This window comes from Sus scrofa, unplaced genomic scaffold (assembly GCF_000003025.6).
Source record: "Sus scrofa isolate TJ Tabasco breed Duroc unplaced genomic scaffold, Sscrofa11.1 Contig2358, whole genome shotgun sequence".
NCBI classification, from domain to species: Eukaryota; Metazoa; Chordata; class Mammalia; order Artiodactyla; family Suidae; genus Sus; species Sus scrofa.
Genome location: NW_018085076.1, coordinates 58,733 through 130,821, shown reverse-complemented (window position 1 = coordinate 130,821; position 72,089 = coordinate 58,733). Strand labels below are relative to the sequence as shown.

The 72,089-nt window shown below is 37.0% G+C and overlaps 4 protein-coding genes across 4 annotated transcripts; all 4 read right to left on the bottom strand.

Moving 5' to 3' along the window:
* Window positions 1–6,147: 6,147 nt before the first annotated feature.
* LOC100155512 (olfactory receptor 6C2-like) lies at window positions 6,148–6,945 on the bottom strand. The gene has a single exon (XM_013997604.2). It carries the CDS (start codon window positions 6,943–6,945, stop codon window positions 6,148–6,150), a length of 798 nt encoding a protein of 265 aa, XP_013853058.2.
* Window positions 6,946–12,068: 5,123 nt separating this feature from the next.
* LOC110258553 (olfactory receptor 6C68-like) lies at window positions 12,069–13,323 on the bottom strand. The gene has a single exon (XM_021081803.1). The coding sequence runs from the start codon at window positions 13,104–13,106 to the stop codon at window positions 12,168–12,170; it is 939 nt and encodes a 312-aa protein (XP_020937462.1). The 5' UTR covers window positions 13,107–13,323; the 3' UTR covers window positions 12,069–12,167.
* Window positions 13,324–37,559: 24,236 nt separating this feature from the next.
* LOC110258552 (olfactory receptor 6C68-like) lies at window positions 37,560–38,742 on the bottom strand. Its single transcript, XM_021081802.1, has one exon. It carries the CDS (start codon window positions 38,531–38,533, stop codon window positions 37,595–37,597), a length of 939 nt encoding a protein of 312 aa, XP_020937461.1. The 5' UTR covers window positions 38,534–38,742; the 3' UTR covers window positions 37,560–37,594.
* A 17,058-nt stretch (window positions 38,743–55,800) lies between these two features.
* LOC110258554 (olfactory receptor 6C68-like) lies at window positions 55,801–56,892 on the bottom strand. Its single transcript, XM_021081805.1, has one exon. It carries the CDS (start codon window positions 56,876–56,878, stop codon window positions 55,940–55,942), a length of 939 nt encoding a protein of 312 aa, XP_020937464.1. The 5' UTR covers window positions 56,879–56,892; the 3' UTR covers window positions 55,801–55,939.
* Between the last annotated feature and the right edge of the window lie 15,197 nt (window positions 56,893–72,089).

Here is a 72,089-nt window from a genome sequence, read left to right as displayed (position 1 = left end):
GCTTATCCTTTGCATATATGTTAATATCCTTCTTTGTCCCTTAAAATATTCTTCATTTTTTAAAGTCTCTTGTCTGATATGAGTATTGTACTCCAGCTTTCTTTTGATCCCCGTTTGCATAATATTGGTCTTCTTTCTTTCGCTTCAATTATGTATGGTGCCCAGAAGTTGAAGTGGGGTTATCTCTTGATGACAGCATATTTAGGGGACCTTGTTTTTGTAATCCAGTCAGCTACCTGGTCTTATTTGGTTGAGCATTATCCATTACATTAAGGTATATTATTGTTATGTATGGTCTGTATTACCCATTTTATTTGTTGTCTTTTTTTTGGCTATTTGTTTGGGTCTGCTCCTGCGGCACGTATTGTGTGTCCCGAGCCTATGGGTTTCTCGGAACATGTAGCTCCCGCAACTAGCCGATGCCACAGCCCCGAACATGCGGGATGCCGAGCCGCAATCTGCAGCTACACCCACGCAGCTCCGAACGTGATAATAACCACTGAGCAGGGCAGGGCCGGTAACCCGCACCTCATGGTTCCTAGTCGATTGGTTACACCACTGCTCCACACTGGAAACTCCTTATTGCCATTTAATAATTGCTTTGGGTTTTTTTTGTTGTCTTTTTCTTCTCTTCCTTCTCTTGTTCTTTTGCTGGCCTATAGAAGTTCCTTTAGTATTGTTGTAAGGCGTGGTTTAGTGTTGCTGGAAATTTTCTCCAAGTTTGCTTACCTTGAAGATTTTTGATTTCTCCTTCAAATCTGAATGAGTAGCTTGCTGCATAAAGTAATCTTGTTGGAGTTTTCTTTTTGACACTAGATATCATGCCCTTCCCTTCTTGCCTGCAAGTTTCTGCCTGAAAAATCTACAGTAACCTAATTGGGTGCTCCTTGTAATGTTATTTGTTTCTTTTCCCTAGCTGCTTTCAAGACTTTTCTCTTTGTCGTTAATTTTGTTCAGCTTGATTAATTATGTGTTTGGGGTTTCTCCTTGGGTTTATTTGTATGAGTGGTACACGTTATGTGCTTCCTGGATTTGAGTGGTGATTCCCTCTCCATGTGAGGGAAAGTTATTTTGGCTATTTTCTCTTGGAATATTTTTTCTGTCACATTCTCTCTCTCTTCTCTTCTGGCACCCTATAATAACGGAATGTTGGTTGCATTTAATGTTGTCAGATTCTCTGAGACTCTCTTCATTTCTTTTCCAGTCTTTTTCTCTTTTTGTTCTGCATCTGTATTCACTAATCTGTCTCCACCTCGCTTATTCATATCTTCTGCCGCTCCTGTAGTTCTGCCTTTAGCGCTTGTCTAGTGAATTTTTGTCTATGTTATTGTATTTGTGCATGCTCTTCTGTTTAAGTTTGTCTAATTTTTGTATCTCTTTGCCTAGTGTATTCCTGTACGTTATTTTTTTGCTCCAGTTTATTTCCAATGTCTTGTATCATCTTCAGCATCAACAGTTTAAGTCTTTCCTGCGAGGCTGAGAAATCCTCTTGCTTAGCTGATTTTCTGGGTTTTCCATTCTCCGTCATCTGAGTTATTGGTTCTCTGTCTTTTCCTTTTATAGGTTTTTGGTGGTGGGCCTTTTTACAAAATAGATAGAGTTGTAGCCCTTCTTACTTCTGATGTCTGCCCCCCTATGGCTGAATATCGTATGGTGGCTTGCTGTCAGCTTCCTATCGGGAGGGGCTGATTCTGATCCCTCTGTGGTGGGCGTAGTCTCTTGGAATCTGGATTAGAGGCTTGCGTGTGGCTGAGGTCTTAGGTAGCCTGTTTAACTTGAGGCGGTGGGTGGTGATCCCACCTGGATTTTCGTTTGCCGGGCTTCTCAGGCCGGACTGATGGGTGGGCCAGATATTCCACCGAAAATGGCCACCTCACAGAGAAAAGGCACTTTTGGTTGCTGAATTTCCCAAGAGCTTTGCTTTCAATGTCCTTCTCCTCACAACAAGCCCACGTTCTCCCCTGTTTTCGGGGTGGATGTCTCCCCTTGCTTTCCCAGGATGTCTCCAAGAAACTGCAGTCAGTTTGACCCACATTCCCATGAGACTTTGCCTTGCCTGGGACCCAGTGCACATGAAAGTCGTGTGTGCGCTTTTAAGAATGGGGTCTCCCTTCCCCCAGTCCTGTGGAACTCCTGCACAAAAGCCCACTGGCCCTTCCAATGCCAGATGCTCCAGGGGCTCTTTCTCCTAGTGCATAGATCCCTCAATGAGAGTTTTATTGCTAGGCTCAGAACTCTCGACTTTCTTAGGTGAGTCTCTGTGACCCTGTTTACGTTTCTGTCTAATTGGGCTTCCCACCGCGGAACATGGGGGTGTTTATATTACACAATCGCCCCCCTACCTCTTGATGTGTCCTCCTGTTTTTCTTCTGGAGTAGGATATCTTTTTTAAGGTTTCTGGTCCATTTGATGAATTAGTTGTGAATTTTGTTGTTTTTGGAGAGAAATTGAACTCCAGTCCTTCTCTTCCACCATCATAATCCTGTCCCTTCATAGAGTTTTAAACCAGTGTTTTTCTCACTTTCATCTGAGCAAGTAAATCCTTTGTTCTGCTACTATAGGCTCAGTATTCAGGGACAGTCTCCAGGGGTAGACAGATGGCGTCACAGGGAGGGATATTAATTGAGGATCAGGGTAGATCAAGTTTGGTGGAAGGCTATTACCTCTTGATCAGTGCATTATCATCTGATGGTGATCATAGATCACAATGACAAGTTCTGTCCTGATTTCTTCTATTTTTAGGAACTCAGTTCACCACCCAGTAGTTGTCTTGGTATTTGACTCAGCTTTGCTTGGGTCTTAAAACATCTCATTTTAATAATCAATATTTTGCTTGTATCTGAATCCAGTCTTCATAAATATTAAATATTTAATAATGTCAACACATTCAAATTGACTCTCTAACTTTCACGGAGTATTTTATTTGGGGCAAAAATTAAAAAATGAATAAAATTTCAGTATGTGAGTCTCAGTTGATGTGTGTAGGTGTATGTGTGTGTGGGTGCTTGGGATTTTATTTTTTGTGTGTCCATGTGAGTTTGTCGATTTTATTTATGATTTTAGGCCTGAATCATAACCAGGCGTGCGAATGATTTCTAGGGCCATCCTTGCAGAACATAAATTGTGTCTCATACATGACTATAGGATAGTCCCATCAAATGCTAACCATATTGGTTATTGAAGTCTAGCCTTTGCTTAAAGAGAGAACTCTGTCATGATATTTCCCATCCACCTCCCACCTTCTGCCAGAACACATGCATACATGCTGTGAAAATAACTGAGGCAGCAAACACTTTCAGACTTACCCTTTAAACATTAAATTATTTCATGGCATCAGTTGACCATTTATTTGAACATTCTCATAATGAGACACAGTCTGAACAGGAATATGCTAGTAGGGACCTGAAAGCTAAGTTTTCTTGGGAAACTACACTCAGCTAGAAATCCCTGGAAATGCCCAGAGCCCTCCTACACTATAGGGCATTTCTAGAAGAGGGCCTCTGCCATTTTTGTGTTCTTCACTTGACAGCAAGGAAAAAAAAAAAAAAAAAAAGGAAGAAAGAAAGAAAGAAAAACAGAAGTGCCTAATCTCTAGGGCTAGGCATATCTTGGGCTTTGGAGTGATTAGGGATGGTTGATCTTCTGAATTTCTTCATCAGGAGAACATATTTGGCACCAAAATATTATGGCTAGTTAATTTGTGTATTCTCTATAACAAGAGTCATTAGAGTAAACAAAGAAAAGAAGAGTCCTTGGAGACTCAGGTTTGAACGTCATCAAGGAATATTAATATAAAATTTTGGCTGTCAACTTTACAGCAACGGTGCCAGTGCCCTTAAGATCAAGAAACTGCAACAACAGAATTAGATACACTGTGGTGATGCAGGCTAATATAAGTCAAATGATGAAATGATTTTTTTTTGTATTATTGCAGGCAATGAAACCATTCTCTACTTCCTTTCGGTTAAGTAATTCACTGGTGTCCTGGTGGTTAAGAATTGTGTTGTCACTGCTGTGGTGTGGGTTCCATTCCTGTCCTGGGATCTTCTGCATGCCAGGGCATGGCCAGTAAAATTAAGTAACTCATGGACATTATGAAAAATATGGAGGTAAAATGGAAACAAATTACATAGACATTGCCACTGTAAATTGTTTTATAAAACAGTGTCATATATTTTCCTACTCAAACATAAGTACCTAAGTAAACTTGCAAACACAGTTGTAAACTACTTTTTCACCCAACCATTTATGGTTGATTTAGTTATCAATATAAGAGATTTAGAACAATTTTTAATGACTGAATGATATAATTTTAATCTCCTTCGATAATAAGTACCACTGGCTTGAGAACTTAAGTTGTTTCCATTTATTTTTTTTTAAATCATTTATTTATATATATATTTTTTTGACTGCACAGCATGGTGACCCAGTTACACATACATGTATATATTCTTTTTTCTCACATTACGTGTTCCATCATAAGTGACTAGACAGAGTTCCCCATTTCTTTTTTTAATAATAAAAAATACTACTTTAAAGTTTTATATAAAATCTTTGTTCCCACAACTATTATACATCAGTCCATTCCTATAGGGAAATTCTTAGTCGTAGGTAGGAAAGTTTTTATATTTGTGTGGCTTGTCATACAGATTTCTCATCAGATGTGCCTAAAAAAATATGTACTTCTAATCCAGAAATAGAAACCATTAGTATGACTGTGATTGTGTGGATAGTCTTAATAGATTGTCTTAGAAAAGACTCAGCATCTGTCTGTGTACTAGAGAGAGTTCTCTGCAGCTAAACAAAAATAGAAGATTAATAGACAGTTGAATTCGTACCATTGTTTTCCTTAGTGCAAAGGGATGTCAGTATAGGGTCCTGGAAAGAATTACCTCCAATAAAAGTTTAGAGATATCAGCAAATAAGGAATGAAAAAAAACAACTCTACTATAGCAACAAAGTATTGAGTGGCTGAATGAAACCTTAAGAAAAAAATTAGGATAAATTCCCAATAAACAAGCCCAAAGCACATTGAATTCTCTGTCGTCTTTTGTGTATTGCAGCCACTATCACTTTTTTCTTTTTACATTTTCTAAAACACAACCATTAACTTCTGTCGATATATATTGAGAACTGATTATATATTCTGTGCACTCTTCAAGGTGGTAATGGTACAGCCATAAACAAAGCAGACAGAATCACAACTGGCTCTTGTTGGCCTCACTTACTAGCTATTTTTAGGACTCGCACTGTATTATGTATTTTGGCACTAGTCTTGCTTTATCATCATAAAGATGGTTTTGTTGTCTCAGCAGATTTTATTAGATCACTGCAACCTGGGTGATGAATTAATGTACAGGCTGTGTTCTTTCACTCTAGAGAGAATGCAGTGATTCACTCTCAACTCTAAATTGTTGGGCTTTAAAGATTTTTTTTTACAAGGTAGACGTGGACCTCCTGGTTTGTAAACCCATAGTGTTAAATATATTCCATTTTGATCAAACTACCTCGTTAATATTTTCAAAACTTATCTTATTTTTGCTTGAGGAGAGTAACTGTAATTGTATATATATACTTTTTGGATTTTTGGTTTTAAAGAAAGCAATGGCTACTATGATTTCATTATTTCCCTATTCAAGAATTTGATTTTTTTATTTTGATGTAAGATTAAATTGTTCTTTTATTGATCAGAGCCAGGTTAGAATTTAAGTAAGACCCTTTTCCTGGAAATTTAATTTCATGCTCTCTTGATACATAATGTCATCTTGGAGAAAGTTTATTTTCAACAAAAGTTGAAATGACTCAACTTCCTTATATTAACATGGATTGAAATGATGATTTGGGAGACAAGATTCAGGACTTACAGTGTTATGAGCATTTAATATGAACAGACAGTAGACCAGGGTGCAATAGTTAAGAATTGTAGATTATGGAGTTCCTGCTGTGGTGCAGCAAGTTAAGGATCCAGAATTGCTTAGTTGTTGTGTAGGCTGCAGCTAATCTTGGATTCAATGCCTGGCTGGGGAACTTCCATAGGTTTAGAGTGTGATGTGGCAGAAAAAGAAAAAAAAAAAGAATTGATGATTATGACTTTAAGGTGCACTACTCTTTTTGTATTTATATTTGATACTGACTTTCAACATTTCTTTATGTCTTTGAGATCAATGAAATTCTTTTGATTAAGTCTGTGAAAGCTCGTTTCACTTGCTTGTTCCTCAGGGTATAAATAAGTGGGTCTAGCATGGGGGCAACTGAAGCGCTGAGCACAGACACACATTTATTACTTGCTGGATCATCTTTTGGTGATGGTTTGACATAGATGAAGATACAACTGCCAAAGGTGATAGAAACCACTATCAGGTGAGAAGAGCAGGTAGAGAAGGCCTTCATCTTTTGCTGGGCAGAAGGGAACTTTATGATGGTCTTGATGATGTAGGTATAGGACATGATATCAGTCAACACAGCAAGGGCAACAGCCATCTGTTCTATGAGCTGGGTGTCTGAACAAGATATCTTCAGCAAAGGAGAAGTATCACAGGAAAAATGATCAATGATATTAGAGTCACAGAATTCCAGGTTTAGGCCCAGGCACAGTGGTGGAAATATGACCAACCAACCTGCTATCCAGCAGCAGCTGACAAGCCATCCACAGACTCTGCTGTTCATGATGGTCGCATAATGTAAGGGTTTGCAGATGGCCACATAGCGGTCATAGGACATGGCGGCCAGGAGAAAAAATTCTGTGGCTCCAAAAAGGATGACAAAAAATAATTGAGCCACACAAGCATTATAGGAGATAGTTTTGTCCCCAGTTGATAAGCTGTATAGGAACCTGGGGATGCAGACCGTAGTGAAGAAGGTTTCTAAAAAGGAGAAGTGTTTGAGGAAGAAGTACATGGCAGTTTTAAGGTGAGAATCTACCAAAGTGAGTATAATGATGGTCATGTTCCCAGTTATACTCAGTGTGTAGGAGACAAACAGAAATATAAAAATGAGAACCTGCATTTGAGGATCACCTGTCAGTCCCAGAAGTATGAATGTAGATAATGATGTACAGTTTCTCATGGCTGACTTGCACTTCTTCTCAACTCCTCACCAACTCAAGTGGCTTTGAACTGAGAAAACTCGTATGAAATTATGAGGCCATGACTATTGTGTAAAGAAAAAATCCAATCTATACAGTGAATAGTCATTTTCTTCTTTGACTTCCTTATGTCCCATCAAAACTCAGGGATTCTCAGCTCTTTTATGAGCATAATAGGTCCCCTTGAGATTTTCTTATGCATTCATGATCAAGACCCTCGCCAAACTGGGTATAGAGGGAGCATTCCTGAATATAATCAAAGCCATTTATGATAAACCCACAGCAAATATAATACTCAATGGGGAAAAACTGAAAGCCTTCTCACTCAAATCTGGAACAAGACAGGGATGCCCACTCTCACCACTGCTCTTCAACATCGTTTTGGAAGTCTTAGCCACAGCAATTAGACAAACAAAAGAAATAAAAGGCATCCAAATAGGAAGAGAAGAGATCAAACTATCACTGTATGCAGATGACATGATACTATACATAGAAAACAGTAAGGACTCGACCCCAAAACTCCTTGAACTGATTAATAAATTCAGCAAAGTGGCAGGATCTAAGATTAACATTCAGAAGTCAGTTGCATTTCTGTATACCAGCAATGAAATATTAGAAAAGGAATACAAAAATACGATGCCTTTTAAAATTGCACCTCACAAAATCAAATACCTCGGAATACACCTGACCAAGGAAGTAAAGGACCTATATGCCGAGAACTATAAAACTTTAATCAAAGAAATCAAAGAAGATGTAAAGAAATGGAAAGATTTTTCTGAAATCATTTTATATTACAGTCCATATTTTTCTACCTCTTGTATGTTCTCCCATCTCTAGTTTTCAGTTAAGCTAAATTTTGCCATTTGTTCTCTCCAATGTATTTAGCTATGGGATTAGAAAACATTATCCATGTGGTACAGTTTTGTGGATATTATAATGTCCTTTTGCTCCTAATAATTCTTTACTACTCATCAGGTTGAATGGATTTCTAAGTTACTTGGAAGTGTTGGTTCCTGCTAAATGCAAATAAATGGCAGAGTTTGACATTGTGTACAGGCTATGTGTGCAGTATTGGATTGTTTGCTTTTACTGCCATGATCAGAGAAGTTATTTCATTTTTATTTTACTTTTGGCTTTAGAATTGTCATCGAAATAACACACAGTGTTTTCTAGTTTAGTCATTTATCTCTAATTTCTCCATGAATCCCCAATCTTCCTTCTATTTTTCGTCTGATAGAACCTCGTGTTTTATGTGTGGTACATAAACAAGTTACCTACTCCAGTATTGGGTAAAGAAATTAGTATAAGTAGAAAAAAAAACCCAAAGAAATTAACCTCAATTATTTATACTTTGGAGGTCATGAAGGCCAAGGGAAGACAGAATGAGACACAAGTTGGAGGAAGAGACCAAGGAGTCATGATGAGCTTGTCAAGTAGTTAATTGAATTGTATCCTGTAGCGGAAAAGTGACCTTAGTGGAAAAACTGGGAAAATCCTAATTATGTCTGTATTGAAAATAATTCATTTCTTTTAATTTTATTTATGTTTCAATTAGTCTTTTGCCCCTCTGACACCACAAAGCTTGGCCCTTCTGGCACCCCTGGGGACTCACAGACCTCAGCGAGGTCCATAGCCCCTAGGTGTTGGGATATGGAGTCAGGAAACCTGTGCATGGTACCACCATCGCAGATCCGACAGGGGGTGCCCAGAGAGTGTGCGATATGCGCCTTGGGGGCACAGGTGGTGGTGGTGCTTACCCAGCCAGGCCTGGCTTGGGACCCTGAGCCATCCTTAAATGTGTATTTTAGTTTTCAGTATTTGTGTATAGTGTTTGTTCCTTAGTGTTAATAATTGAACTGTGATTGTAGAGGATGCTACCGTTAGGGCGAGCTGGGTGAAGGCTAGCTAAGAATTATGTGCACTATTTTTCAACACTTGTGAAAGTGCAATTTTATTTCATTGTTAAAACTTACCAACTAGAAATAAAAAAGAAAGAAAGAAAACCAAAAAAGCAAACTGCAATTGCTGAGCACTTTCTATGTGCTGGGCAGTTTGTTAGGGCAAGTCTTCACATGGGTTATTTGTCTGGTGTTTATATTCTCTAATCTGATTGCATTTCAACCGTGTTTTAGCAGTGAAGTCGATTTTATTCTGTTTATAAGTAGGTCGGATATTATTTGAAATTAACGCTGACAGTTGAAATTGTGGATGAATGTTAATTAGAAATGCCCGAATTGCATGGATTCTGTCTCTGCCTACAAGCCCAATTATAACATCAACTCCTAAGACCAGAAGTGCTTGAGGTTTTTTGACCCACGGATAGCACACTCCTGCGGTGAAGGTTCTATATTTAGAAAGGAATATTCCCTGTGAAACAGCTCTTTCGAGTGTGTTCACCAAAGAGGGACATTCACTTTCCACAAAGCAGAGCAAAATGTTTATAATTTGGGTGGAGTCTCTTTCTTGTTCCTCTGTTCATTAGAAGCGTCCCATCCCGCCCTTACCTTCACTAGAAGTTACTAGCAGGATACTAAGTTTGGGCTTAGTGTCACTTCCTGAGAAAAAGTTTCTTGAATCTTCATTGTCTGAGTTACATGCCTGTTGTTTTTGCCTCTTTTGCACATAGTACTCATGTCTCTATCACTGAGCCTGTAAGTGTATTTTTTTGCTATTGGGCTCTTCAGAGTCTTGTTCCCTGAGATTCCACAGTAGCTGGCCCTATTCAAGAGCTCAATAAATAACTTAATTTTTAAAAGAATAAGTTTTTTATGTATTCTTTGGACTCAGAACAAGCAGTCTGTTTCTCATTTAGTGGAATTTCCATTGTCTTTTATATAAGAGAGAATGTTGCATTCTGTAATATAAATATGTAATCCTACATGGGGGGGGTTTCCAATTTTTAGCTGCGAAGGCTCTATTAATTCCTTTTTTAGCTTTTTGAGGTGTAATTGATATAAGAATTGCACATATTTAATGTATATGCCATATATTGTCTCTGTTGCTTGGTCTCCTTTTTTTTTTTTTCCCAAAAATGAGCTCTTTAAAAACATAAGACTCATTCTTTGCTCCCTAGAAGTACCAAAAAAGGCGACATGTCAGATATAGCCCTAGAGTTAAAAAAACCTGTCCTTTGAAATGTGTTGCTTGGATCAAAAAGTAGAATATATTTGGTCTTCTCTCTGATTACTTACATAACCGCTAACGCAAGGAACTATGTCTAGTCACTTATGATGGAGCATGCTAATGTGAGAAAATAGAATGTGTGCATGTATGTGTAACTGGGTCACCATGCTGTATCGTAGAAAAAAAATTGTATTGGGGAAATAATTTAAAAAATAAAATAAATTTAAAAATATATACATTCAATTAATTACCACACCACACATTACATGAAACGTCTCTGTCATCCCAAAACATTTCCTCATGACGTTTTGCAGACAGTACACTCCATTCTGGTCTCATTCAGTCACTGACCTGCTTTCTGACACTCTGGATTTTTTTTCTTGCTCAACAATGTGAAAACATGGAATATAGTGTGTGTGACACCGTTTGCTCAGCATAAATTTTTTGAAATTTTCTATTTTATTTGTTCTAGAGGTTTATTCCTTTGGGCAGTTGAATGGCTTTCCATTGCATGATATACCACAATAGTTTTCTCTGTTTTTTGGATGTTTACACTTTTGAGTCCTATGAATCCAGCTGCTATAAACATTCATGCATGTAATTTGGGCAATGTATAGTTTCATTTTTCTTAGGTAAATAGAGAATTTGCTAAGACATATGATAACCAGGTTTAACTCTATATGAACCTGCCAGAATGTTTTCCCAAGTGGTTGTATCACTTCACGTATGTCGACCATTCCTTTGTGAAGTTCCAGTTGTTCTCTGTCTTTGCTGTGACTTATAGTGTCAGCCTGTATTCTAATTGTAGCCATTCTAATAAGTCTGTGTGGCTCATTTTAGTTATAATTTGATTTCCTGATGACTAGTGATATTGAGCTCTTGCCATGTGCTTGTTGGCTATTCATGTAACTTCCCTTATGAAATGTCCACCAAGTTTTCTTGACCATATCTGTTTGGTTATTATAATTGAGCTTTGGTAGGAAATTGTTAAGGATGTTTGAATTCTGCAGTCATGAGGTTTGTTGGTCTACATTTTTATGCTCATAGTTTCTTTGTCTGGTATTAGAATCAGATACATGTGAATTTCTTAAAATGAGTGAGAAAGTATTCTTTCTTCATGTATTTTGAAAGAATTTGCAAAGATGGGATCATTTATCCCTTGGATAGTATTCATCAATGAGGCAACATGATTTTGGTGTTTTCTTTGTGAAAATATTTTTAGGTATTAATTCGTGGGTGAAACAGAAATGTATGCAGATGTTCTGTTTCTTTTTGAGTCAGGTTTACAATTTGTAAGTTTCAGAGAACCTTTCCATTTCATCTAAGTTGTTGACTGTATTGGTTTCATATTGCTCATAGTTTTCCCAAATTAATTTGTTGACATCTGGAGGCCCAAAAGATGGATGATAACTTGATTTCTTGTGCTGATCATTTCATCATGTATAAAAATATGGAATCACTATGCCGTACACTTGAAACCAATGTAATATTGTATGTCAATTATACTTGAATAAAAAAGAATGCCATCTCTACACCAATACTGTAAAATAGGTAGGAAAAATGTCTAAAAGAAGAAAAAGAAATGACTGAATTATGATGGGTTCTGGTTAATGGATTAAAAATGATCTATTTTATTCCTCCCAAATCAACGTTCAATAATTACTTCTTCAGTATATGAAGGGATTATAATATTGGTTATCAGCTTTATGCAAAAATAAGGTAGCTGTGCATATTTTGAGTGGTTTATCAAGAGATACTTTTTACTTTCTTCTGTGTTTTTTTTTTTTTTTTTTTTTTTGGCCTGCACCCACAGCACATGTAGGTTCTCAGGCAAGGAGTCAAATGGAAGCTGTAGCTGCCAGCCTACACCATGCAACAACAATGCCAGATCTGAGCCACATCAATGACCTACATCACAGCTCACAGCAATCTTTCGAGTTGGTTTATCAAGAGATACATTTTACTTTCTTAAAAGAAATGCAGTTTTTTTGAGAGAGTCATGAAGGGCTTGTTTAACTTGCTTATTCCTCAGAGTATATATAAAAGGATTCAGCACTGGTGAAATGGAGGAAATAAGCAATGACACACTTTTATTGAGATTTACCTCTTCTTTGGCAGATGGATTGATGTAGATGAAGATGCAGCTGCCATAGGTGATGGAAACGACAATCATGTGGGAAGAACAGGTAGAAAAGGCTTTTTTTCTTTGTTGGGCAGAAGGGAATTTTAGAATCGTCCTTATGATGTATATGTAGGAGAGAACCACACCTACAAGAGTGATGATGAGAGTGAGCACAGCACAGGCTATAACCATCTGCTCAATTAACCAGGTGTCTGAGCATGAGATCTTCAGGAGAGGAGATGCATCACAGGCAAAATGATCAATGAGATTGGAGTCACAGAATTCCAGATGAAAACACAAGCTGAATGGAGGGAGGATAATCAGAAGTGCTGCCAGCCAACAGCAGACAACCATTGTTTTGCAGAGTTTGTTGCTCATGATTGTCATATAATGCAGGGGTTTGCAGATGGCCACATAGCGATCATATGCCATGGTTGCCAAGAGAAAGAACTCAGTTATCACAAAGAGGTCTGTAAGAAATAATTGAGTGAAACATGCATTATAGGTAATTGTTCTGTCTCCAGTTGATATACTGTATAGGAATCTTGGAATACAGGCAGTTGTAAATGAGATTTCTAGAAGAGAGAAATTTTGGAGGAAAAAATACATGGGGGTTTTAAGGTGGGGATCCAGCAATGTTAGTGTAATGATGGTCAGATTTCCAGTTACACACAATATATAGGTGAGAAAGAGGAAAAGGAAAAGCAAAAGCTGCAGCCGAGGATCTTCTGTCAGTCCCAGAAGGATGAATGTTGTTATTGCAGTGTGGTTTCTCATATTGACTCCTGGATTTTGTCAACCATAAATGTCAATGTCAGAGAGATTTGAATGCAGAATTCAAAGACATCATCCACTGATGAACACGCTCTTGTGTATTGAACTCATCCAACATGCATTAGTTTTACTTTTAGATTGGAGGAATACATTTCCTGTTTTACAGTGAGCTCAACCCCTTAGTCTATTTATTTATAATGACAAGTGAAATTATACATTTTGTTTAGTTTATAGTTTAACTTTTCCTTTAGTAATTTCTCAAAATTAATTCATAATGAATTAAATATATTATCTCCTACACTGCATTGTGCATTTTTTATTTACATTTATTTTTCATTTCATATATTAAGCACTTTTTTATATTGCCAAAGATTGTTCTTCAGTACATAAGCAAATTTTAAAAAAGTTAATTCAGTGTCATTCTTTTGCCTTAAATTTGGGAATTATTAAAATACTAAAATAAAGGTTTGACCATGACCCAAACAAACCATTTCAATTCTCTCTAAAATATAAAGGATTTTTATCTTTCTAATGAGTGATCATTTGTTATAAGGGCAAACGTGTTTTGACTCTGAAACATCCACATTTGTAGTTTTGCAGATGTAAAAACTTCCGTTTCTATGTCTGTGTTACCTCTTGGATTACATGATGCAGTACAACCTCATTACATATTGCACTTTCATCGCCTCGTGAGGTTATGCTGAGTGTAATCAATGAACTTCTGAAGGATGTAAAAGCTATACTTTGATGCTTCATTTAAGCACTCAGATTGAAACATATGTACACACCGTGTTATGGAGAAAAAGTTAAGACGAAAGTGACTGAATATCCTCTCCATGCACCTCTCTTTCCTCCATTCGCGTTTCTTTCCAGTCCACATTTTTGCCTCTCTTTTTACATTTTGCATTCATTTCTCAAAGACTTAGTCTCTGGTTTTCAAGCTCAGCAGCCTTGATAAAGCACTCCTTCATGGATCTTCCTGTGGGTCAATTCAAGATAAATCATAATTTAAATGTGTTTCAGTGTAATCCTAAGAATACATGCTTACAAGTCTCTTTGTGTGCTCCAGGCACTGGTCTAAGTCTCTTACAGGTATCACGCGTAGAAACCTTAGGATATCCTGTGAGGTTGGGAGGTATGTTGTCTCCATTTTCAAAGTGGGAAAAGTGGGGCACAGAGAGATAAGGCCTGTGTCCCCTGCTTTCTGGATATTCATTATCCACTCAGAAGGGCTCCAGAGCCCTGGCCTGAGTCACTGTACTGTGGTTATTGGTGCACATTTACCTGAATGCCTTGGTTTCATGATGACAGAATTTGTATTGGTAATTCAAACAAAGGTAGTATTACTTTAGAATTCATTGTTAAACCAAGACACTTGAGAAGCAGTGAGGGGCAGGAGTAATGAATAATTATGGTGCTGCATCTGCGGTGAATGTGCTCTTGAGGGCAAAATCTAAACGTGTGCAGTCACTCAGTTCGTGTGGCTGATGGGGCTGCACGTCACCAATGTTCAGCTAGCTAATTTTCTATTTTATTCTTTATTCCTGTTGGTATATTGACCCTTCCATATTGTTGGCTCGGTATTTCTTTCCATGAAACGTGAAGTCTGAAGAGTAGAGACCATATTATTCTGGGTTAATATGATCAAGGTGGTGAGAGTTATTTCTCATGTATCCTCCTTTACATGGATAGATAGTCATAGTTTTCTAACCTGTAAGTGATGTCCTCAGGGGTCCAAATTCTTGTAACCTTATGAAATGCAAAATGGATCACCTATAGATAAGCCATTTTCTCATTTTTAGATTTTCTTTCTCAGAACGTACTGATACATGCACTTTGAGAGTTGTTTTTTTAATTTTTTTTTTTCAGGTCCTCATCTGTGGCACATGTAAGTTCCCAGGCTATAGGCTGAATCAGAGCTACAGCTCCAGGCTATGCCACAATCATAGCAGTGCAGGAAATAAGCTGCATCTACAACCTCCACCACAGCTCATCGCAATGCTGGATCCCTGATCCATTGATCAAGGCCAGGGATCGAACCTGCATCCTCATGGATTCTGGTTGGATTTGTTTCTGCTGTGATGCAAAGGGAACACCCTTTTCCCTTCATTTACTAATTATATAAACAGTAGTTTTTCCCCTAGCATCATCCACATATGACCAAGTGGATTTTTTAAATTAAGCAGTAATTCACATTTTACATTACATTAGTTTCAGGTATACAACATAATAATTCACTGTTTGTGTACATTGTGAAATAATCATCACATTAAGTCTGGGTAATATCAGTCACCTTATGTAGTTACCAAACATTTTTTTCTTGTGATGAGAACTTTTAAGAGCTGCTCTCTTGCTTTCAAATATTCAAGACACTCTTACTGACTGTGGTCACCATGCTGTAAATTCCATCCCTGTGACTTACTTACTTTATCACTGAAGTTTGTATCCTTTGAGCCCCTTCACCCACTTCCCTGCTGCTCCCCACTGTCCACCTCTGAAACTACCAGTCTGTCCTCTGTATCCGCGAGCTTGTTTGTTTATTTGTTCTTGCTTTGTTTTTTAGATTCCACGTATAAGTGAGATCATATGGTGTTTGCCTTTCTTTGTTTAACTTATTTCACAGTGTTTTGAACCATATCTTTCTCTCTTTCATCTAAGCAAGTAAACCCTGTCATCTGCTACTATAGGCTCAGTATACAGGATGCAGTCTCCAGGGTAGACAGATGCCATCACAGGGAGGGATATTAATTGAGGCTCAGGATCGATCAAGTTTGATGGAAAGCTCTTACCCTCTTGAACACTGCATTATCATCTGATGGTGACCATAGCTCACATGAGAAGCTCTGTCCTGTTTTCTTCCTTTTCAAGAACTCAGTTCATCTCCCAATAGTTCTTTTGGAATTTGACTCAGCTTTGCCTGGGTCTTAAAACTGTTTTGTTTTTGGAGTTCCTTTTGTGGTTCAGTGGAAATGAATCTGACTAGTATCCAGGAGGCCTAGGTTCAATCCCTGGCCTTGCTCAGTGGGTTAAGGAATGGGCATTGCCATGAGCTGTGGTGTGGATCACAGATGCATGTCGGATCTAGCATTGCTGTGGCTGTGGTGTATGCTGGCGGCTACTGCTCTGATTTGATCCCTAGCCTAGGAACCTCCCTATGCCAAGGGTGAGGCCCTAAAAAGGCAAAAAAAAATTTTCATTTTTAATAGTCAATATTTAATCTTAATGTAGTCGTTAAGTATTGAACTTTCACAGAGCATTTTATTTGTGGAACAGATAAAAAAAAGAATAAGATTTCCAGATGTGAGTGTGCAGTTGATGTGTGTGTATGTATGTGCACACTTGGATTTTAGGTATTGTGTGTTCCTATGTGTTTGTGGGAGATTTTATTTCTGAATATTCCTCACCCAGACCTGCTAATGATTTCTAGGACCAGCATTCTAGAAAAAAAACTTGTATCTCTTAAATGACTGTAGGATCGTCCCCTGAAATGCTAACTGTATTGATTTATTTAAGTCTAACATGTGCTTAAGGAGGAAAATCTATCATGACATTCCCCCTCCACCTCCTACCTAGTGCCGGAATATGTGCAGACATACTGTGAAAGCAACTGAGACGGTAAACCTTTTTATACTTACCCTTTAAGCTGTACAAGTTACTTCATGGCATCTCTTGACAGTTTATTTGAACATCCTTTTAATGAGACACAGGCTGAGCAGGAGTATGCTAGTGGAGACCTGAACCAAGTTTTCTCAGGAAACTACCTCGGCTAGAAAATCCCTGGAACTACCCAGAGCCTCCTATATCATATACCATAGCATGTACCTGCTGTAGCGTAGGACTTCTTTCCTAAGAGGACTGTGCCATTTGACACCCAGGAATGTATGTTCTTCTGTTGCTAGTTAAAATAAAGTAAAGCCTATTTTAAAGGGCTGCGTATATCATGGACTGTTGAGTGATCAGGGTCAGATGATCTTCTAAACTCATTGGTCAGGAAAACATATTTGGCACCAAATATTGTGGCTTGTTACTTTATGTATTCTACCTATAACAAGAATCATTAGCGTCAACCAACAAAAGAGTCCTTGGAGACCCAGGTTTCAAAGTCACCCTGGATATTAATATGAAGTTTTGGCTGTGAACCTGACGGCAGTGGGGACAGTGCCCTTAGGGACAAGGAAATGCAAGAATAATATTAAATCAGTGTGATGGTGCTGTCTACTGTAAGCCAATAAAATATCCAATAAAATGTTTAACCTGAAACATCTGTGCAGAAGTAAACCTGTAAAATCTGCTGGAATCTCCCATTTTCATCCAGCCTGTTGTGGTTGTCCTTAATTATTAACACAGGGAGATTTTTAGCAATTTTTGGTGACTGAATGTATATAATTTTAATCTCTCTTGGATAATAATCGCCACCAGTGTGGAAACATTACTTCTTTACATGTCTTTTTTACAAGAACAAAAGACTACTCTAAAGGTTTTATATAAACATCTTTGCACACATGACTGCTCATACTCCAGACAGTTCCTCTATGAGAAATTCTTAGTTGTAGGAGGACAAGTTTTTCTGTTTGAATGGCTTTTGGTATGGATTTCTCATTAGATGTACTAAAAGTAAATGTCATCCCAGGCCAGGAAAAGAAATCATTAGTACGAGTGTGATTGGGTGGGTAACCTTAATGCATTGTCTTAGAAAAAGACTCAGCATCTTTCTTTGTACTAGGGAGAGTTTTCTGCAACTACACTCATATAGAAGATCAGTAGACAGTTCAACTCATAATTTTGTTTTCCTCAGTTTATGGGGACATCAGTAGAGGATTCTGGGGAGAATTGGTTCCAATAAGGATTAGAGACATCAGAGAATAATGAATTAAGAAACCTTGTTCCCTACTCTTGAGAGGCTGGGTGAGACCTTAAGCAACACGTTGGGAAAGTGCACCACAGCAGGAACTCCTCAGGTTAAGTTTTCACTCTGAGAAACCCTCAGCAAGCGAATGTGTCCCATTGATGATCTGGGTAAAAAAACAAGAGAAGAAGAATTGTCCCATGTTTTTGATATGGCCTTCTGCAAAGTCCTGGATTACATGACAATGTCTGTGGAAGATTTTATCTGCTGTTTTATGGCGGCCAGTGATGATCATCTTCAGTTCAGTTATTTTAGATTTCTCCTTGGATGTTTGTGAATCTTATCTTTAATCACCTTTTCCTGTAGAGTAGAGTGTATCCTGAAACATCACATGATCATACTCATGGCTCATAGAGCATATAGTTCCAGAGATTGCTCTTGTAATATTCCTTATTATTTATATATGTATATCTATCCTATCTGTATACTCTTAGCACAGTATTAATCTTAGAAGATTTTTTCTTGTTTTGCACACATTATATTTCAGTGATTTAAGAAGTTGACCCTTAGTGTATATCAACTTTCAATCAATGAATGTATATATACAAAGATATTACACTAATAATTTCTGTATTAATGTCATCTAGTAAATCCATGTTGAAGACATCTTTTATATGCTGAGAAATAAGCCAGAAGAATAGGAACATAACATAATCCGTACAAATGCATTTTAATGAAAGCAGTAAACATTTCCTAATTCCTTGTATTAATTTCTTTTGTTACTGCATAACTTATGATGACAAAATGTGGTTCAAAAGTGTAGTTATTATCTCATAGTTTCTGTGCTTCAGGATTCCAGGCCCAGGTTTGCTGGGTCTTCTGCTTAAGATCTTTAATCAAGGGGTCAACTGTGTTGTGTTCTCATCTGGAGGCTTATGTGAGAAAGGATTTGCTTCCAAGGTCACTCACGTCATTGTGAGAATTTATTTCATTATACTTGTAGGTCTGAATCTTTGTTCCATAATCATGGTGTATCTATTCATCTATCTTAAAGATCCTTAAAATATTTTTTAACAGTGTTCAATGGGTTGCATTAGAAAGCTCTTGGATAGCTTTTGTGGGTTTTTTTCCCCTGAAGTATTTAGTATAATTTCATGCTATGTTTTAATTAATTTTCTTACGACTAAATTTTTTGACTTTGTATCTCTTAAACTTATTAAAATAGTTATAGTGGCTTTTTGGAGCAGATTTTTAAAGAATTTTCTATATAAAAACAAATGCAATGAAATATTAAGACCGTTTTGTTTCTTTCTTTCCAGTCTGGAGTTTTTTCTTGCCTTATTGCATTGGTTAGAAGCTCCAGTATAATGATGAATAGAAGTGGTGAAATTAGACCTTCATATCTTGGTACTGATCTTAGAGGGAAAGAAGTTATTAATTCACCATTGAATATGATGTAAACTATATGTTATATATGTCAACTTTAAACCACCATTTTAATAAATTATATGACTTTGAGTATATAATGTTCAATCTAATTTTAAATTTTGAATGGCTGCCCCCATGGGATATGGAAGTTCCTGGGCCAGGGATTGAATTGAGCAGTGGCTGCAACCCACTGTGCCACAGCAGGAAATTCCTTATTTTACTTGCAACATAGAGATTTCCATTATCTACTTTAAGTATGTAGGACGAAAAAAAATTTTTTCTTTTTCTTTTTCTTTTTTTTTGTCTTTTTTGTTGTTGTTGTTGTTGCTATTTCCTGGGCCGCTCCCACGGCATATGGAGGTTCCCAGGCTAGGGGTTGAATCGGAGCTGTAGCCACCGGCCTACGCCAGAGCCACAGCAACGCGGGATCCGAGCCGCGTCTGCAACCTACACCACAGCTCACGGGAACGCCGGATCGTTAACCCACTGAGCAAGGGCAGGGACCGGACCCGCAACCTCATGGTTCCTAGTCAGATTCGTTAACCACTGCGCCACGACGGGAACTCCTCTTTTTCTTTACATTAGAAAAAGTATAAGAATTAATGAATGTACTCTTTTAAAAATATTTATAATTTCCAGTGGGTTTTAATAAGAAGTAGTCTCCAATAATTAATTTCCTGGATGGTCTCTTCATGTAGCTTTGTCCAAAAATGAAAGACTGCTTATATATGAGTATAGGGCAGGCTGCTCTTGTGACGTCTCAACCAGAGAGCACTTAGTACAAGACACTATGCAAACTTGACAGTATGTTACATTTATGGCACAAAAAATAGTTTAGCACAGTGAAGGGCAGGCCAATCAGATGGCCTTATCTAGAATTCAGTTGCCGTAGGGAGTATTCCTATATTGTTTGATTTTTGAATTGTACATATCCAACTCTGGGAGTTGTAAGTAAGTCTGGTTTTTTCAGGGAAGGTGGAGGTGAGATTTAAAATTTATGGAAGTTGGTAGGCTGAATGAAATTTCCTTTGAAATGGCCAGACAATTGAATTCTCCATTTGCTGTAAATCAGTGTTGTGGTTCTCACTTTGATTGTTAGTATGAGCTCTAGGTGGATAGAATAGGCAGAGTTTCCCAAATTCTCATCCTTAGAAATTCAGTTTTGAAGTACATTCAGGGACAAAGGGGAAGATTGCAGAATGACGGAGAAATTGGATTCTTTCAGCTAGCCAAGTGTAAGAGTTATGCCTGGAGACATCTGGGGAGATGAAAAGAATGCTAATTGCATACCAACCTACCTCTCATTATTTTTTTCCAAAATGATCCCGAATCATTAAAAATGGAGAAGTAAATTCTACATCAGGAGTGGGCAAACTTTTTCAGGTAAAGGCCAGATAGGAAACATTTCGGCTTTGGGGACCATGAAGTCTCTATTAAATTACTTCACTCCACCATTAAAAGCAGCCACAGATTATGTGTAAATGAGTGGGAGTGGACATGTTCCTAGAAAATTTATTTATAAGAATGAGTGATGTGTATGTACAACTGAATCACTTTATTGTATAGCAGGACACATCACAACCGTGTAAACCAACTACACTTCAATAAAACTTTAAAAAATGGAAAAAAAAAAGAACTGGTGGTGGATGGATCTTACATTCGGGCCTTAATTTTCTGGCTCTTGATCTCAGTGTGGTCCTGACTGCAAGGTACTTCTAAGTGGCTTTCCCAGGTGTTTAGCGGGAGGCCTGTGGTGGAAGAGATGTTGACAAGGTCTCCTTGTATTGGCTGGGCCCACACTCCTGCCCCTCAGAATGCTTGACCTCCAGTATCTCTGTTGAACTCTCGGCCTTTTTACTGGTGAACATAGACTACGCTTGCCCCAATGTCTTAAGCCATTCAGGCAAGGATATATGGGAAGCTCCTGTCCAGATCCTGATATAACGTAGGCATCACTGGCAGATTCTAACCATTTCTGCTGACCTGATGTCTTCCAGCCGACCTGATGTTTTCCAGCTGACCTCAGTGAGACAGTCATGTTGAACTTCATCACTAGCTCGTACTGTGGACTGAGCCACTGCTAATCCTGGACTTGTAGGACTGCATTTCGTCATATAGTTGATTCCGTTTCATGATATGAGGGAGCAAACATGGTCTCACATTGGTTGCTCTGACAGAGCTTTTAATGTTGTTTATTTTTTTTTGTTTTGATGAGTGCTTGCATGCTGTTGTCATGCAGGTGTGGTTTCAAGTTCTCTCCTGTTTCTTGATGTTAATCTATGAAATATTTTGGCTCTCATTGCTGGTAATTTGGCACTCTAATGACGTCTATTGTAGTTATATATAGGTATAAGTATGTATCAATTCATAAGCATGACATTATAGGGTTGGTCAGTTCTGTTTATTGCTCTGGTTCTTATGAGGACTCGTGAATTCATTCAGAACGTATTTATTGAGAACCTAGCATGGCTGGTTCTGCTGTATGAACTAAGATTAAAAAGAGTGAACAGGTAACTCTGTTGATCTCTGTGGATAACGTACTAAATATTTCCAATGAGTCTGATCCCTTCAAATTTCTTTCTTCCAAAAGTAGATAACATTAGAGATAACTATTTTCTTTTTCAGAGATATCTAAATTAATGTATTGTTATCTCAGATTTTTAAATAGATTAGTCTGATATTTTTCTAAAACCAAGAAACTAGAATGTTGAATGAAGAAAAAAACTGAAATTACCAAAGAAGAACATATTTACTCTAATGGAAGGTAATCATGTGTTTAGTTGACTGTACAATCCTGATAGTCCCAAGGATGATGAAACCGAAAGTTTAAGTGGACTCAAATACATGCACGAATTCCCCTCTCATGAAGACATATGTATTCACTGGCAGTTTTTTATGGTGGATAGTTGCCAACAGATTCCCATTAAAGAGTCTATTCCTTTTTAAACCTAGGGAAAAACTTATTATATCTCAAAGCTAAAAGCAAATTCATTTATTTTAACTCTCTGAGAAATATAATGTGATTCTTAGAAGATTTTGAAAGAGATAACTTCTGATTTCTTTTGGCAAAGATAGCTATTTACACTGTGAAGTAAGACGAATATTTCATTATCTCAGGAGTTCCTGTTGTGGCACAGCAGAAATGATCCAGCTAGGAACCATGAAGTTGCAGGTTTGAGCCCTGTCCTCGCTGAGTGGGTTAAAGATCCAGTGTTGCCGTGAGCGGTGGTGTGGGTTGCAGACGAGGCTCTGATCTGGCATTGCTGTGGCTGTGGCATAGGCCAGCAGCTGTAGCTCCGATTAGACCCCTAGCCTGGGAACCTCCATGTGTCACGGGTGTGGCCCTAAAATGACACACACACACAAAAATTTCACTATCTCACACTCTTATGGATGAGCAGGAGCTCTCTGTCATGGATAAATATATTCCTTTGTGGCTAAAGTTCAAACATGATGAAAGAATCGAATATGCATTGAAGTTTGGCAAAATACCCAACACAGGCAGCAGTGGGAATCATGTGCTTGGAGACAATAAGTGGCAACAATTTTAAGGACACATTCCTTGTGCATAATAATAACTTTCATTTGCAGATACTCTTCAACTCATAGATAACAAGGTGTTAAGAAAACACAACAAAGTTGCTTTATGTCTATTTTTTCAGTTGGAAAAAATATGTAAATACACATATGTTGGACATTTGTGTATATATATATATATATACATGAACATATATAGTTACTAAGCCAATAACTAAATACTTACATGGTGAAAATATAGGTTTGCATCATAATTTTTCTGCATTATATTCTTTATGGATAAAGCATTATTTAATGAAGTTTCTCATATTGAACTTGTAAAATTGTATGTTAAATATTTTATATGAGCATCCTTTGTTTCTTCATTTATATTATCAGAGGAGGAATTCCTGAGGCAAAAGCCATTTACATTTTAGAATTTTGAGATATGTTGTCACACTGTACTTCCAGTGGGTAATAACACAAACACAGAAGTGTTTTGGTCTCTCATTGGGACCCATGGATCATGGGACCTGAAGGAATTCCACCTTGATTCCTTGCTTGAGTTTTGAGTCAACTAGAGAGAGAAAGTAGGCAAGTAAATGTGAATTAAAGTACGAATTTTATTCCAGGGTTATTGAAAACATGGCTTTGAACATCCCAATAAGAGTATCTTGAGTTAGTCATAGCTTTCAGTCAGGCAGTGCTAGAAATCCAGATCCACTCCAGCACCTTGGACAGACCCTTTTACTGCAAGATTTTAAGCAGTCTGAAGTCTGTCTGTAGAAAAGCCAGCATAAAAGAGGAAAGGGAATAGGATGCTGCTGAGACCTGCTCAGCAGGTTAGGGCTGAAGAACAGGTGCTGTGAACCTTAAGGAAAAAGTTAAGATAAAACAAGACACAGAGACATTTATCTTAATGAAAGGTGGGAACCAGGGGAGTCAAGGTCTCAGGGACCAAGAGCCCCACGTCAAGAAACCACACAGCTTTTATTGTGCTCTTTAGGATGACGTCAAGTGAGGAGGGGGTTGTAGGTGCAGGATATAGGTTTTTTAAAAATTATGTTAAAGGTCACATAGGCGGTAGCTGATTAAGCTTTTATTCTGACTTTTAGTCATTTAACAATCATTAGCATTGAGGAAGCTTGGTGTCAGCTATCTATGCATACCATCTAGAGAATCACCATTGTGCTTCTGCAGAAGGTGTGCCTATCTGCAGCAACCTGGTGTGCCTAGGTTTGCACCTTGGTTCTCCTTGCTAATGCATATCCTGCTGACGACCCCTCATAAATGCCTTGGGGCCATGAGGCTCATCTTCCTCTTATTCTTTAGAGGACATATCATGCTGTGCAAACAGTGTGCCTATCTGCACAGGTCCAGCGTGCCTAGACCAACATGTTATGTCCTCATTCAGCTGACCCTATGAATAACTTATACCTTCAGGTCTTTGTTTTTAAGCTTAAGTCATTTACCAGCACTGTGACTGTTTTTCAGGCAGGAAGATGGGGTAAAGTAAAGCAGGACAAGATGGAGTTTTCAGCAAAGAGGCTAAGAAAATATTGTAGAAACACGTCTCATGACAGGATGCATCTAATATATCATATCCTTGTTCAGAATGCATCCATCAGGGGAAAGGATAGGGAGGAGGGAACTTAGGAGACTGCACAAATAGATTATTGAAAAAATGTACACATCTTAGAAATAAAGCAGGAGAGTGCCTGCTTGTCTTTACAATCTAATTGTAAATAGGTTCATCTAAAATTATTTAATTATAGATTATGTATTTTCTCTATAGATTTTTAAATAATTAAAAAATTTAATTTAATACTATAGATCTTGGTTTCATTGTTCGAATGAGTCAAAATTAGTTAAATTTTGCTGTATTCATTGAAAAATTGCACAAATCAAGTATTTTTTAACTTTTTTGGAATTAGTCTATAATAGAGTGCTCCTCCACTTGGAGAGAATATGAAGAGTAGCGACTATATATTTCTTCCTATTATTTACAACATTCTTAGTATTTTTTTAATAAGCCAAATCAGCTGAATTTTAAGCCTGTGGTTATCATAGCATATGGCTATATCACTCAAGAGAGAAGATCAGTTCTCTTTAAGAGAGAACAACATCCACTTTTCCAGTTTTCTTTTTCTTTTCTTTTCTTTTTGGCCACGTGCAAGACATGTGAAAGTTCTAGCACCAGGAGTCACAGCCACACCAGAGCAGCTGCCTGAGCCATAACTGTCAATGGCAGATCCTTGACCCTCTGTGTCACTAGGGAACTCCTAAAACGACACCGCTGAATGGCCCCCTAAACCTGTAACTGAAAATTTACCTCCTAATATTTTCCCAGTACCAAGTACTTAGATATGCTGTCTAACACAAGCCATCTAAGATCAAATGACACTTAGATACTCAGGTAATAAAACTTTGTATCTTAGAGATACTCTAAAGTTAGATAGCTAAAAATCTTACAATACATAGGTTCTTATAATATACAGGCTCAGAGGTCTTAGAAAATAGTTCTAGAATGTTAATTTGTGAAATAAAATTCTAGAGCCCTTGTGCATTAAATTTATAAGGATGACAAAATCCTCCCCTCCAAGTTTTAATCCTACTTATTCTTTTTTGTATATCAATTATGTGGGACACATAATTGATATACAAAACCACACATATATAATGTAGAAAGTGCTCTGAGTTTGTACCTATGCCTACCTCTGTGAAACCCTAACCACAACGAAAGTAATGTATGCATCCATCACCTTTATTTTTAAGTAGAGTGTAGTTGATGTTTGGATAGAATTTGGATTTTTTTTTTAAAAAACTAAAGCCTGCATTGGTATTTTCTAAGTTGGATTAACTCCTTCAAGGACTTAAAAGATATGAGTCTAAATTGGCCAAACGATTCTGAAGTGGTAATAAAACAATAAATATATTATGACACTTTCTTTATTCTCACATACAATTTATTAAAAAACTAAAACTTTTTAGTAGTTTTGGGAAAAATATTAATTTTACAGAAATATTTGGTGTTTTTAAAAAAATTCTCCATTTATCTGAAAGGTATTTTTATTTTTGCAGATAATATGTATTTAACTTTCCAATTTATTCTCTCAAACAGTGTTCTTATTACTCATGGCATCTTCAAGATTACACATCATTATATTTCTTAGTTATGAAAAGCACTCTATTATTATTATTATTTTAGTGTAGGCATACTGGTGATGAATTCATTTAGATTCTGTCTTCCTGGAAATTTCTCGGTTTCACTTTAATAAGATCTTGATATAGAATTTATGACACATAAAAGTGTAGTGAGGGCAAAAAATTAAGTTATACTGGTTAACTAATCTTTCTAGATATATACAGCCAAATTAACTGCTACCCAGAGAAAGAGATAGAAAATTACCACCAATCAAGTGACCTTTCTTTTACCCTCTGTCAGTCAGGATTCTACTAATGGTAGCCACTATTATATCTTCTATTATTCTATATACTTGTTTTTGAGTTTTGATCTAAAAGAATTAATACGCTATGGCTTTGTATCCCTCTTCTTTTGTGCAATTTTTTTGAAGAGTTTTTGACATCCAAAAACTTTTAGGATATAGCAATAGTTTGTTCTTTTTAATGCTGTATATTGACTCAATGTATAAACATGCCAAAGTTTATTTGTATTGCTGGTGGTATACATTCAAGTTGCCAGATCTTGCTAATTTTCAGTAGTATCAGTATGAAGATATTTTACATAATTTTTGCTTACATAGGCATACATTTCTGGTGATAATATACTTTAGATTTTAATTGCTAGTCATGTGCTGTATTTTACAAAGTGAATTACCCTTTACATTCCTGTGGGTAGTGTGTAAGAACTGCACATCTCATTGCAGCTGTGTGTGGATCCCTGTGTGTGTCTGCAGTCATATCTCATTTTCATATGCTTCATTACCATTTGGATATTTCTTTTTATTTTGCCTTTTTTTTTGTCTTTTTTTTAGGGCCATGCCTGTGCCATATGGAGGTTCCCAGGCAAGTAGTCCAATTGGAGCTGTAGCCACCAGCCTACACCACAGCCACAGCCACGCGGGATCTGAGCAGCGTCTGTGACCTACAACCACAGCTTGCTTAACCCACTGAGCGAGGCCAGGGATCGAACCCGTGTCTTCGTGGATGCCAGTTGTGATGAGAACTTTTAAGATCTACTCTCTTACTAATTTCTGTGAATTCATTCAAAACATATTTATTGAGAAGCTAGGATATGGCTGGTTCTGCTGTAGGTACTAAGAATAAAAAGAATGAACATGTAACTCTATTGATCTCTATCGATAATGTGATAAATATTTACGAGTCTAACTCCTTCAACTTTTTTTCCTCTAGTAATTAGCAACATTATACATGACTATTTTCTTTTTCAGAGATATCTAAATTAACTTATTGACATCTCAGATTTTTAAGTAGATAAGTCTGATATTTTGCTGAGATCAAGAGACTAGAATGTTGAATGAAGTTAAAAACAGAAATTAGCAAAGAAGAATGTACTTACTCTAATGGAAGGTAATAATGGCTTTAGTTGACTGTGTAGTCCTGATAGTCCCAAGGATGAAACTGAAAGTTTCAGTGGACTCAGATATGTGCACAAATGTCCCTCTCATGAAGACATACATATTCCCTGGTATTTTTTTGGTAGATAGTGCTCTCTGACTTGCCACCAGACTCCGAGCATTCAAGAGTCTATTCCACTTTAAACGTAGGAATCAACTTCGTATATCTCAAAGCTGAACACAGTAATTTATTTTACATATCTGAGAAATATGAGGTGGTTTTTAGAAGATTTTGACAAAGATAGTTTCCCGTTTCTCTGGGCAAAGGAAGATTTTTACACCATGAAGTTAGATGAATTTTTTTTTTTTTTTTTTTTTTTGCCATTTTTTTTGGCCGCTCCCACGGCATATGGAAGTTCCCAGGCTAGGGGTTGAATTGGAGCTGTAGCTGCCAGCCTACACCAGAGCCACAGCAACGCAGGATCCGAGCCGCATCTGCAACCTACACCACAGCTCACGGCAACGCTGGATCGTTAACCCACTGAGCAAGGGCAGGGATCGAACCCGCAACCTCATGGTTCCTAGTCAGATTCGTTAACCACTGCGCCACGACGGGAACTCCTAGATGAAATTTCAATATCTCAGATTCTTATAGATGAGCAGGAGCCCTCTGTGTAGATATATAGAGTCCATTGTGACTAAAGTTCAACCATGACTAATGAATCTGTTATGCACTGAATTTTGGCAAAATACTTAACACAGGCACAGTGGGAATTATGGCCTTGGAGACAATGAGACAACACTTTTAAGGACACATTCCTCATCAAAATAATAATTTTCTGATGAAAAGATATTTGTGGACACTCTTCAACTCATAGATAACAAAGTGTGAAGAAAACACCAGAAATTCGCTTTATGTCCATGTTTACAATTGGAGTATATATATATATATATATATATATATAACTTTCAAATATAATATTTGAAATATACATAGATTTGAAAGTTGTATATATAGTTTCTAAGCCAGTAACTGCAAATATTTACATGGTAAAAATTTAGGTTTGCATTATGATTTTTCTGTATTATATTCTTTATGGATAAAGCATAATTTAGTAAAGTGTATCTTATTTAACTTGTAAAATGAGGTATTAAATATTTTGTATAAACATCCTTTGTTTCTTGGTTTTTGTTATCAGAGGAAGTATTCCCAAGGCAAAAGCCACTTACATTTTAGGATTTTAAGGTATGTTGTCACACTTTACTTCCAATATGTAAGAACACTTCTGTACACAAAAGTGTTTGGGTCACTCATTGGCTCCCTTGGGGTCATGGAACCTGAAGGAATTCCACCTTTATTCCTTGCCTGAGTTCTGAGTCAACTAGAGAGAGAAAGTAGGAAAGTAAATGTAGATTAAACTACCAGTTTTATTACAGAGGTATTGAAAACATAGCTTCAAACATCCCAATAAGAATATCTTGAGTTGGTCATAGCTTTCAGATAGGCAGTACTAGATATCCAAATCGACTCTAACGCCTTGGACAGACCCTTTTACTGCAAAACTTCAAACAGTCTGAAATCTGTCTATAGAAAACCTAGTATAAAAGAGGAGAGGGAATGGGATGGAGCTGATGTATCATATCCTTGTTTAAAATCCACCCATCAGGGGAAGAATCTGTAGGAGGGAATTTAGGAGACTGCACAAATAGATTATTGAAAAATGTCTATATCTTAGAAATAAAGCAGGAGAGTACCTGCCTGTCTTATAATCTAATTGTATATAGGCTTCTCTAAAAATTATTTAATTATAGCTTATACATTTTCTCTACAGATTATAGATTTTTAAATAGTTAAAATTGTTTAAGATTGTAAATCTTACTGCTTTCATTTTTTGTATTAGTTATAAATATTTTACATGTGTTCATTGAAAAATTGTATGAATCACATATTTTTTAAAGATTTTAATTTTTTTCTATTAAAGTTAATTTATAATGTTCTGTCAATTTCTGCTCTTCAGCAAAGTGACCCAGTTGTTCTCATACTGTCCTCTGTCATGTTCCGTCACAAGTGACTAGATATATTTCCCTGTGCTATGCATCAGGATCTCATGGCTTATCCACTGCAAATGCAATAGTTTGCATCTAATAACCCCAAACTCCCAGTCCATTGCACTCAGTTACCCTCCCCCTTGGCAACCACATATCTGTTCTCCATATCCATGACTTTATTTCTTTTCTGTAAATATGTTCCTGTGTGCTGTATATTGATTCTATTTAGATAGAAGTGATATCATATCTTTTGGTTTCTGACTTGCTTCGCTTAGGATCAGAGTGTCTAGTTCCATCCAGGTTGCTGCAAATGGCACTATCTTGTTCTTTTTATGGTCGAGTAGTATTCCATTGTGTATATGTACTACATCTTCTTAATCCATTCATGTGTTGAATGGACTTAATCCATTCATGTCTTGGCTATTGTGAAGAGTGGTACAGTGAACACAGGGGTGCGTGTATCTTTTTATTGTATTTTTTTTCATTTTATTTTCCCACTGTACAGCAAGGGGATCAAGTTATCCTTACATGTATACATTACATTTACATTTCTTCCCCCATCCTTTGTTCTGTTGTAACATGAGTATCTAGACATAGTTCTCAATGCTACTCAGCAGGATCTCCTTGTAAATCTATTCTAAGTTGCATGTATCTTTTTAAATGAGAGTTTTTTCAGGATGTATGCCCAGGAGTGGGATTGCTAGGTCCTATGGTAGATCTATATTTAATTTTCTGAGTTACTTCCATACTGTTTTCCATAGTGGTTGTACCATTTACGTTCACATCAACAGTGAAGGAGGGTAGCCTCTTCTCCATACCCTCAAGTCCGACATTTGTTTTTTATTGACTTGTTAATGATGTTCATTCTGGCAGGTGTGCAGTGGTACGTCATTGTAATTTTGCTTTCCATTTCTCTAATAATTAATGATGTGGAGCAATTTTTCATGTGCCTGTTGGCCATGTGCATACCTTCTTTGGAGAAATGTCTGTTCAGTTCTTCCACCCATTTTTCAATTGGGTTTTTGTTTTTTTGCTGTTGAGTTGTGTAAGTTGTTTGATATTTTAGTTGCTTGTCAGTTGCATCGTTTGAAACTCTTTTCTCCCATTCTGTAAGTTGTCTCTTTTTTTATGGTTTCCTTTTCTGTGCAAAAGCTTGTTGGTTTGATTAGGTCCCATTGGTTTATTTCTGCTTTTATATCTATTGCCTTGGGAGATTGACCTGAGAAGATATTTGTAAGGTTGATGTCAGAGAATGTTTGGCCTAAGTTCTCTTCTAGGAGTTTGATGGTGTCTTATATTTAAGTCTTTCAGCCATTTTGAGTTTATTTTGGTGCATGGTGTCAGGTTGTGTTCTAGTTTCATTGATTTACTTGCAACTGTCCAGTTTTCCCAGCACCACTTGCTGAAGAAACTATCTTTTTCTCAGTTTATATTCTTGCCTCCTTTGTTGAAGATTAGCTGACCATATGTGTCTGGGTTTATTTGTGGGTTCTCTGTTTTGTTCCATTGTATGTCTGTTTTGGTATCAGCACTGTACTGTCTTAATTACTGTAGCTTTGTAATATTGTCTGAAGTCTGGGAGAGTTATGCCTCCTGCTTGGATTTCCCCCTGCCCCCAGGACTGCTTTGGCAACTCTGGGTCTTTTATGGTTCCATATAAGTTTCCGATTTTTTTTTTCTAGTTCTGTGAAAAATGTCATGGGTGATTTAATAGGGATCTCATTGAATCTGTAGATTGCGTTTTGTAGTGTGGCCATTTTAATGATATATATTCTTCCACTCCAGAAGCATGGACTATCTTTCCCTTTTGTTGAATCCTCTTTAATTTCCTTAATTAACGTTTCATAGTTCTCAGCATATAAGTCTTTCAGATCTTTAGTCCGGTTTATTCCCAAGTATTTTAATTTTGGGGGGGTGTGATTTTATTTTTTTTATTTTTTATTTTTTTTTCTTTTGTCGTTTTTTTGTTGTTGTTGTTTGTTGTTGTTGTTGTTGCTATTTCTTGGGCCGCTCCTGCAGCATATGGAGGTTCCCACACCAGGGGTTGAATCGGAGCTGTAGCACCGGCCTACGCCAGAGCCACAGCACCGTGGGATCCGAGCCGCGTCTGCAACCTACACCACAGCTCACGGCAACGCCGGATAGTTAACCCACTGAGCAAGGGCAGGGACCGAACCCGCAACCTCATGGTTCCTAGTCGGATTCGTTAACCACTGCGCCACGACGGGAACTCCGGGGTGTGATTTTAAAACGTACTTCAATTTTATATTTTTTCCAATTTTTTTTTTTTTGGTCTTTTTAGGGCTGCACCTGCAGCATATGAAGGTTCCCAGGCTAGGAGTCGAATCCTAATGGAGGTGTGGCCACTGGCCTACACCACAGCCACTGCAACTCCAGATACGAGCCATGTTTGCAACCTACACCACAGCTCATGTCAATGCTGGATCTTCAACTCACTGAGTGAGGCCGGGGATCGAACCTATATCCTCATGGATGCTAGTCAGATTCATTCCACTGAGCCCAATGGGAACTCCTCCTTTTCCAAATTTTTTTTTGTTAGTATGCAGTAATGCAACCCATTTCTGAGTGTTCATATTGTATCCTGCTACTTTTCTGAATGCATTGATCAGTTGGAGTAGTTTTTGTGTGGAGTTGCATTCCCAGGGGAGTGAGAGTAACAATAGTTGGTGCTCAGTTGCAGTGCCCTCTTTTTTGCTGATCTCTGAGGTTCCTAAGGCCACTGGTGGTGCCTGTTCACAGACCCTTAGTGGTGGTGGCCCACATTCACCTCTGCAGTCTGCGATGTCTGTTACGGGGTTCTCCGGCCACCTGTAGACCGTGCAAGAGGTGCTGTGTCATGCTTAGCCCCATGCTGTCTTTAGCCCACACAGGAGATACCTGGCCAGCCATACCCACACAAATAGTGCCTTGTTACCCATAGCCTGCAACAGTGTTTCCTAGCCACCTGTAGCATGCGCCAGAGGTACCCTGCCTTCTGAGATTCCTTGCATGTGCAGGGAAATAATTCCTATGGCAGTCCACCCTTCCTCCTCTTGCCCTCCTCAACAGTGGCCCCTTGTTTCTCCTGTGGCTCAGACCTCCTCCCAAGTTCCCTTGGCTGTGACGCTCGCTCCCTAGCCCTTTAGGCTGTCTCCACCTGACCTCTAAGTGTGAGTCTCAGTGCCCAGACCCAACCTGAGCGTCTCAGGCTGTGGTGTCCAGGGCCAGTGGTGTCCAGGGGCAGTGGTGCACAGATGGTCTGTGCAGTACTCACTCTGCTTTGCTTTCCTTAGTCCAGCTGCTGCACTTTTCTCCGTTGACTTTAAGGTCCTTCAGTCTCAGCTGATCTCACCATTGGCTACATGGCTTCCCAGGCTTTCCTCTTTAACTACCTCTCAGGAGTGCTAGTCCCATCCTGAATCCTTTTTTCTCATCTTTGGTTCTACCCACTTATGTGGAGGTGGGTTTCTTACCCTTTTCGGAAGTTTAGGGTCTTCTGCCAGCTTTCATTAGATGTTCTGTGTGAATCATTTTATGTGTAGATTTTTTTTTTGGATGTTTTTGTGGGTGAAGGTGAGCGCCACAACTTACTCCTCTGTCATCTTGATGTTTCTCTGAATCACGTATTTTTTAACTTTTGGAAAATTGTTCTATCTTAAAATGCATCTTCACTTGGAGAGTTTATGAAGAGTAGGGACTATACATTTCCTCCTAATATTTACCACATTCCTAATATTTTTTCTAAACCACTTAAGAGAAACAATCAGTTCTCTTTAAGACAGAACAACTTCCACTTTCCTACTTATCTTTCTTTTCTGTTTTGGTTTTTCTTTTTTCATTTTTTTTTTTTGTGCCACATCCAGGACGTGTGAAATTTCCTGGGCCAGGGTTCAGTTAAAAGCCTCACCACAGAAGTGATCTGCAGAGTCAATGGCAGATCCTTAACCTCTGTGCCACCAGGGAACTCCTAGTAGGACCTAGGTGGTGTTGAATGGCCACCCTAAGCATATAATTGAAAATTTACCTTCTACTATTTTTCCAATGCCAAGTACTTAGATATGCTAACACAGGCCATCTAAGATCAAATGACACTATAGATATTCTGGCATTAAAACTCCATAACCTAAAGGTATTTCAAATTGAGGTGGTTAAAAATTCTTACAGTATATAAGTACTTACAATATATAGGCTCAGAGTTCTTAGAAAGTTGTTCTAGAATGTTAATTTGTGCAATACAATTCTTTAGCCCTTGTGCATTAAATATACAAAGAAAATGACAAACTCTTCCTTCCCAAGTTTTAATACTGCTTATTCTTTGTTATCAGGAGCATTACTGGAACATATAATTGATATGCAAAATACATGTATTTAATGTAGACAGTTTACTGAGTTTGTAAGTATGCCTACATCTTTGAAACCCTTAGCACAATTAAAGAAATGAAAACATCCATCATCTTTATTTTTAGAGGGTAGTTGATGTTTGGATAAAATTTTTCTTTTTTTTTCCTTCTCTTTTTGCCATTTCTTGGGCCACTCCTGTGGCATATGGAGGTTCCCAGGCTAGGGGTCTAATCGGAGCTGTAGCCTCCAGCCCACGCCAGAGCCACAGCAACACGGGATCTGAGTCGCGTCTGCAACCTACACCACAGCTCATGGCAACACCGGATCCTTAACCCACTGAGCAAGGGCAGGGATCAAACCTGCAACCTCATGGTTCCTAGTTGGCTTCGTTAACCACTGAGCCACGACAGGAACTCTGAATTTTTCTTTTCTTTTCTTTTCTTTTCTTTTTTTTAAAAAAACTAAAGCCTGCATTGGTATTTTCTAAGTTAAGATTATTTCCTTCAAGGACGTAAAAGATGTCAGTCTAGTTTGGCCACTTTTAAAGATTCTGAAGTGATAACAAAACAATCAATTTATTATGACACTCTCTTCATTCTATCATACAGACAATTTGTTAAAAAACCCTCAATCTTTCTAGTAGTTATGCAAAAATATTAGTTTTCCAGAAATGTTTGTTGTTTTAAAAAATCTCCATATATATAAACCAGAAAGGTATCTTTATTTTTGTAGATGACATGTATTTAACTTTCCAATTGATTCTCTCATCTGATGTTCTTCATTACTTATGGCAACTTCAAGAATGCCTGTCATTATTTTTATTAGTTATAAAAATATTTTCTTATTTTTTCTTTTAGTGTAGGTATACTCGTGATGAATTCACTTAGTTTTTTTCCTGGAAATTTCTTGGTTTCACTTTAATAATATATTGATGTAAAACTCATAACAAAAAAGTCTAGTGTGGGCACAAAATTATGCTGGTTAACGATTCTTAAGAAATATATGGAGCCAAATTGAACACCACCAAGATAAAGATATGGACTATTACCAGCAATCAAGTGACCTCTCTTTTACCCTCTGTCAGTCAAGATTCTACCAAAGGTAGCCACTCTTCTAACTTCTTTTAGTCGCTATTTCTCTGACTTGTTTTTGAGCTTGATCCGAAAGAATTAATACACTATGCCTTTGTATCCCTCTTCTTTTGTGCAACATTTTTTGAAGTGTTTGTGACATCCAAAAACTCTTGGGATATAGCAAATAGCTTGTTCTTTTTTAATGCTGTATATTGACTCAATGTATAAATATAGCAAAGTTTACTTGTATTGCTATTGATGTACGTTCAAGTTGCCAGCTCTTGCTTCTTTTCAGTAGTCTCAGGATGAAGATATTGTACATAATTTTTGTTTCCATAGGCATACATTTCTGGAGGTAATATACCCAAGATTTTAATCGATAGTCATGGCGTTTTTTACACTCCTACTCTGTGAGTAGTGTATAAGAACTCCAGATCTCATTTGGACTGTGCGTGGATGCCTGTATGTGTGTTTGCTGCCATATGTGATTTTCATGTACTTAATTACCATTTAGATATTTCTTTATGTGACATTCCTGCTGAAATTATTTTGTTCATGTTCTTTGCTTTTTAATCAACAATATTAAGGTATAATTTATAATAAGAAAATACATCCTTTGTAGGTATAAAGTTTTGTAATTTTGAAAAATATATCCATTCAAGTAATTATCCCACCACACATTATACTAAATGTCTCTATCATCCCAAAACACTTCCTCATGATGTTTTTCAGACAGTACGCTCCATTCTGATCTCATTGAATCACTGACCTATGTCTGACATTGTGGATTTTTTTTTTCCTGCTATATAATGTTAAATTTATGGAATATAGCATGTGTCCATCTTCTGCTCAGCATAGTTATTGAAATATTCTATTGTATTTGTTCTAGAGGTTTATGCCTTTGGACAGTTGGCTGGTTTTCCATTGTATGAATATACCAAAATAGATTTCTCTGTTTTTTTTTTTTTTTGTCTTTTTGTCCTTTTAGGGCTTCACCTGCGGCATATGGAGGTTCCCATGCCAGGGATCTAATTGGAGCTCTTGCTGCCGGCCTTTGCTAGAGCCACAGCAACACAGGATCTGAGCCGAGTCTGCGACCTACACCACAGCTCAAGGCAATGCCAGATCCTTAACCCACTGAGCAAGGCCAGGAACTGGACCCGCAACCTCATGGTTCCTGGTCATTTCTGCTGTGCCATGATGGGAACTCCAGGTTTCTCTGTTTTTTTGCTGAACATTTTGGGTTTTTACGCTTTTGAGTTCTATGAATCCAGCTGCTACAAACACTCATGTATCTTAATTTGGGCAATGTCCATTTTCATTTTTCTTAGGTAAGTTACTAGGAGAGCATTTGTGAAGACATATGATAACCAGGTGTAACTTTATATGAACCTGTCAGAGTGTTTTCCCGAGTGAACATATCCCTTCATGTCTGTCCTCCAGCACTGTTCCAGTTGCTCTCTGTCTTTGTTGTGACTTATGTTATCAGCCTATATTCTAGTTATGGCCATTCTAATAAATGTGTGACTCATTTTAGTTACAGTTTGAATTTCCTGATGACTAATGATTTTGAGCTTCTTCCATGTGCTTATTGACTATTCATGGAACTTCCTTTATGAAATGCCCACCAAATTTTCTTGACCATTTTCATTTGGTTATTATTATTGATCTTTGATAGTAAATTGTTAAGGATGTTTGAATCTGCTATCATGAGTTCTGTTGGTCTACCTTTTTATGCTCACAATTTGTCTGGTATTAGAAGCAGATGCATGCGAATTTCTTAAAATGAGTGAGAAAGAATTCTTTCTTCATGTATTTTGAAAGAATTTGCAAAGATGGGATCATTTATTCCTTGGATAGTATTCCACAAATGAGGCAACATTATTTTGGAGTTTTCTTTGTGCAAATATTTTTAGGTATTCATTCAGTGTGTAAAACAGAAATGTATGTCGATGTTCTGTTCCTTTTTGTTTCAGGTTTGTAATTTGTATGTTTCAAAGAAACTTTCCATTTCGTCAGCATTTTGGACTATATTGGTTTCATATTGCTCATAGTTTTCCCAGATTAATTTGTTGACATCTGAAAGCTCAACAGATGGACAATAACTGGACTTATTGTGGTGATCATTTCATCATGTATAAAAATATTGAATCACTATGTTGTACACTTGAAACCAATGTAATATTGCATGTCAGTTATAATTCAATAAAAAAGAATGACATCGCCACACCAATATTTTAAAATATGTAGGAAACACCTCTAAAAGAAGAAAAAGGAATGACTGAATTATGATGGGTTCTGGTTAAAGGATTAAAAATGATATATTTTATTCCTCACAAAGCAAAGTTCAATAATTACTTCTTCAGTATATGAAGGGAAAATTAATGATTAAATGCCAGTGAAGTTAACCTGATTGGTCTATAAGCTATGAAATCCCAATATTTGCTATCAACATTATGCAAGAAATAATGTAGCTGTGCATATTTTGAGTTGGTTTATCAAGAGATATTTTTTTACTTTCCTTTTTTTTTTTTAAAGACCCACACCTGTGGTATATAGGGGTTCTCAGGCTAGGGGTCAAATGGGAGCTGTAGCTGCCAGCCTGCACCACAGCCACAGCAATGCCAGATCTGAACCATGTCTGAAACCTACATCACAGCTCACAGAAATCTTTCGAGTTGGTTTATCAAGAGATACATTTTACTTTCTTAAAAGAAATGCAATTTTTTTGAGTGAGTCCTGAAAGGCTAGTTTAACTTGCTTATTCCTCAGAGTATATATAAAAGGATTCAGCACTGGTGAAATGGAAGAAAAGAGCAATGCCACTCCTTTATTGAGATTTACCTCTTCTTTGGCAGATGGTTTGATGTAGATGAAGATGCAGCTGCCATAGGTGATGGAAACGACAATCATGTGGGAAGAACAGGTAGAAAAGGCTTTTTTTCTTTGTTGGGCAGAAGGGAATTTTAGAATCGTCCTTATGATGTATATGTAGGAGAGAACCACACCTACAAGAGTGATGATGAAGGTCAACACAGCACAGGCTATAACCATCTGCTCAATTAACCAGGTGTCTGAGCATGAGATCTTCAGGAGAGGAGATGCATCACAGGCAAAATGATCAATGAGATTGGAGTCACAGAATTCCAGATGAAAACACAAGCTGAATGGAGGGAGGATAATCAGAAGTGCTGCCAGCCAACAGCAGACAACCATTGTTTTGCAGAGTTTGTTGCTCATGATTGTCATATAATGCAGGGGTTTGCAGATGGCCACATAGCGATCATATGCCATGGTTGCCAAGAGAAAGAACTCAGTTATCCCAGAGATGTCTATAAAAAATAATTGAATGAAACATACATTATAGGTAATTGTTCTGTCCCCAGTTGATATACTGTATAGGAATCTTGGAATACAGGCAGTTGTAAACGAGATTTCTAGGAGAGAGAAATTTTGGAGGAAAAAATACATGGGGGTTTTAAGGTGGGGATCCAGCAAGGTTAGGGTGATGATGGTCAGATTTCCAGCTACACTCAATATGTAGGTGAGAAATAGAAAAAGGAAAAGCAAAAGCTGCAGCTGAGGATCTTCTGTCAGTCCCAGAAGGATGAATGTTGTTATTGCAGTGTGGTTTCTCATATTGACTCCTGGATTTTGTCAACCGTAAATGTCAATGTCTGAGAGATTTGAATGCAGAATTCAATGACGCCATCATCCAGTGATGAACATGCTCTTGTGTATTCAACTCATCCAACTTTTATGAGTTAGTTGTAATTTTTGATCTGAGGAATACATTTCCTGTTTTACAGTGAGCTCAACCCCCTAGTCTATTTATATATAATGATAAAGTAAAAATATTTAATAAATTTTGGTTGTTTGTTTTAATTATAGTCTGACTTTTCCTTTAGTCATTTCCCAAAATTACTTCATTGTAAATTAAATACTTTATCTCATACCCTGGGTTTTGGGCATTTTTTATTATTTACATTTATTTTTCATTTCATATGTTATAGCTAGTTTTTAATACTGCCAAATGTCTTCCTTCAATTCAAAAGCAAAAATTTTAAAAAGTCAATTCAGTGTCATTCTTTTGCCTTAAATTTGGGAATTATTAAAATACTAAAATAAAGGTTTTGACCATGACCCAAACAAACCATTTCAATTCTCTCTAAAATATAAAGGTTTTTTATCTTTCTAATGAGTGATCATTCATTGTAAGGGCAAATATTTTGACTCTGAAACATCCACATTTGTAGTTTTGCAGATGTAAAAACTTCCGTTTCCATGTCTTGTGTTACCTCTTGGATTACATGGTGCAGTACAACCTCATCACATATTGCACTTTCATCGCCTCGTGAGGTTATGCTGAGTGTAATTAATGAACTTCTGAAGGATGTAAAAGCTATACTTTGATGCTTCATTTAAGCACTCAGATTGAAACATATGTACACACCGTGTTATGGAGAAAAAGTTAAGATGAAAGTGACTGAATATCCTCTCCATGCACCTCTCTTTCCTCCATTCACGTTTCTTTCCAGTCCACATTTTTGCCTCTCTTTTTACATTTTGCATTCATTTCTCAAAGACTTAGTCTCTGGTTTTCAAGCTCAGCAGCCTTGATAAAGCACTCCTTCATGGATCTTCCTGTGGGTCAATTCAAGATAAATCATAATTTAAATGTGTTTCAGTGTAATCCTAAGAATACATGCTTACAAGTCTCTTTGTGTGCTCCAGGCACTGGTCTAAGTCTCTTACAGGTATCACGCGTAGAAACCTTAGGATATCCTGTGAGGTTGGGAGGTATGTTGTCTCCATTTTCAAAGTGGGAAAAGTGGAGCACAGAGAGATAAGGCCTGTGTCCCCTCCTTTCTGGATATTCAGTATCCACTCAGAAGGGCTCCAGAGCCCTGGCCTGAGTCACTGTACTGTGGTTATTGGTGCACATTTACCTGAATGCCTTGGTTTCATGATGACAGAATTTGTATTGGTAATTCAAACAAAGGTAGTATTTCTTTAGAATTCATTGTTAAACCAAGACACTTGAGAAGCAGTGAGGGGCAGGAGTAATGAATAATTATGGTGCTGCATCTGCGGTGAATGTGCTCTTGAGGGCAAAATCTAAACGTGTGCAGTCACTCAGTTCGTGTGGCTGATGGGGCTGCACGTCACCAAATTCAGCTAGCTAATTTTCTATTTTATTCTTTATTCCTGTTGGTATATTGACCCTTCCATATTGTTGGCTCGGTATTTCTTTCCGTGAAATGTGAAGTCTGAAGAGTAGAGACCGTATTATTCTGGGTTAATATGATCAAGGTGGTGAGAGTTATTTCTCATGTATCCTCCTTTACATGGATAGATAGTCATAGTTTTCTAACCTGTAAGTAATGTCTTCAGGGATCCAAATTCTTGTAACCTTATGAAATGCAAAGTGGATCACCTATGGATAAGCCATTTTCACATGTTTTTAGAATTTTTTTCTCAGAACGTACTGATACATGTACTGTGAGAATTTTTTTTTTAATTTTTTAATTTTTTAGGTCCTCATCTGTGGCACATGGAAGTTCCCAGGCTATAGGCTGAATCAGAGCTACAGCTCCAGGCTATGCTGCAATCACAGCCGAGCAGGATATGAGCCGCATCTGCAACCTACACGATAGCTCATGGCAATGCCAGATCCCTGTCCCACTGAGCAAGGCCAGGGATCAAACCTGCATCTTCATGGATACTAGTAGGATTCATTTCTGCTGCACTGCAGCGGGAACTACTATAAGAGCTATTTCTTAAAAAATTCTTTCCCTTTATTTTTATTAAGTCATACTTTTTTTTTTTTTTTTTTTTTTTTAGGGGCGCACTTATAGCATATGGAAGTTCCCAGGCTAGGGGTGGAATCTGAGCTACAGCTGCTGGCCTACGCCACAGCCACAGCAACACCAGGAACTCGCTGCGTCTGTGACCTCCACCACAGCTCAAGGCATGCCGGATCCCCGACCCACTAGGCAAGTGCAGGGATCGAACCCTCATCCTTATGGATGGATTCTAGTTGGATTTGTTTCTGCTGTGCCACAAAGGGAACATCTCTTTCCCTTTATTTACTAATTTTAAAAACAATTAGTTGTTCCGGTAGCATCATCCACATATGACCAAGGGAATTTTTAAAATTAATAATTGATATTTTATATTATAATTGTTTCAGGTATACAACATAATAATTCACTATTTGTGTACATTGTGAAATAATCATCGCATTAAGTCTGGGTAATCAGTCACCAAACACTTTTTTCTTGTGATGAGAACTTTTAAGAGCTGCTCTCTTGCTTTCAAATATTCAAGACACTCTTATTGACTGTAGTCACCATGCTGTAAATTCCATCCCTGTGACTTATTTACTTTATCACTGAAGTTTGTATCCTTTGAGCCCCTTCACCCACTTCCCTGCTGCTCCCCACTGTCCACCTCTGAAATCATGAATATCTTCTCTGTATCCATGAGCTTGTTTGTTTGTTTTTGCTTTGTTTTTTAGATTCCACGTATAAGTGAGATCATATGGTGTTTGCCTTTCTTTGTTTAACTTATTTCACAGCGTTTTGAACAATATTCTTCTTTGTTTCATCTGAGCAAGTAAACCTGCTACTGTAGGCTCAGTATACAGGATGCAGTCTCCAGGGTAGACAGATGCTATCACAGGGAGGGATATTAATTGAGGCTCAGGATCGATCAAGTTTGATGGAAAGCTCTTACCCTCTTGAACACTGCATTATCATCTGATGGTGACCATAGCTCACATGAGAAGCTCTGTCTTGTTTTCTTCATTTTTCAAGAACTCAGTTCATCTCCCAGTAGTTCTCTTGGAATTTGACTCAGTTTTGCCTGGGTCTTAAAACTGTTTTGTTTTTGGAGTTCCTTTTGTGGTTCAGTGGAAATGAATCTGACTAGTATCCATGAGGCCTAGGTTCAATCCCTGGCCTTGCTCAGTGGGTTAAGGAATGGGCATTGCCATGAGCTGTGGTGTAGATCACAGATGCATGTCGGATCTAGCATTGCTGTGGCTGTGGTGTATGCTGGCGGCTACTGCTCTGATTTGACCCCTAGCCTAGGAACCTCCCTATGCCAGGGGTGAGGCCCTAAAAAGGCAAAAAAAAAAAAAAATTTCGTTTTTAATAGTAAATATTTAATCTTAATCCACTCTTTAAGTATTGAACTTTCACAGAGCATTTTATTTGTGGAACAGATAAAAAAAAGAATAAGATTTCCAGATGTGAGTGTGAAGTTGATGTGTGTATATGTATATGCACACTTGGATTTTAGGTATTGTGTGTTCCTATGTGTTTGTGGGAGATTTTATTTCTGAATATTCCTCACCCAGACCTGCTAATGATTTCTAGGACCAGCATTCTAGAAAAAAAAACTTGTATCTCTTAAATGACTGTAGGATCGTCCCCTGAAATGCTAACTGTATTGGTTTGTTTAAGTCTAACATTGTGGTTAAAGAGAGAAATCTATCATGACATTCCCCCTTCACCTCCTACCTAGTGCCGGAATATGTGCAGACATACTGTGAAAGCAACTGAGACGGTAAACCTTTTTATACTTACCCTTTAAGCTGTACAAGTTACTTCATGGCATCTCTTGATGGTTTATTTGAACATCTTTTTAATGAGACACAGGCTGAGCAGGAGTATGCTAGTGGAGACCTGAACGCCAAGTTTTCTCAGGAAACTACCTCGGCTAGAAAATCCCTGGAACTACCCAGAGCCTCCTATATCATATACCATAGCATGTACCTGCTGTAGCGTAGGACTTCTTTCCTAAGAGGACTGTGCCATTTGACACCCAGGAATGTATGTTCTTCTGTTGCTAGTTAAAATAAAGTAAAGCCTATTTTAAAGGGCTGCGTATATCATGGACTGTTGAGTGATCAGGGTCAGATGATCTTCTAAACTCATTGGTCAGGAAAACATATTTGGCACCAAATATTGTGGCTTGTTACTTTATGTATTCTACCTATAACAAGAATCATTAGCGTCAACCAACAAAAGAGTCCTTGGAGACCCAGGTTTCAAAGTCACCCTGGATATTAATATGAAGTTTTGGCTGTGAACCTGACGGCAGTGGGGACAGTGCCCTTAGGGACAGGGAAATGCAAGAATAATATTAAATCAGTGTGATGATGCTGTCTAATGTAAGCCAATAAAATATCCAATAAAATGTTTAACCTGAAACATCCGTGCAGAAGTAAACCTGTAAAATCTGTTGGAATCTCCCATTTTCATCCAACCTGTTGTGGTTGTCCTTAATTATTAACACAGGGAGATTTTTAGCAATTTTTGGTGACTGAATGTATATAATTTTAATCTCTCTTGGATAATAATCGCCACCAGTGTGGAAACATTACTTCTTTACATGTCTTTTTTTTACAAGAACAAAAGAATACTCTAAAGGTTTTATATAAACATCTTTGCACACATGACTGCTCATACTCCAGACAGTTCCTCTATGAGAAATTCTTAGTTGTAGGAGGACAAGTTTTTCTGTTTGAATGGCTTTTGGTATGGATTTCTCATTAGATGTACTAAAAGTAAATGTCATCCCAGGCCAGGAAAAGAAATCATTAGTACGAGTGTGATTGGGTGGGTAACCTTAATGCATTGTCTTAGAAGAAGACTCAGCATCTTTCTTTGTACTAGAGAGAGTTTTCTGCAACTACACACATATAGAAGATCAGTAGACAGCTCAACTCATAATTTTGTTTTCCTCAGTTTATGGGGACATCAGTAGAGGATTCTGGGGAGAATTGGTTCCAATAAGGATTATAGATGTCAGAGAATAATGAATTAAGAGACCTTGTTCCTTACTGCATTAAACTCCTGAGAGGCTGGGTGAGACCTTAAGCAACACGTTGGGAAAGTGCACCACAGCAGGAACTCCTCAGGTTAAGTTTTCACTCTGAGAAACCCTCAGCAAGCGAATGTGTCCCATTGATGATCTGGGTGAAAAAATAAGAGAAGAATTGTCCCGTGTTTTTGATATGGCCTTCTGCAAAGTCCTGGATTACATGACAATGTCTTTGGAGGATTTTATCTGCTGTTTTATGGCAGCCAGTGATGATCATCTTCAGTTCAGTTATTTTAGATTTCTCCTTGGATGTTTGTGAATCTTATCTTTAATCACCTTTTCCTGTAATGTAGAGTGTATCCTGAAACATCACATGATCATAATCATGGTTCATAGAGCACATAGTTTCAGAGATTGCTCTTGTGATATTCCTTATTATTTATATATGTATATCTATCCTATCTGTATACTCTTAGCACAGTATTAATCTTAGAAGATTGTTTTCTCTTGTTTTGCACACATTATATTTCAGTGATTTAAAAAGTTGACCCTTAATGTATATCAACTTTCAATCAATGAATGTATATATACAAAGATATTACACTAATAATTTCTGTATTAATGTCATCTAGTAAATCCATGTTGAAGACATCTTTTATATGCTGAGAAATAAGCCAGAAGAATAGGAACATAACATAATCCATACAATTGCATTTTAATGAAAGCAGCAAACATTTCCTTGTATTAGTTTTTTTTTATTAATTATGCCCACCAATTTTGTCATTTAAAACCACACACTTATTATCTCATAGTTTCTGTGCTTCAGGATTCCAGGCCCAGGTTTGCTGGGTCTTCTGCTTAGGTCTTTAATCAAGGTGGGAACTGTGTTGTTTTCTTAACTAGAGGCGAATCTGAGAAAGGATTTGCTTCTAAGTTCATTCGGGTTGTTGTGGGAATTTACTTGATTTTACTCAGAGGCCTGAATCTTTGTTCCATAATCATGGTGTATCTATCCATTTATTTAGATCCTTACAATATTTTTCAACAATATTCAATAGGTTGCATTATAGAGGTCTCAGATTTCTTTTGTTGGTTTTTTTCTTAAGTATTCAGTATTATTTGATGCTATGTTTAAATTAACTTTCGGATTACTGCATTTTATTGACCCTGTATCTCTTAAATTTATTAAAATAGTTACAGTAGTATTTTTGAGTAGAATATTCAGAATTTTCTATATAAATAGCAATTCAGTAAATTCTAAGGACAGCTTTGTTCCTTTCCAATCTGGACTTTTTTCTTGCCTTATTACATTGGTTAGAAACTCTAGTGCAATAATGAATAGAAGTGGTGAAATTAGACATTCTTATCTTGCTACTGATTTTAGAGGGAAAGAATTCAGTAATTTACTTATGAAAATGATGTAACCTGCATGTTATCTGTGTCAACTTTAATCCTTCATCATAATAGATTATCTGATTTGATGTATACAATGTTAAAATTTTTTAAAATTTTGAAACAAGTTTCTAGTACCTACTTTAAATACCTAGAACAAAGTTTTTTTTTTTTAACTTTAGTAAAAGATTGGAATTAGTAAATGTAGTCTTTCTAAAAAATAGTTAAAATTTCAGCAGCATTTAATAAGAACTAGCCTCAAGTAATTTTTATCTTGAATAGTCTCTTCAGGTTAATGTGGCTTTGTCCAAAAATGAATGGCTGCTTGTACGTGAATGTGGGCAGGCTGCACTTGTGATGACTCAGCCAAATAGCACTTACGAGACTCTCTCCAAACTTTAGGGATGATGTCTTACATTCATGGCCCCTAAAATAATTTAGCAAATGACGGGCAGTAGTAACTCAATAAATGCGGCCTACCCAGATTTCAGTTGCTTTAGGGAATGTATTTCTGGGGATGAATTTTGAATTGTACATATACAACTTTGGGAGCTGTAAATAGGTCCATTTTTTTTTTCTTTCTTTTGGTTTGCCTTTTCTAGGGCTGCTCCCGTGGCATATGGAGGTTCCCAGGCTAGGGGACTAATTGGAGCTGTAGCTGCCGGCCTATTCCAGGGCCACAGCAATACAGGATCTGAGCCACGTCTCCAAACTACACCACAGCTCATGGCAAGGCCGGATCCTTAACTCACTGAGCAAGGCCAGGGATCAAACCCACAACCTTGTTGTTCCTAGTCAGATTCGTTAACCACTGAGCCACAACGGGAACTCCGGTCCATTTTTTTATGGCACGTTGAGGTGAGATTCTAGATTCATAGGAATTGGGAGGCTGAACAAAATTTTCCTGTAAAATGGCAAGGCATTTATTCTACATTTGTTATAAAATACTATTGTGTTTTATATATAGGATTGTGAAGAGGAAGAGAGTAATAAATGCACAGGCATTTCAATTAGTGTCATATTTTCAGGTAATGCATTTTTGAATAAATAAATTTAAATTATGTCTGCTTTATACACCAAACAAAGGTGTTTTCTTTAAAATGATTTAGCTGGTCTTTAGAATGACCTTTAAGAAGATTTTAAACATTTTTATATAAGTCTAGTCATAATGTTGAACTGATTTTTTGTGATTGCCTTGAATGGAAAGCAAGTATTTCTCTGACTCTATTGCTTTCCTATGGCTGGATGAGTAGTAAAAGGAAGGGGTTTTTACACAATCTCTGCTATAAGAGTGCAGTGTTCACACTGTGCCTTTCTTTCTTGGCCTCAGTTTTCCCCCTAATATCTAGTTCATGGAATTATTGTGTTGATGAGACAATCCATGCAGAATGCCTGGTAGATGGTATGTTAAAGCCACCACCCCTACTTCTTTCTCTCCTTCATTTTCTTCCTCCTGTTTTTCTTTTTGCTCCACAATTTGCTCTGACACTTATGCTAATGTACGAGGCCTTAATCTGTGGCCATTGCAGCTATTGTGTTCCTTTCTTGCATTTTTATGAAGCTGATGGACTTTGGTGTCTCTGGCAACCTGTTCAGTGTTCTGTAGAGAAATACTAAGGGAAGAGTTCAGAGACTACACTTTTGGACACAAGATAATAGGTATTCCACTGTTCTTTCTCAGCTATCTTTAAGTAATTAATTGGGCAGCCATTTCCTTTTGTAAATGAAGAGTTTATGTCTTTACTTTTCCTCCAGCCTAAGGAATAAAAGAATTTTCCATGGAAAAACTAATTAGTTTTATATGAATTTTTTTTGCTTAGTTTTTGCAGTTTCTCTAATCCACAAAAAACCAAAAGGTGTGTTCTCCTAACATCTGGTGCATCAAGGCATGCTATTTCTGTCAAGACAGTAGCAAGTAATGGCATCTGACTATAATCGAAAGGCTATTAAATATGGTTAATAGGAATCTCTATTAGAAAAAGGGCACTAATCAGTGCTCAAGGGAAGAAATAATTAACTGATGATCAGATACCGTTTAAGATAGTATCATAAAGGGAATTCAGCCTTCTGAACCAAACTGAAAAAATTCTGTTGCTCTTAGTACTTCACTGTGGCATCCTAAGTCAGAGCACTGTTCCTGATTCCCAAACTCTCCTCCCTTTCTGACCACCAGTTCTTATCTTCTGTGATACTGAGATATTATGTGAATGTTTTGGTAAACCACTTTCATTCAGGTGTATTTTCTGTTTAACATTTTTCAAGGAATATTTTGTATTTATAATTACCTCACTATCATCTGATGTCAGTGACACCGTTGCTGATAATTTGCCACTGTAATGAAGTCTATTGTAGTTCTGTATGGGTATAAATGTGCATTGACTCATAAGAGTGACATTGTAGGGTGGATTACTTCTGTTTATTGCTCTGGTTCTTGTGAGTACTCGTGAATTCATTCAAAACATATTTATTGAGAACCTAAGATACGGCTGGTTCTGCTGTAGGTACTAAGGATAAAAAGAGTGAACAAGTAAACCTTTTGGTCTCTGTTGATAATGTAATAAATATTTCCATGAGTGCAACCCCTTCACATTTCTTTCTTCTAATAATAGACAACATTAGAGGTAGTATTTTCTTTTTCAGAGATATTTAATTAATGTATTGCTATCACAGATGTTTAAATAGATTAGTTTGATATTTTTTCTGAGACCAAGGATCTGGAATGTTGAATGAAGGAAAAAACTGAAATTACCAAAGAAGAACATACTTACTGTAATGGAAGGTAATCATGGCTTTAATTGATTGTATAATCCTGAGAATCCCAAAGATGAAACTGAAAGTTTAAGTGGACTCAAATACGTGCACATATATCCCTCTTGTGAAAACATACATATTCACTGGTAGTTTTCTATGGTAGATAGTGCCCTCTGAGTTGCCAACGGACTCCCATTAAAGAGTCTATTCCACTTTAAACCTAGGAAACAACTTCTTATAGCTCCAAGCTGCAAACAAAGTCATTATTTTAAATGTCTGAGAAATATAAGGTAAATTTTAGAAGATATTGACAAAAGTAATTTCTGATTTCTCTTGATTAAGATAGATGTTTACCCATCAAATAAGATGTATATTTCATTATCTCAGACTCTTATAGATGAGCAGAAGCTCTCTGTGTGGATAAATATAGTCCTTTGTGACTAAAGTTTAACCATGACTAAAGATTCTAATATGCATTGAAGTTTGGCAAAATACCTAATACAGGCAGCAGTGGGAATCATGTCCTTGAAGAAAATAAGTGGCAAAAATTTTATGGACATATTTGTAGTGCAAAATAATAACTGATGAAATATATTTGTGGATACCCTTCAACTCATAGATAACAAAGTGTTAAGGAAACACAACAAAGTTTCTTTATATCTATGTTTTAAATTGGAAAAAATATATACATATATATTATAAAAATATATACATATATATAGTTGCTATGCCAATAACTGTAAATATTTGCATGGTAAAAATATAGGTTTGTATCATAATTTTTCTGTTATTATACTCTTTATGAGTAATCCATTATTTAATAAAGTTTCTCATACTGAACTTGGGAGGTAGCTCTGCTCACCACTATACCACCAATGCTACTCTCTCATATTTAACTTGTAAAATTATATGTTAAATACTTTATATATGCATCATTTGTTTCCTTAGTTTATATTATCATAAGAGGAATTCCTGAGGCAAAAGCCACTTAGATTTTTGAGGTACATTGTCACACTTTACTTCCAATATATAATACCACTTATAAATACAGAAGTGTTTGGGTCACTCGTTGGCATCTTGGGATTATGGGACCTGAAGGAATTCCACCTTGATTCCTTGCTTGAGTTCTGAGTCAAGTAGAGAGAGAAAGTAGGCAAGTAAATATGGAGTAAACTACCTGCTTTATTACAGAGGTATTAAAAACATGGCTTTGAACATCCCAATAAGAATATCTTGAATTGGTGATAGCTATCAGATAGGCAGTGCTAGAAATCCAAATCTACTTCAGCACCTTAGACAGACCCTTTTACTGCAAGATTTCCAGCGGTGTGAAATGTGTAGAAAAGCTAGCATATAAGAGGAAAGGGAATAGGATGCATCCAATGTATCATATCCTTGTTCAAAATCCACCCATTAAAGGGGCAGACACCAGAAGTAGAAGAGGCTACAACTCTATTATCTGTAAAAAGGTCACCACACCAAACACCTATAAAAATGAAAAGACAGAGAACTATAACTCAGATGAGGGAGAAAGGAAAAACCCCAGAAAATCAGCTAAGCAAGGAGGAGATTCTTAGCCTCTAGGAAAAAGACTTTAGATTGTTGGTGCTGAAGATGATGCAAGACATTGGAAATCAACTGAAGGCAAAGATGGATAACTTAAAAGAAACACGGAGCAAAGAGATACAAGATATAAAACTTAAACAAGAAGAAATGCAAAATACAATAACTGAAGTAAAAAATTCCCTAGAATCAGCTAACAGCAGAATACAGGAGGCATAGGAAGGAATAAGCTAGGTGCAGGACAGATTAGTGGTACTTATGGATGCAGAACAGAAAAGAGAAAAAAAAGATTGAAAACAAATGAAGAGAGTCTCAGAGAACTCTGGGACAGCGTGAAATGCACCACCATCCGTATTATAGGGGCGTCAGAAGGAGAAGAGAGAGAGAAGGGGACAGAAAAAATATTTGAAGAGATAATAGCCGAAAATTTCCCTAGCATGGAAAAGGAACCACCCACTCAAATTTAGGAAGCAAAACGAGTACCATATAAAATAAACCCAAGGAAGAATGCCCCAAGACACATGTTAATCAAACTAACCAAAATTAAAGACAAAGAGAAAATCTTGAAAGCAGCTAGGGATAAAGCAGGAAGTAACATACAAGGGAACCCCAATAAGGTTACTGGCAGATTTTTCAGCAGAAACTCTGCAGGCCAAAAGGGAGTGGCATGGTATTCTTAATGTGATGAAAGGAAAAAACCTCCAACCAAGATTCCTCTACCCAGCAAGGCTGTCATTCAGATTTGAAGGAGAAAGCAAAACCTTCACAGATAAGCAAAAGCTAAGAGAATTCAGCAACACTAAACCAGCTTTACAACAAATACTAAAGGAACTTCTCTAGGCAGAAAAGCAAAGACAGCAACAGGTAACAAAAATACCATAATGACAAGGCTCACCAGTAAAGGTATATATACAGTAAAGATACGAAATCATCCATGCACAATTATACCACCAAAATCAGAAATCATGAGAAGAGGTGGGTACAAATGCAAGCACTGGAGATGAACTTGCAGATAAGAGAACATCAACTTAAAACAGTCTCATACACATATAGACTCATATTATCAAAACTCCAGAATAACTTCAAACCAAAAATCTACAATTGATACACAAACATAGAAAAATCAACTCAAATATAACAATAAAGGTAGTCATCAAACCACAAGAGGAGAGAACAAGAAAAGAAGGAAAGGAAAAAGAGCAGCAAAAACAAATCCAAAGTAATTAATAAAATGGCAATAAGAACATACATATCAATAATTACCTTAAATGTGAATGGACTAAATGCCCCAACCAAAAGACATAGACTGGCTGAATGGATACAAAAACAAGACCCATATATATGCCATCTTCAAGAGACCACTTCACTTCTAGGGACACATACAAATTGAAAGTGAGAGGATGCAAGAAAATATTTCATGCAAACGGGAATCAAAAGAAAGCTGTAGTAGCAATACTCATATCAGACAAAGTAGACTTTAAAATGAATAGTTTAAGAGACAAAGGAGGTCATTACTTAATGATCAAATGATCAATCCAAGAAGCAGATACAACAGTTTTAAATATCTATGCACCCAACATAGGTTCACCACAATATATAAGGGAACTGCTAACAACCTTAAAAGGACAAATCAACAATAACACAATCATAGTGGGGAACTTTAAAACCCCACTTACAGCAATGGACGGATCAACCAGACAGAAAATCAATAAGGAAACACAGGCCCTGAGTGATACATTAAACCAGAGGGACTTTATAGATAATTTATAGGACATTCCATCCAAAAGCAATAGAATACACATTCTTCTCAAGTGCACATGGAACATTCTCTAAGATTCATCACATCCTGGGCTACAAATCCAACCTTGTTAACTTTAAGAAAATTGAAATCATATGAAGCATCTTTTCCAAACCCAACACTATATGACTGGAAATCAACAACAAGAAAAAACTGCAAAAAACATAAACACGTGGGGACTCATCAACATGCTACTAAACAACCAATGGATCACTGAAGAAATCAAAGAGGAAATTAAAAAATTCCTAGCAGCAAATGACAACAAAGAAACGACACTCCAAAACCTATGGGATGCAGCAAAAGCCATTCTAAGAGGAAAGTTTATAGCAATACAAGCCCACCTCAGGAAACAAGAAAAAGCTCAAATAAACAAGCTAACTTGACATCTCAAGCAGCTCGAGAGAGAAGAACAGACAAGACCTAAAGTTAGTAGAAGGAAAGAAATCATAAAGATCAGAGCAGAAATCAATGAAATAGAAACAAAGAAAACCATAGAAAAGATCAATGAAACGAAAAGCTGGTTCTTTGAAAAGATCAACAAAATTGATAAACCCTTAGCCAGACTTATCAAGCAAAAAAGAGAGAGGACTCAAACCAATAAAATTAGAAATGAAAAAGGAGAAGTAACAGCGGATACCACAGAAATACAAAGGATCATGAGACTATTATATGCAACTATATGCCAATAAAATGGAAAACCTAGGAGAAATGGACAAATGCTTAGAAAAGTACAATCTTCCAAGACTAAACCAAGATGAAAGAGAAAAGATGAATGGAGCCATAACAAGAACTGAAATGGAAACTGTGATTAAAAAACTTCCAACAAAGAAAGTCCAGGACCAGATGGCTTCACAGGCAAATTCTATCAAACATTTAGAGAAGAGCTAACATCTCTCCTTCTGAAAATATTTCAAAAAATTGCAGAGGAAGGGATACTCCCAAACTCATTCTATGAGGCCACCATCACTCTGATACCAAAACCAGACAAAGATACCACAAAAAAAAAGAAAATTACAGGCCAATTTCACTGATGAACATCGGTGCAAAAATCCTCAACAAAATACTAGCAAACCACATCCAACAATACATTAAAAGGATTGTACATCATGATCAAGTGGGATTTAACCCAGGGATTCAAAGATTCTTCAATATCCGCAAATCCATCAGTGTGATACACCACATTAACAAACTGAAGAATAGGGAGTTCCCGTTGTGGCGCAGTGGTTAACGAATCCGACTAGGAACCATGAGGTTGCGGGTTCGGTCCCTGCCCTTGCTCAGTGGGTTAACGATCTGGCGTTGCCGTGAGCGGTGGTGTAGGTTGCAGACGTGGCTTGAATCCAGCGTTGCTGCGGCTGTGGTGTAGGCAGGTGGCTACAGCTCCGATTCGACCCCTAGCCTGGGAACCTCCATATGCCACGGGAGCGGCCCAAGAAATAGCAAAAAGACAAAAACAAACAAACAAACAAACAAACAAAAAGCTGAAGATTAAAAACCATATGATCCTCTCAAAAGACAGAGAAAAAGCCTTTGACAAAATCCAACACCCATTTCTGATAGAAACCCTTCAGCAAGTTGGCATAGCAGGAACCTACCTGAACGTAATAAAAGTAAAAAAAAAAAAAACAAACCCAAAAAATCAAAAAAACACAAATCCACCCATCAAGGGAAAGATAGGGAGGAGTGAATTTAGAAGATTGTACAAATATTTTATTGAAAAAAAGTCCATATCTTGGTAATAAAGGAGAAGAGTACCTGCCTGTCTTTACAATCTAATTGTAAATAGGTTCATCTAAAATTATTTAATTATAGATTGTGTATTTTCTCTATAGATTATAGGTTTTTAAATAACTAAAATTGTTTAATTTAGTATTGTAAATCTTACTGGTTTCATTGTTTAAATTAGTTAAGAACATTTTGCTGTATTCATTGAAAAGTTGCCTGAATCCTGTATTTTTTAACTTTTGAGGAATTAGTGTATAATAAAATGCACCTCCGCTTGGAGAGAATATGAAGAGTAGGGACTCTATATTTCTTCCTTATATTAACCACATTTATAATATTTTTTCTAAACCAAATTGGCTTAAATTTAAGTCTGTGGTTATCAAAGCATATGACTATCCCACTCAAGCAAGATGATCAGTTCTCCTTAAAGACAGACAACTTCCACTTTTCCAGTTTTCTTTTTATTTTACTTTTTTGGCTATGTCCAAGACATGTGAAAGTCTAGCACCAGGGATCAAGGCCACAGCAGAGCAGCCACCCAAGCTGCAACAGTGTCAATGCCGGATTCTTGACCCTCTATACCACTAGGCAACTCCTAGAAAGACACTGTTGAATGGCCGCCCTAAACCTGTAATTTAAAAGTTACCTCCTAATATTTTTCCAATACAAAGTTCTTAGGTAAGGTATCTAGCACAGGCCATCTAAAATCAAATGACACTATATATACTCTAGTAATAAAATATCATACCTTAGGGATATTCAAGATTTAGATGGGTAAAAATCTTACAATATATAGGTTTTTACAATATACAGGCTCAGAGGTCTTAGAAAGTAGTTCTAGAATGTTAATTTGCGAAATGAAATTCTCTAGCTCTTGTGCTTTAAATGTATAAAAAGTTGACAGTCTTCCTCCCCAGGTTTTCATACTGCCTATGTTTTTATCAGCAGCTTTACTGGACACATAATTGATATATGCAAATGCACACGTGTAATGGAGACAGTTCTCTGAGTTTGTAACTATGCCTACATCTGTGAAACCCTAGCCACAAGCAACGGCAAATGAACACATCCATCCCGTTTAATTTTAAGTAGAGTGTAGTTGATCTTTGGATAGAATTTGGATTTTTTTTCCTAAAACTAGATCCTGAATTAACATTTCTAAATTGATTGAATTCCTTCAAGGACTTAAATGATGTGAGTCTAGCTTGGCCAAAAGTTTCTGAAGTGGTAATAAAACATTAAATATATTATGACACTCTCTTTATTCTTTATTCTGGCATACAGATAATTTATTACTGAAACTTCAAACTTTCTAGTAATTATGGCAAAAATATTAATTTTCCAGAAGTGTTTGTTGTTTTGCAAAATCTCTATTTACCTGAAAGTTGTTTTTTTTTCTTTTTGCAGATGACATATATTTAACTTTCCAATTTATTCTCTCATCCAGTGTTCTTCATTACTCTTGGCATCTTCAAGAATACACAGCATTATTTTTTCTAGTTTTAAAAAGCACTCTGTTACTATTATTTTTTTGTGTGTGTAGGTATACTGGTGAATTCGCTTAGGTTTTGTTTTCCTGGAAATTTCTAGGTTTCACTTTAATAATCTATTGATATTTAACTCATAACATGTAACAGCAAAAGTGTAGTAAGGGCAGACATTTAAGTTATACTGGTTAACTGATCTTTATAAATATATACATCCAAATATCAGCCCCCAGATAAAGATATGGACTATTACCAGCAATCAAGTGAACTCTCTTTTACCCTCTGTCAGTCAAGATTCTACCAAAGGTAGCCACTCTTCTAACTTCTGTTATTCTGTATTAATGTGGCTTGGTTTTGAGCTTGGTCTAAAAGAATTAATACACTATGCCTTTGTGGCCCTCTTTTTTTGTGCAATATTTTTTGGAGTGTTTGTGACATCCAAAAACTCTTGGGATATAGCAATAGCTTGTTCTTTTTTAATGCTGTATATTGACTCCATGTATAAACATGGCAAAGTTTATTTGTATTGCTGGTGATGTACATTCAAGTTGGCAGCACTTGCTTATTTTCAGTAGTCTCAGGGTGAAGATGTTATACATAATTTTTGTTTCCATAGGCATAGATTTCTGGTGGTAGTATACCAAAGATTTTAATTGATAGCCATGTGGTATGTTTTACAAAGTGTGTGTACCGATTACGTTCCTGCGAGTAGTGTGTAAGAACTCCACTTCTCCTTTGGACTCTGTGTAGATGCCTGTGTGTGTCTGCAGTCATATCATTTTCATGTGCCTAATTACCATTTGGATATTTCTTCATGTGATGTTCCTGTTGAAGTTATTTTGCTCATTTTCTTTGCATTTTAACTAACATTATTGAAGTGTCATTTATAATAAATACATCCATTTTTATTATAAAATTTGAGAAATAGTGACGAATAGATCCCTTCAAGTACTTACCAAACCACAGGTTATATGAAAGGTCTCTTTCATCCCAAAACATTCCCTCATGATGTTTTTCAGAGAGTACACTGAACAGACGGATTGTAACTAGACTTACTGTGGTGATGATTTCATCAGGATTCAGAATGTGATGGTGATGATGTGATGATCATTTTGTCATCATTTCAAAAATATTAAGTGACTGTGTTGTACACTTGAAACTCATATTGTGTGTCAATTATAATTCATTATGAAAGAATGACAGCTCTACACCAATATTGTAAAATATGTGAGAAAAACATCTAAAAGTTGAAAAAGGAATTAATTAGTTTCGATAGGTTCTAGGTAAAGGATTAAAACTGATATATTTGGTTCGTCACAAAGCAGTGATCAATAGTTAGTTGTTAAGTATATGAATTGAAGGGAAAATGAAGGATTGAATGCCAGTGACGTCAACCTGATTGGTGCAAAAGCTAGGAAACTATAATATTGGTTATCAGCTTTATGGAAAAATAAGGTAGATGTGCATCTTTTGAGTGCCTTTATCAAGAGACACATTTTACTTTCTTAAAAGAAATGCAATTTTTTTGAGTGAGTCCTGAAAAGCTAGTTTAACTTGCTTATTCCTCAGAGTATATATAAAAGGATTCAGCATTGGTGAAATGGAAGAAAGAAGCAATGCCACTCCTTTATTGAGATTTACCTCCTCTTTGGCAGATGGTTTGATGTAGATGAAGATGCAGCTGCCATAGCTGATGGAAACGACAATCATGTGGGAAGAACAGGTAGAAAAGGCTTTTTTTCTTTGTTGGGCAGAAGGGAATTTTAGAATCGTCCTTATGATGTATATGTAGGAGAGAACCACACCTACAAGAGTGGTGATGAGAGTGAGCACAGCACAGGCTATAACCATCTGCTCAATCAACCAGGTGTCTAAGCATGAGATCTTCAGGAGAGTAGATGCATCACAGGCAAAATGATCAATGAGATTGGAATCACAGAATTCCAGATGAAAACACAAGCTGAATGGAGGGAGGATAATCAGAAGTGCTGCCAGCCAACAGCAGACAACCATTGTTTTGCAGAGTTTGTTGCTCATGATTGTCATATAATGCAGGGGTGTGCAGATGGCCACATAGCGATCATATGCCATAGTTGCCAAGAGAAAGAACTCAGTTATCCCAAGGAGATCCGTACAAAATATTTGAGTGAGACATGCATTATAAGTAATTGTTCTGTCTCCAGTTGATATACTGTATAGGAATCTTGGAATACAGGCAGTTGTAAACGAGATTTCTAGGAGAGAGAAATTTTGGAGGAAAAAATACATGGGGGTTTTAAGGTGGGGATCCAGCAAGGTTAGGGTGATGATGGTCAGATTTCCAGCTACACTCAATATGTAGGTGAGAAAGAGGAAAAGGAAAAGCAAAAGCTGCAGCTGAGGATCTTCTGTCAGTCCCAGAAGGATGAATGTTGTTATTGCAGTGTGGTTTCTCATTATTGACTCCTGGATTTTGCCAGCCCTACATGTCAATGTCAGAGAGATTTGAATGCAGAATTCAATGACACCATCATCCAGTGATGAGCACTGTCTTGTATATTCGACTCCTCCAACATCCATGAGTTTTACTTGTTGATCCAAGGAATACCATTTCATATTTTACAGTGACTGAGCTCCCCGGTCTGTTTATACATATACATATATACACATACATATACGTATACATAATGACAAGTAAAATTATTTTATACCTTTTTGTTGTTGACTTACAGTCTAACTGTTCCTTTAGTAAACTCCTAAATTCAATTCATCTTGAATTAAGTATTTTTAGCTCCTATCCTGAGTTTTTGATTTTTATTACATTATGTTAATTTTTCATTTCCTGTATTGTAGCTAGGTTTTAATACTTCCAAATGTTTTCCTTCAATTCTTTTTTTTTTGTTTGTTTTGTTTTTGTCTTTTCTAGGGCTGTTCCTGTGACATATGAAGGTTCCCAGGCTAGGGGGCTAATCGGAGCTATACCCACTGGCCTACACTAGAGACACAGCAATGTGGGATCTGAGCCGCGTCTGGGACCTCCAGCGCAGCTCATGGCAACACTGGATCCTTAACCCACTGAGCGAGGCCAGGAATCAAACCTGCAACCTCATGGTTCCTAGTCAGATTTGTTAACCACTGAGCCACGATGAGAACTCCATTTTCCTTCAAATCTTAAGTAAAGTTTAAAAAATATTATGTTCTGTTTTATTCCTTTGCTTTAAAGTTTGGGAATTATTAAAATGCTAAAATAAAGTTTTAGAGCAGGACCCAAAGAAGACATTTCAATTCTCTTCAATTCAATTTTTTTTTTTACTTTCTAATGAGTGGTCATTCATTTTAAGGGCAAAATATGTTTTGACGCAAAAACTTCCAATTTATAGTTTTGTGGTTCTAGTTAATGCTTGGGTTCCTATATTTTGTGTTACTTCTATAAAGATAACACTGTGAAATATAAGCAAAGCCATTTATGACAAACCCACAGCAAATATAATACTCAATGGGGAAAAACTGAAAGCCTTCTCACTCCAATCTGGAGCAAGACAGGGATGCCCACTCTCACCACTGCTCTTCAACATAGTTTTGGAAGTCCTAGCCACAGCAATTAGACAAACAAAAGAAATAAAAGGCATCCATATAGGAAGAGAAGAGATAAAACTGTCACTGTATGCAGATGACATGATACTATGCATAGAAAACCCTAAGGACTCAACCCAAAAACTACTTGAACTGATTAATAAATTCAGCAAAGTAGCAAGATATAAGATTAACATTCAGAAGTCAGTTGCATTTCTGTATACCAGCAATGAAACATTAGAAAAGGAATACAGAAATACGATACCTTTTAAAATTGCACCTCACAAAACCAAATACCTCAGAATACACCTGACCAAAGAGGTAAAGGACCTATATGCCGAGAACTATAAAACCTTAATCAAAGAAATCAAAGAAGATGTAAAGAAATGGAAAGATATTCCATGTTCCTGGATTGGAAAAATCAATATTGTAAAAATGGCCATACTACCCAAAGCAATCTACAGATTCAATGCAATCCCTATCAAAGTACCCATGACATTTTTCACAGAACTAGAACAAACAATCCAAACATTTATATGGAACCACAAAAGACCCAGAATCGCCAAAGCAATCCTGAGAAACAAAAACCAAGCAGGAGGCATAACTCTCCCAGACTTCAAGAAATACTACAAAGCCACAGTCATCAAAACAGTGTGGTACTGGTATCAAAACAGACAGACAGACCAATGGAACAGAATAGAGAATCCGGAAATTAACCCTGACACCTAAGGTCAATTAATCAAGGGAGGCAAGAACAGAAAATGGGAAAAGGAAAGTCTATTCAGCAAGCATTGCTGGGAAACCTGGACAGCTGCATGCAAAGCAATGAAACTAGGACACACCCTGACACCATGCACAAAAATAAACTCCAAATGGCTGAAAGACTTAAATATACGACAGGACACCATCAAACTCCTGGAAGAGAACATAGGCAAAACACTCTCTGACATCAACATCATGAATATTTTCTCAGGTCAGTCTCCCAAAGCAACAGAAATAAAAGCAAAAATCGACCAGTGGGACCTCATCAAACTGAAAAGCTTTTGCACAGCAAAGGAAACCAAAAAGAAAACAAAAAGACAGCTTTCAGAATGGGAGAAAATAGTTTCAAATGATGCAACTGACAAGGGCTTAATCTCTAGAATATACAAACAACTTATACAACCCAGTAGCAAAAAATCCAATCAATCAATGGAAAAATGGGCAAAAGACCTGAATAGACATTTCTCCAATGCAGATATACAGACGGCCAGCAAACATATGAAAAAATGTTCAACATCTCTGATTATAAGAGAAATGCAAATCAAAACTACCATGAGATACCACCTCACACCAGTCAGAATGGCCATCATTAATAAATCCACAAATAACAAGTGCTGGAGGGGCTGTGGAGACATGGGAACCCTCCTGCACTGCTGGTGGGAATGTAAACTGGTACAGCCACTATGGAGAACAGTTTGGAGATACCTTAGAAATCTATACATAGAACTTCCATATGACCTTGCAATCCCACTCTTGGGCATCTATCCGGACAAAACTCTACTTAAAAGAGACACATGCACCCACATGTTCATTGCAGCACTATTCACAATAGCCAAGAGCTGGAAACAACCCAAATGTCCATCAGCAGATGATTGGATTCGGAAGAGGTGGTATATATACACAATGGAATACTACTTAGCCATAAAGAAAATGACATAATGCCATTTTCAGCAACATGGATGGAACTAGAGACTCTCATGCTGAGTGAAATGAGCCAGAAAGACAAAGACAAATACCATATGATATCCCTTATAACTGGAATCTAATATCCAGTGCAAATGAACATCTCCACAGAAAAGAAAATCATGGACTTGGAAAATAGACTTGTGGCTGCCTGATGGGAGAGGGAGGGAGTGGGAGGGAATCGTGAGCTTGGGGTTATCAGATACAACTTGCAAAAGATTTGCAAGGAGATCCTGCTGAGTAGCATTGAGAACTATGTCTAGATACTCATGTTGCAACAGAACAAATTGGAAAAAATGTATACATGTAAGGATAACTTGATCCCCATGCTGTACAGCAGGAAAAAAAAATAGAAGAAAAAAAAAGATAACACTGTGCATTTTTTATTATATAACATTTATTTTTCATTTCATATGCTAATACAGTTTTTAAAACTGCCAAACGCTTTACTCAATTCATAAGCAAAATTTTAAAAATATTAACTGTAGTTTAATTTCTTTGCTGTAAACTTTGGGAATTATTGAAATCATAAAGTTTCATACCAGGAGTCAAACTAGGCATTTCAATTCTCTCTTAAATGAATATATATATTTTTTGCTTTCTAACGTTTGATCATTCATTATTTAAGAGTAAAAGACTACAAAACACGTATAGTTTTGAGGTTCTAGTGGAGGCTTCACTTCCTTTATCTTATGTGACTTCTTGGATAACACTGTGCAGGACAGCCTGGTTACTTTATTGCACTTTCATCACCTTGTGAAGTTATGCTGGGTGTAATTAATTGACTTCTATAGGATATAAATCTATACTTTGATGCCTCATTTTACCATTCAGATTGAAACATATTTACATACCATGTTATGGAGAAAAAGTCCAGACAAAATTTGCTGAATATCCTTTCCTTGAATGTTTCTGGCCTCCATTCCATTTCTTTCAAGTCGACATTTTTTGCCACTATTTTTACATTTTGCATTTATTTCTCAATTGCTTACTCTCTGGGTTTAACCTCAGCATTATCAAGAAGTACTTTATCATATATCGTATGAATTAATTCAGTATCAGTGATAACCTAAATATATTTCGATATAATCATAATAATGCCTGCTTACTAGTCTCTTCTTATGCTCCAGGCACTGGTCTAAGTCTATGACAGATGTCATCATATAAGCCTTTTGATGTCTGGTGAGGTAGAGATTTATATGTGCTCCACTTTAACAGTGGGAAATCTAGGGTGCAGAGAAATAAAAACTAAGTCCACTGTTTCAATATCTACCCAGAAAGGCTCCAGAGTCCTGGCCTGAATTACTGCACTCTGGTCATTGGCGCACATTTACCTGAGTATCTTGGTTTCATGACGACAGTATTTGTATGAATAATTAAAACAAAGGTAGTATTAATATATAATTCTTTGTCAAACAAGATACTTGAGAAGCAAATAGGGGCAGGAGTAATAAGTAATTATGTTGATGCATCTGATGCGAATGTGCTCTTGAGGGAAAAATCTAAACATGTGCAGTCACTCAATTCCTGTGGCTGATGGGGCTGCCCATCACCAAAGTGCAGCTAGCTAATTTTCTATTTTGTTCTTTGTTAGTGTTTGTACATTGACCCTTCCATGTTGGCTCAGTATTTCTTTCAGTGAAATATTAAGTCAGAAGAGTAGGGACTATATTATTCTGGCTTAATAAGATCAAGGTAGGTGGGAATCATTTCTCAAATATCCTCAATTATACTGATTGATAATCAGTTTCTAACCTATAAGTAATGTCCTCAGGGCTCTAGTCCCTTACCTTTGCTAAATGCAAAGTGGATCTCCTAGGAATATGCCATTTTCTCGTGTTTTTAGAATATTTTTCTCAGAAAATACTGATACATGTACTATGAGAGCTTTTTTTTCCAAAAAATTATTTCCCTTCATTTACTAATTTTTAAAAATATTTCTTCCACTAGCATCATCCAGATATGACCAAGGAGATTTTTTAAAAATAATGCATAATTGACATTTAACTTTATATTAATTTCTGGTAAACAACATAACAATTCAGTGTTTGTATACGTGGTAAAATAATCTCCGCATTATGTCTGGTTAACGTCCATCACCTTATATAGTTATCCACCATTTTTTTCTTATGATGAGAACTTGTAAGATCTACTTTCTTACTTTCAAATATGCAATACGTTACTATTAACTGTAGTCACTATGCTATAAATTCCATCCCCATGACGTATTTACGTTAAACTGAAGTTTGTATCATTTGAGCCCCTTCTACCATTTCTCCCACTGCTCCCCACTCCCCACCTATGAAACCACCAATCTATTCTCTGAATCTGTGAAACTGGGTTTCTTTTGGTTGGTTGTTTTTTGTTTTATAGAGTTCACATAAAAGTGAGATCATACAGTGTTTGTCTTTCTCTGTTTAACTTATTTCACAGCGTTTTGAGCAACGTCTTTCTCTCTTTCATCTGAGCCAGTAAACCCTGTCTTCTGATACTATAGGCTCAGTATACAGGATGCAGTCTCCATGGTAGACAGATGCCATCATAGGCAGGGGTGTTGATTGAGGCTCAGGGTAGATAAAGTTTGATGGAAAGCTAATACCCTCTTAAACAGTGCATTATCATACACGGTGACCATAGCTCACATGAGAAGCTCTGTCCTGTTTTCTTCTTTTTCATGAGCTAAGTTCACCTCCCAGTAGTTCTCTTGGAATTTGACTAAGCTTTGCTTGGGTCTGGAAACTATTTCATTTTTAATAATCACCATATTGTTTTTCCCTTATTCCAGTCTAACACAAATATTAAATATTTACCAATGCCAACCTATTCAGATTGACTAAGTCCTGCTTTAAGTGTTTAACTTTCACAGAGGATTTTATTTGTGCAAAAGATGAAAAAATGAATAAAATTTGAGTATGTGAGTCTGCAGTTGATGTGTGTGTGTGCACATGCGCACTTGGATTTTATTTTTTGTGTGTTCGTGTGTGTTTGCAGGATGTTTTATTACTGAGTGTTCCTCAGCCAGGCCTGCTAATGATTTCTAGGGCCATCATTCTAGAACAAAAACTGTATCTCCTAAATGACTGTAGGGTAGTCCCTTCAAATGCTGACTGTATTGGCTGTTTATGTCTAACATTTCGGTGAAAGAGAGAACTCTATCATGACATTTCCCATCCACCTCCTACCTTCTGCCAGAATATATGCAGACATACAATGAAAATAGGTGAGGCACCAAACATTTTCATACTTACCCTTTAAGCTGTAAGTTATTTCATGGTATCTCTTGACAGTCTATTTGAGCATATTCTTAATGAGACACAGGCTGAACAGGAGTATGCTAGTGGAGACCTGAATGCCAGGTTTTCTCAGGAAACTACCTCAGCTAGAAATTCCCTGGAAATATCCATAGCCCTCCTATATCATATACCATACCATATGCTTTCTATACCATAGAACATCTTCTATTAAGAGGTTCTCTGCCATTTTATATCAGGAATGCATGTTCTCCTCTGGCTAGCTAAAATAAAGTAATGCCTATTTTAAAGGGCTGGGTATATCAGGCTATTGAGTGATCAGGGGTAGGTAATCTTCTAAACTCATTGGTCAGGAAAACATATTTGGCACCAAATACTGTGGCTTGTTAATTTATGTATTCTACGCATAACAAGGATCATTAGACTCAACAAACAAAAGAGTCCTTGGAGACGCAGGTTTGAAAGTCACCAAGGAATAATAATATAAAGTTTTGACAGTGAACCTGACAGAATGAGGACAGTGCCCTTATGGACAAGAAAGTGCAAGAATGATATTAAATACACTGTGATGGTGTGGCTAATATAATCAAACAATAAAATGTTTAATTTTTTTCTTGTATTTTCTAAAGCAATGAAACTGGCAGATAAAAGCTTTCTCTACTTTCCTTATGTAACTCATGAGTATTATGAAGGAGAATGCGAAGGTAAAAAGACAATAATGACATAGAGATTACTATTGTAAAATATCTTATAAAAATATTGTCAGAGTTTTTCTCACTCAAACATAAGTACAGAAGTAACTTGCAAAACACTGTTGTAATCTACCGTTTTCATGCAGCCTGTTATGGGTGTCTGTACTTAGTAACATATGGAGATTTACAGCAGTTTTTAATGACTGTATTTATATAATTTTATTATCTCTTTTATAATAATTACCACCAGTTTGGAAATGTATGTTGTTTACATTTCTTTTTTTATAATGCAAAATACTATCTAAATGTTTTATATAAATATATTTGCACACATGACTGCATAAACTCCAGACAATTGCTCTATGAGAAATTCTTAGTTGTAGGTAGACAACTTTGTAAATTTGTATGGCTTTGATATAGATTTGTCATCAAATGAATTAAAAGCATATGTAGTCCCAATCTAGGAAAAGAAATCATTAGTCATGAATGTAGTTGGGTGGATAATCTTAATACATTGTCTTAGAAAAAGACTCAGCATCTTTTTTTTTTTTATTATTTTCCCACTGTACAGCAAGGGGGTCAGGTCATCCTTAGATGTATACATTGCAGTTACAGTTTTTTTCCCCACCCTTTCTTCTGTTGCGACATGAGTATCTAGACATAGTTCTCCATGCTATTCAGCAGGATCTCCTTATAAATCTATTCTAGGTTGTGTCTGATAAGCCCAAGCTCCCGATCCCTCCCACTCCCTCCCCCTCCCATCAGGCAACCACAAGTCTCTTCTCCAAGTCCATGATTTTCTTTTCTGAGGAGATGTTCATTTGTGGTGGATATTAGATTCCAGTTATAAGTGATATCATCTGGTATTTGTCTTTGTCTTTCTGGCTCATTTCACTCAGCATGAGATTCTCTAGTTCCATCCATGTTGCTGCAAATGGCATGATGTCATCCTTTTTTATGGCTGAGTAGTATTCCATTGTGTATATATACCACATCTTCCGAATCCAATCATCTGTCGATGGACATTTGGATTGTTTCCATGTCCTGGCTATTGTGAATAGGGCTGCAATGAACATGCGGGTGCATGTGTCTCTTTTAAGTAGAGCTTTGTCCGGATAGATGCCCAAGAGTGGGATTGCAGGAAGACTCAGCATCTTTCTTTGTACTAGAGAGAGTTCTCTGCAACTGCACAAATATGGAAGATCAGTAGACAGTTCGATTCATAATTTTGTTTTCCTCAGTTTACGGGGACATCAGGAGAGGATTCTGGGGAGAATTGCTTCCCATAAGCATTAGAGATGTCAGAGAATAGTGAATGAAGAAACTCCATTCCTATTGCAGTAAACACTTGAGAGGCTGCCTGAGACCTTAAGCAAAAAGCTAGGAAAGTGCACCACAGCAGGAACTCCTCAGCTTAATTTTTCACTCCCAGAAACACTCAGCAAGTGAATGTGTCCCAGTGATTATCTGGGTAAAAAAAAAAAATTAGGAAGAAATGTGCTTTTGATGTGGCCTTTAAAGGCCTGAGTTCCACAGCAGGGTTTCTAGAAGCCGTCGTCTGCTGTTTTCCAGCGGCAGCGAGGATCATCCTCATTTCAATTACTTTAGATTTCTCCTTGGATGTCTGTGAACCTTCTCTTCAATCACTTTTTTCTGTAATGTCTAGTCTCCTAAAAAAAATCGCATGAAGGTAATCATGGTTCATAAAGCATAGAGTTGCAGAGGTTGCTGTTGTAATATTCATTATTACTTTATATATGTGTAACTATCCTGTCTGTACACCATTAGGATAGTTGTATTCTTGAAGATAGTTTTCTCCTGTTTTGGTTCCATTTTTATATTTTTCTCTGACTTAGGCATTTGAGCCTAAATGTATATCAACTTGCAAACAATGAAGATATGTAAACAAAGAAAGGTTTCAATATTAAAGTCATGGAGTTAATCCATGTTGAAGCCTTTTTTATATGCTGAGAAGTAAGCAAGAAAAATAGGAACATAAAATAATCCAAACGACTGCATTTTAATGACAGCTATAGACATTTCCTAAAGCCTTGTATTAGTTTTTTATTATTGTATAACCCATGCCGACCAACTTAGTTGTTTAAAACTGCATGCTTCCTTTTTTTTTTTTTTTTTTTTGTCTTTTTGCCTTTTCTAGGGCCGCTTCCCGCAGCATATGGAGGTTCCCAGGCTAGGGGTCTAATCAGAGCTGTAGCCACCGGCCTACGCCAGAACGGCCTACACTAGAGCCACAGCAATGCAGGATCCGAGCCGTGTCTGCAACCTACACCACAGCTGACGGCAACGCAGGATCCTTAATCCACTGAGCGAGGCCAGGGTTCAAACCTGCAACCTCATGGTTCCTAGTCAGATTCGTTAACCACTGAGCCACGATGGGAACTCCCAAAACTGCATGCTTCTTATCTCATAGTTTCCGTGCATCGGGATTCCAGGCACAGCTTTCCTCCGTCTTCTGCTTAGGATCTTTAAACAAGGTGTGAGCTGTGTTGTGTTTTCATCTGGAGGCTTAACTGAGAAAGGGTTTGCTTTCAGGTTCATTCAGGTCATTGTGAGAATTTATTTCATTATACTTGTAGGCCTGAATCTTTGTTCCATAATCATGGTGCATCTATCCATATATTTAGATCCTAAAAATAATTTTCAACAGTATTCACTGGGTTGCATTAGAGAGGCCTTAAGTATCCTTTGTTGTTTTTTTGCCCTTAAGTATTCAGTATGATTTTATGCTATATTTTAATTAACTTTCTGATTATTGCATTTTATTGACCTTGTGTCTCTTAAATTTATTAAAATATTTATGGCAGTATTTTTGAGTAGATTTTTGAGAATTTTCTATATAAATAGCAGTTCAATGAGGATAAAGTCAGTGTTGTTTCTTTCCCATCTGGACTTTTTTCTTGCATTATTACATTGATTAGAAGCTCCAGTACAATAATGAATAGAAGTGGTGAAATTAGACATTCCTGTCTTGCTACTGATTTTAGAGGGAAAGAATTTGGTAATTTCCCTATTAAAGCAATGTAAACTCTATGCTGTATGTGTCAACTGTAAGCCTTCATCTTAATAAGTTCTCTGACTTTGATGTGTACAGTGGTAAATTTTATTTTACTTTTGAAACAGAAATGTCTAATATCTACTTTAAACACCTAGGGCAAAGTTGTTTTTTTAACTTTACAAAAAACATTAGAGTTAGTATATGAGCTTTTTTATTAAAATAGTTAAAATTTCCAGCAGAATTTAATAAGAACTAGCCTCAAGTAAGTTTTATCTCAGATAGTCTCTTCAGGTTAATGTGGCTTTGTCCAAAAACGAAAGTCTGCTTGTATGTGAATGCAGGGCAGGATGCACTTGTGTGGACTCAGCCAAACAGCACTTATGTGACCCCCTACAAACTTTAGAGACAATGTCTTATGACACCTCAAATAATTGAGCGAAATGATGGGCAGTAGTACCTGCAGCAGAACCAGCTGTATCGTGGTTTCTCAATAAATATGGCCTACCTAGACTTCAGTGGCTTTAGGGCGTGTATTCCTGGGGCTTAATTTTGAATCGTACATATACAACTTGGGAGTTGTAAATAAGTCCATTTTTTTCAGGGCAGGTTGAGGTGAGAGTCCAGATTCATAGGAATTCGGAAGCTGAACAAAATTTCCTGTAAAATGGCAAGGCATTTGTTCTCCATTTGTTATAAAATACTGTTGTGTTTTATATATAGGATTGTGAAGAGGAAGGGAGTAATAGATTAATTTTGAACTTCAAATGCACAAGCATTTCAAATAATGTCATATTTTCAGGTAATGCATTTTTTTGTTATTTCTCAATGAATTTATTACATTTAGAGTTGTACAGTGATCATCACAATCCAATTGTATAGGATTTCCATCCCACTCCACCACTGCATCTCCCCACCCCCCAAAGGGTCTCCTTTGGAAACCGTAAGTTTTTCAAAGTCTGTGGGTCAGTATCTGTTCTGCAAAGAAGTTCATTGTGCCCTTTTTTTCAGATTCTGTGTGTCAGTGATAGCATTCGATGTTGGTGTCTCATTGTCTGACTTCACTTAGCATGATAACTTTTAGGTCCATCCATGTTGCTAGAAATGCTGGTGTTTCGTTCCTTTTAATGACTGAGTAATATTCCATAGTGTATATGTACCATATTCTTTGTCCACTCCTCTGTCAATGGACATTTAGGTTGTTTCTATGTTTTGGCTATTGAAAATAGTACTGCAGTTTGAGAACTATGTCTAGATACTCATGTTGCAACAGAACAAAGGGTGGGGGAAAAATGTAATTGTAATGTATACATGTAAGGATAACCTGACCCCCTTGCTGTACAGTGGGAAAATTAAAAAAAAAAAAAAAAGAAAATAGTACTGCAGTGAACATCGGAGTACATGTGTCTTTGCAAGTCATGGTTTTCTCTGGATAGACGCCCAGGAGTGGGATTGCTGGATCAAATGGTAGTTCTATGTTTCATTTTCTGAGGAATCTCCGCACTGCTTTCCACAGTGGTTGCACCAATTTACAATCCCACCAACAGTGTACTAGGGTTCCTTTTTCTCTAGACCCTCTCCAGCACTTCTTGTTTGTAGACTTTTGGATGATGGCCATTCTGGCTGGTGTAAGGTGGTACCTCATGGTGGTTTTGATTGGCATTTCTCTAATAATGAGTGATGTTGAACATCTTTTCATGTGTATTTTGGCCATCTATATGTATTCTTTGGAGAACTGTCTGTTTAGATCTTCTGCCCATTTTTGGATGGGGTTGTTTGTTTTTTGGTATGGAGCTGCAGAAGGTGTTTATAAATTTTGGAGATGAATCCCTTGTCAGTGGATTCACTTGCAAAGATTTTCTGGCATTGTGTGGGTTGTCTTTTTGTGTTGTTGAGGGTTTCCTTTGCTGTGCAGAAACTTTGAAGTTTGATTAGGTCCCATTTGTTTATTTTTGTTTTTATTGTCAATAGTCTGATAGGTGGATCTGAGAAGATGTTGCTGCCGTTCATGTCAGGGAGTGTTTGGCCCATGTTTTCCTCTAAGAGTTTGATAGTGTCTGGTCTTACATCTAGGTCTTGAATCCATTTGGAGTTTATTTTTTGTGTATGGTGTTAGGGAGTGTTGTAATTTCATTCTTTTCCATGTGGCTGTCCAGGTTTCCCAGCACCACTTATTGAACAAGCTGTCCTTTCTCCTTTGTATATCCTTGGCTCCTTTGTCATAGATGAGTTGGCTGTAGGTGCATGGGTTGAATTCTGGGCTTTCTGTCCAGTTCCACTGATGTATATTTCTGTCTTTGTGCCAGTACCATGCAGTTTTGACGACTGTTGCATTGTAGCATAGCATGAAGTCTGGGAGCCTGATTCCTCCAGCTCCATTTTTCTTTTTCAGGATGTCTTTGGCTATTCTGGGTCTTGTGTGCTTCCAAACAAACTTGAAAATATTTTGTTTGAGTTCTGTGAAAAATGTCCTTGGTAATGTGATAGGGATTGCCTTGAATCTGTAGATTGCCTATACTTTGATCTCTCTTGGCAAAGACAGGGTTTTTTTCCCCCATGAAGTAAGATGAATATTTCATTATCTCTGACTCTTATGGATGATTGGCAACACTCTGTGGATAAATATAGTCCTTTATGAGCAAAGTTCAAACATGACTAAAGAATCTAATATGCATTGAAGTTTGGCAGAATACCTAACACAGGCAGCAGTGGGAATCATGTCCTTGGAGACAGGAAGAGGCAACAATTTTAAGGACTTATTCCTAGAGTAAAATAATAACTTTGTGATGAAAAGGTATTTTTGGATACTCTTGAACTCATAGGTAGCAAAGTGTTAAGGAAATACAACAAAGTTGCTTTAAGTCTATGTGTTCACTTGGAAAAAAATATATATACATATGTATTTGAAATTTGTGTGTATATATTTGTGTATATATATATATGTATGTATGTATCTATCTATATATATATAGTTTCTGTGCCAATAACTGTAAATATTTACATGGTGAAAATATAGGTTTGCATCATAATTTTTGCATTATGCTCTTTATGGAGAAAGCATTATTTAATGAAGTTTCTCATATTGAACTTGTTAAATTATATATTAAATATTTTATATAAGCGTCCTTTTTTCCCTTAGTTTATATTATCAGAAAGGGAATTCCTGAGGCAAAAGCCACTTACATTTTAGAACTTTGAGGTATATTGTCACACTTTACTTCCAATGTGTAATATCACTTGTATACACAGAAATGTTTTTGTCACTCATTGGCACACTTGGGACCATGGTACCTGAAGGAATTCCACCTTTGTTCCTTTCCTGAGTCTGAGTCAAGTAGAGAAGGAAAGTAGGCAAGTAAAGGTGGATTAAATTACCAAATTTATTACAGGGTTATTGAAATCATGGCTTCGAACATCCCAATAAGAGTATCTTGAGTTAGTCATAGCGATCAGATAGGCAGTGGTAGAAATCCAGATCCACTCCTGCATCTTGGGGACCCTTTTGCTGCAAGATTTCAGTTGGTTTGAAATCTGGTCTGTAGAACAACAACCATATGTGAGCAAAGGGAATAGAATGCATCTAGCGTATCATATTCCTATTCAAAATCCGTCCATCAGGGGAAGTATAGGGAGGAGGGAATTTAGGAGATTGCACAAATAGACTATTGAAAAAATGCCCATATCTTGGAAATAAAGGAGGAGAGGACCTGCCTGACCTTACAATCTAATTGTAGATATGCTCCTGGAAAACTATTTAATTATAGGTTATATATTTCTCTATAAGTTATAGATGTTTAAATAATTTAAATTGTTTAATTTAATATTATATATCTTACTGGTATCATTGTTCAAATTAATTAAAAATATTTTGCTGTCTTCATTGAAAAATTGCATGAATCATGTATTTTTTAATTTTGGAGGAATGAGTTTATAATAAAAAGCACCTCCAGTTGGAGAGAATATGCAGAGTAGGGACTCTATATTTCTTCCTAATATTTACCACATTCCTAATGTGTTTTCTAAACCAAATTGGCTTAAATTTCAGCCTGTAGTTATCAAAGCCATGGGGCTGTACCACTCAAGAGAGAGGATCAGTCTCCTTAAGAGAGTACAACATTCACTTTTCCAGTTTTCTTTTTTTCTTTTTGTCTTTTTGCCTTTTCTAGGGCCGCTCCCATGGCATATGGAGGTTCCCAGGCTGGGGGTCTAATTGGAGCTCTAGCCACCAGCCTACACCAGAGCCACAGCAATGCAGGATCCAAGCTGCATCTGCAACCTACACCACAGCTTACTGCAATGCCAGATCCTTAACCCACTGAGGGAGGCCACGGATTGAACCCGCAACCTCATGGTTCCTAGTTGGGTTCGTTAACCACTGAGCCACGACAGGAACTCCTCTTTTCCTTTGTTTTTGTCCATTTTCAAAATGTGAAAGTTCTAGCACCAGGGATCAAAGCCACACCAGAGCAGCCACCTGATCTACAACAGTGTCAATGCCAGATCTTTGACCCTCTATGTTACTAGGCAACACCTAGAAGGACACAGTTGAATGGCCCCCTAAACCTATAACTGAAAATTAACCTCCTAATATTTTTACAGGAGAAAGTTCTTAGGTATGCTAACACAGGCCATCTAAGATCAAATGACACTGTAGTTACTCTGGTAATAAAACTTTGTATCTTAGAGATATTCTTAATATAGATTAAAAATCTTACAGTACACGGGTTCTTACACTATACAAACTCAGAGGCTTTAGAAAGTAGTTCTAGAATGTTAATTTGTGAAATAAAATTCTCTAGCCCTTATGCATTAAATATATAAAGAAGATGACAAAATGCTCCTCTCCAAATTTTAATCTTGCTTTTTCTATTTTGTCAGCAGCTTTACTGGGACACATAATTGATATACAAAAACACACATACATAATGTAGAAAGTGCTCTGAGTTTGTAACTATGCCTACCTCTGTGAAACCCTAACCACAACGAAAGTAATGTATGCGTCCATCACCTTTATTTTTAAGTAGAGTGTAGTTGATGTTTGGATAGAATTTGGATTTTTTTTTCCAAAAATTAAAGCCTGAATTGGCATTTTCTATTATTTTTTTTCTCTTTTTTTTTTGTCTTTTTTTCTTTTGAGGGCCACATCTGCGGCATGTGGAGGTTCCCAGGATAGGGGTTGAATCGGAGCTGTAGCTGCCAGCCACAGCTGCAGCCCCCGCAACGTGGGATCCAAGCCGCATCTGCAACCTATACCACAGCTCAGTGCAACGCAGGGTCCTTAGCCCACTGAGCAAGGCCAGGGATGGAACCTGCATCCTCATGGACGCTAGTCAGATTCATTAACCACTGAGCCACTAAGGAAACTCCTGAATTGGCATTTTCTAAATTCAGCAATTCCTTAAAGGACTTAAAAG

Excerpts from the sequence above, each read along its gene's own strand:
- LOC100155512 (XM_013997604.2), bottom strand. The coding sequence starts at position 6,945 with ATGACCATCATTATACTCACTTTGGTAGATTCTCACCTTAAAACTGCC.
- LOC110258553 (XM_021081803.1), bottom strand. The coding sequence starts at position 13,106 with ATGAGAAACCACACTGCAATAACAACATTCATCCTTCTGGGACTGACA.
- LOC110258552 (XM_021081802.1), bottom strand. The coding sequence starts at position 38,533 with ATGAGAAACCACACTGCAATAACAACATTCATCCTTCTGGGACTGACA.
- LOC110258554 (XM_021081805.1), bottom strand. The coding sequence starts at position 56,878 with ATGAGAAACCACACTGCAATAACAACATTCATCCTTCTGGGACTGACA.